Source organism: Homo sapiens, chromosome 1 (assembly GCF_000001405.40).
Source record: "Homo sapiens chromosome 1, GRCh38.p14 Primary Assembly".
NCBI lineage: Eukaryota > Metazoa > Chordata > Mammalia > Primates > Hominidae > Homo > Homo sapiens.
In genome coordinates, this window is record NC_000001.11 from 4306594 (window position 1) to 4377843 (window position 71250).

Here is a 71250-nt window from a genome sequence, read left to right on the forward strand (position 1 = left end):
GTGCAGCAGACGCGGTTCTCAACAAAGTGCCTGGTCTCAAGTGACCCTCGAGGTGCACCGGAGAGCAGGCAGCATCCACAGGATGGGAGTGGAGGAGCCGAGGTCCAGGCAGGCCTGCAGAGGGGAGGTGACGAAGCTGGGACTCACATCTAGGCTGTGTGCCTCCCAAGCCTGCAAGCCTTGTTTGGGTGCCATATTGACTGGCAGTGGAGGTGACATCCTCACCACAGAAGAGGCGTGGAAGAGCCATAGGGCCTTGGGAATGGCAGTCTGCCTGGTGGTGGGGCATTTGTCTGGGCACTGGAAAATAGGTGGCCCTTTGCATGCATGGTTAGCAGGGACCTGAGAGGGCTGGCAGGAGTGCCAGGCATATTTTATCAGCTCTTTTGAGCTGCCTGTGAAGTGCGATTGACAACTGTGCCACCTCAAAGGGTAGGAGGGTCAGATAAGTGAGACAGGCAAGAGCTTCAGTACAATTCCTGGCATGTGATGTGAGCTCAGGAACACACAACAGTTCCTACTGTCACTATTATTGTCAGAATTTGGCTATTTGGAGATTGGTGCAGATAATTAAGCACATATAAAATGCTCAGCACAGAAATAAAAGCTCTTTGTTTCTGACAGCTCAGAACTGCCTGGTGTGGACTGGGCTGATGTGGGTTCTTTGCAGAACTGGCTGGCCTCAGAGCAGGGACACTAGTGAGAAGTGTCTGGTTCAGGTGTGGACAGCCCAGAGAGGCTTCTCAGTCCCTTCCACCAACATGGGGGATTCCAAGCCCCTTCTGTGTCTGCCCTTCTGAAGTCTCTGCCCTCTTTTTAGAAGCAACACTGTCCTCTGACTTGAACCTGGTGTTTTTTTCTTCTTGGCCCCAGTGAGCTATGCCAGGTGGCCACAAATGCAGAGCCTTGGGTGTCCCTCTCATTCCTAAGGAGAGGCCTTTTCCCTGTAGTCTCTGCATGTGCTGGGCACCCTGCCAGAACCAACATCTCTTTCATCTTCCCCTTCCAGCTCCCTCAGTGACCAAAATGGACTTTTCTGCAGAATGTGGAGACTCAAGGCTTGCCCAGTGCTGGAGCAGAGGAGAGGCTTCCCTGGATACCTCTGCAGGTGTCATGAGGGCTGCTGTCCTGTCCTCACAGCCGAGATGAAAGACCTCCAGTGATGCCAGCACACGCCCAGGGGATTGAGGAGGTGACATGGGTGAAGAACACTCATTGGGGTAAAAGAGAAAAACATGTACAAATTGCCCTTAATGGAAGCCAAACGCTCACTTGGTGCTTGGAACCACATGTAAAAGTGACCCATCAAAATTCAGGTGTCGAGGAGGTGGCTGCAGAGATGCAGGCTGGTGTTTTTCCTGCAGGGATGGCCACGATTTGGATATTTCAAAGAAAAGAGAGGGGGAGTCCATTGAGCCCAGAGCCCTCTCTGCTGTCACTGAAGCTGTCATCTCCTGGTCCCCAGGCTGGCGGCTGCCCTATTTCTTTCCCCCGCCACCAGTGTGACTAAGCATGTTCAAGCTGAACTCCTCCCTAGACAGCGGCATGTGTGGCCATCTCAACGTCTCAATTGCCTGTAAAGAGAGATGTGTCTCTCCCGCTTCAAACCACAGTGGCGTCTTTGGGGTGTGAATGATGGATCAAAGTCGCCTTTCTTCTGCACCCCTCTCCCTTTCAACGGAGGCAGCGTGCTTACATGGCGAGCGTTGTTTTTTAGCCCCTCAGGTGTGCTTGGAGGAGGCACTGGCTGGGCTTCCCTGCAGGAACATCAAGTCTTTTGGTGACTCACCTGAGCTTGACAAATAGCCCTGTCTGCCCCGATGACAGGGGCCCGGGTGCTGGGGAAAGAGCAGCAGGAGTGACTGACAACAGATAGGTTTTCCTTTTCTGAGTCAGAGTCTGCTTGTGGGGAGTGGATGCCAGAGAACATGGAAGCCAATTAAAGGCCATTGAAAAATTGGGTTGCAAGAAAGCCCCCTAAAGACAGGACCTGTTACAGCTGGCAGGTATTCTGGGATGTGGGGATGGAAAGAACACTTTTCTGCAGTAGCCCATGTTGGGGCTGTGTGGCCGTGGCCATGGAGGGCAGACGCAGCCTCTCCACGAGGCCACCCACACTCCAGTGACGGTCACACCAGAAGGTGGGCTCAGCTGGAAGGGACTGGGGAGAATGTGTTGGGCAGTTTATTCCTCACTTTTTGGAAAAGGAACTAGGGATGTCACGGTTGCTCTGGGTGTCCAGGATGGGGTGCATGGAGTGGGAGCCGGGCGGGAGCAGTGGCTTCTTTTGAGCGTTACGGTGTCACCAGCCCTGCCCTCTCCCTTCCCATAGGACCCCTGTCTCGGCTCCCTCTCCTCTGACAGGTTCCTAGCTCGGCCCTCCAAGACCATCCTAGGTGACCAGAGATGGCTTCTTGTTCCTGTAGACCTTCAAAACCAGCCCTGGCGGGCAGGGCAAAGGGCAGGGTACAGTCACAGCCTGGGTGGAGTTCAAGTAGAGAGTTTTCCTGGAACCAGAGAGACTCCTGGGGGAGACTCCCAGCAGAGCTGGTGGCCACTGCCAGGCTATGCTCTCGGACATGGCCCCTGGCCACCTGTGGCAATGTAAATTTAAATTCTCATAAAAAAGGATGAGTTCATGTCCTTTGTAGGGACATGGATGAAGCTGGAAACCATCATTCTCAGCAAACTATCGCAAGGACAAAAAACCAAACACCGCATGTTCTCACTCATAGGTGGGAATTGAACAATGAGAACACATGGGCACAGGAAGGGGAACATCACACACTGGGGCCTGTTGTGGGGTGGGTGGGGGCAGGGAGAGCATTAGGAGATATACCTAATGTTAAATGACGAGTTAACGGGTGCAGCACACCAACATGGCACATGTATGCATGTGTAACTAACCTGCACGCTGGGCACATGTACCCTAAAACTTAAAGTATAATTAAAAAAAAAAGAAAAAAAAAAAGAAAAAAAATTCTCATGAATGCAGTTACATAAAAAATTAAATTCCTCAGACACAGGAGTCACATTTCAAATACTCAGTAGCCACGTTGTGAGCACTCATCCACTCAGAAAATTCCATTAGACACTGCTGCTGTCTCTAATCTTACTCCTTTCCTGCTTACAACTTCCTGGTCAGCACCTGGCCAGGGCTACCGTCCTTTCTCAACCAAGCTGAGACCCAGAGGTTTCTCAAGGACTGGTGATGACACTGTCTGCCTGTCACTGAGTGTCCCCGGGGGGCTGCATGACAGAGCAGACTGCATGAGGGACAGACAGCAAGAGTGGCTCTTTGGGTGTCTGGGGGTGGGGCCATGACCTCTCAATGGATTTGGGGTAGGAGGGGTCCAAGGAGCCAGGGTCCTACGTCCCACTGGGACCCACCCAGAGGAAGGAGATATTGGAGGTGTCTTGCTGGTTCAGGATGCTTGCTGGCTGGGGCTCAGGGTGAGGCATGGAGCCAGTCCACCGTCTCGCTGGGACAGGTGGCCCGTCCCAACAAGAACAACAAACGTGTGGTCTGTGTTCCCTCAACCGTGTCCCTGCTGCACCTGGGCCAGCCACTGGCTCCCTTTTGAAACTCCTTCCTCCCCAGGGGCCTCCAGTGTCCCAGCAGTCCCTCTAGGAACCCTCCTCCAGTTCAGCTGTAGGACAGGGTGGGAAGCTGCCTGTTCTGGGGGGCTCAACTAGTGGTCCGCCTGAGAGTGAGTGGGACAGTCCAGCACGCTGCTTATTGTCAAATGCCATCAACAGGGCAACAGAGGAACTCTACTACAGCCATTCAATCCAAGGACACTTGCTGGGGACGGTGTGCACCCCAGGCATGGGCGTGGTGTGCTAGAGCTCCCAGTCTGGAGGGGGAGCGAAGCTCACACAGCCCTGTGGAAGCTGTAACACCCAATATTCACCTGACCCATTGTTCTGTAGGCCAGCACATCTCCTCCAAGCACCTGGTGCTGCGCGGGGGCTGTGTTTCTGCACCTTGGCCGCGCAGAACATAGCCTTTTCTGTGTTGAGAATCCCTGACCTGTGCTTCACCTCTGGAGCTACTGAGGCTTTTCCTGTTTGCATCTCAAGGCCTTGGGCAGGCACAGGTGGCACCTTTGGGAGGTGACAGCAATGGTGGCCAGGAGCGGGGCAGGGAGCAGGGGTGGTATTAGTGGGAGAACGGGCTGGGCTTGGGCTCACATCCTTACTCCACTTCATCTCTGAGTCTGTTGCCTCACCTTTAAAATGGGCAATCATAGTGATATTGCTGGCTGCTGTGGGATTCACACAAAGAAACAGAAAGCAGCCCAGCACCTGGAAGGAATGTGGAGGCTGACAGCTTGGTATCCGCATGTCTGCCTTGGGTTTTGGTTCTGCCACTGTGCACAGCTCGGGGGATCTCAGGGGAGTCACCGAGTCTCTCTGGGTCCAGGAAAACCCCTTGCTCCAAGGGCTTATGATAACACTACCTGGGGGTAATGCACACAGGCATGTTGCATCGTGCCAGGAAAAGTTGAGATGCTTAAGAAGGGGTAGATAGCTTCTGTGCTAGAATGATTCCTTCCTGTGTTCTGTTGTTATTTGCATACCGTTCTTCAGTTTGTTTCTAAGTTATTTTTTATTTTTTTGAGACAGAGTCTCTCTGTTGCCCAGGCTGGAGTGCAGTAGCACGATCTGAGCTCGCTGCAACCTCCGCCTCCTTGGCTCAAGCGATTCTCCTGCCTCAGCCTCCTAAGTAGCTGGGATTGCAGGTGCCTGCCACTACACCTGACTCACTTTTTCTATTTTTAGTAGGGATAGGGTTTCACTGTATTGGCCAGGTTGGTCTCAAACTCCTGGCCTCAAGTGATCTGCCCACCTCGGCCTCCCGAAGTGCTGGGATTACAGGCCATACCCAGCCTGTCTGTAAGTTATTTTAAACAGTGCTTTATGGGGGCATAGTCTCAATACTGTAAAATGCACAGTTTCAAATGAAACGTTAGTTGAATTTTGACAACGGAAACTTACCCAGATTGAGTGAACATTTTTATCATGCCAGAAAGACCCTGCCCTTGGCAGCCGTCTCCCCTCCCGACCTCCTCTGCAGGCAGCCATTGATCTGGCTTTCATCACCTTAGATTTGTCCCGCTTGTTCTTGAACTTCATAGAAATGGAATTGCACCGTCTGTAGTCTGTCTTGTCTGGCTTCCTTCATTCCACTCATGTTTTCAAGACTCATCCAAGTAGCTGCATGCATCAGCCATTTGTTCTTTCTTTTTCTCCTGCTTTCCTCCCCTTCTTTCTGAGTAGAATTTCATTGAACGGATATACTACAGTTTGTTGATCAATTCTGTTGTTGATGGGCGTTGGGGTTGTTCCTAGTTTTTGGCTACTACAAATAAAGTTGCTATGAACGTACATTCTTGGACAAGTATTTGGTGGGCCTATTTATCATTGTTATAGACCTAGAAGAATTGCTGGATCTTAGGGTAAATGTATGTTCAGCCATATAAGAAACTGTCAAAAAGCTTTCCAAAGTGGTGTAACCATCCCCACACATGCACCAGTAACGGGTAAGTATTCCAGCCTACCCACACCGTCGCCAGCTCTGTGGTTTTCGGGATTTGTAATTTTTGCCATTGTGGTGGTGTGTAGTGGTGTGTAGTGGTTCTTTACTGTGGTTTTAATTTGCATTTCTCTAACGGTCAGGGATGTTGAGCAACTTTTCCTGTGGTTGTTATGCATTCTGTTATTTTGTGTACTTGAAATAAGGTAGACTCAATCTTCCGACTTTATTCTTTTTTTCAATCATATCTTGACCACTTATTCTTGTTAAGTCTCTTACAGATTTAGAGGGAAGTTATCTCTTTATTATTGATTTGTGATAGACTTTTACATATATATCCAGGGTGTAGGCTTTTTGTCTGACATATATATTACAAATAACGGCTTTCACTCCATGGCTGATTTTGGTGCTGTCCTTTGATGAACAAAAGGCCTAAATTTATAAGAAATTGGTTTTTTTCCTTTAATGGGTAGAGCATTTGTGTCTTAAGGGATTAATTTGTGCCCCAAGACCTTAAAGATCCTCTTCTATGTTTTCTACTAGAGATTTATAGTCTTAACTTTCACATTTAAGCTTATGACCTATATTGAATTAATTTTTGTATATGGTATAAGGTAGGAGTGAATGATTATTTTTTCTCATGTAGATGTGCAGTTACTTACATATAACTTATCGAAAAGACGTTCCTTTGCCCATGGAATTGTTTTGGTGCCTTTTAAAAAACTAGTTCACACACACACACACACACACACATACATGCACAAATGCACACACACTTTTGGAGTCACTGCTCTGTTCCGTTGATCTATTTGTTTAATTCTTTTACTCATACTACACTATCTTAATTACTATAACTTTATAGTAAATCTTGAATTATGGTAGATTAAATCCTCTGACTTTATTTTATTTTTTTCAATAAGACCCTATTTATTCTTAGCCTTTTAAAATTTTCATTTAAATTAACTTGTCAATTCCTAACAAAAATTCTGCTGGAATTTTGATGAAAATCACAGTGAATCTGTAAGTCAACTTGTGGAGAATTGACTGCTTAGTAGTATAAACTCCTCCCATCCATGGTCTCTCTCCATATATTTAGGCCTTTAAAAATTTCTCTTAACACCATTTTGTGGTTTTAAACATACCAGTTTTATACACTTTTAAACTTATCATAACCGTGTTTATGGTTACACTTTTCCACAGGCTGTACAGGTGGCATGGCTGGGGAAAACTCAGGAAACTTACAATCATGGAGGAAGGTGAAGGGGAAGAAAGTACATCTTCATGTGGCCACAGGAGAGATAGAGGGAAAGTGCTACACATTTTACAACAATCAGATCTTCTGAGAACTCACTATCACAAGAACAGCAAGGGGGAAGTCCACCCCCATGATTCAGTCACCTCCCACCAACACTGGAATTACAATTCACCATGAGATTTGAGTGGGGACACAGAGCCAAACCATATCATTCTGCTCCTGGCTCTTCCTAATGTCATGTCCTTCTCACATTTTAAAATGCAATCATCCCTTCCCAACAGTCCCCCACAGTCTTAGCGCATTTCCACATTAACTCAAAATTCCAAGTCCAGTGTCTTATCTCAGACAAGGCAAATCCCTTCCTCTTATGAGTCTGTACAATAAAAAACAAGTTAGTTACTTCTGAGATACAATGGGGGTACAGGCATTGGGAAAATGCTCCCATTGCAAAAGGGAAAAATTAGCCAAAATAAAGGGGCTACAGGCCCTATGCAAGCCTGAAATCCAGCAGGGCAGTCATTAAATCTTAAACCTCCAAAATAATATCCTTTTACTCCATGTCTCACATCCAGGGCACACTGATGGAAGAGGTGGGCTCCCATGGCCTTGGGCAGCTCCTTAATGGGCTGACATTGAGTGCCTGCAGATTTTCCAGATGCATAGTGCAAGCTGTCAGTGGATCTACTATTCTGGGGTGTGGAGGACAGTGGCCCTCTTCCTACAGATCCACTAGGCAGTGCCCCAGTGGGGACTCTGAGTGGGAGCTCCAATCCTACATTTCACCTCTGCACTGCCCTAGCAGAGGTTCTCCATGAGGGCTCTGACCCTGCAGCAGACTTCTGCCTGGATATCTGCTCATTTCCATAATCCTCTGAAGTCTAGCTGGAGGCTCTCAAACTTCAACTCTTGCCCTCTGTGCACCTGCAGGCACAACACCACATGGAAGCTGCCAAGGCTTGGGGCTTGCACCCTCTGAAACAATGGCCCCAGCTGTACCTTAGTCCCTTTTAGCCACAGCTGAAGCTGGAGTGGTTGGGATGCAGGGCACCATGTCCTGAGGCTGCACAGAGCAGTGGGGCCCTGGGCCTGATCCACAAAACCATTTTTCCCATCTAGGCCTCCAGGCCTGTGATGGGAGGGGCTGCTGTGAAGGTTTCTGAAATGCCCTGGAGGCATTTTCCCCATTGTCTTGGCTATTAACATTTGGCTCCTCTTTACTTATGCAAATTTCTGCAGTCTTGAATTCCTACCCATAAAATGGATTTTTGTTTTCTACCACATGGTCAGGCTGCAAGTTCCCTAAACTTTTATGCCCTGCTTCACTTTTAAATATAAATTCCAGTGTCAGATCATCTCTTTGCTCATGAATATGAGCATACACTGTTAGAAGCAGCCAGGCCATGTCTTGAATGCTTTGCTGCTTAGAAATTTCTTTTGCCAGACACCCTAAATAATCTCTCTCAAGTTCAAAGTTCTACAGATCCCTAGAGCAGGGGCACAATGCCATCAGTCTCTTTGTTAGAGCATAGCAAGAGTGACCTTTACTCCAGTTCCCAATAAGTTCCTCATCTCCATCTGAGACTACCTCGTCCTGGACTTCACTGTCCGTATCACTATTAGCAGTTTGGTCACAACCATTCAACAAGTCTCTAGGAAGTTCCAAACTTTCCTTCATCTTCTTGTCTTCTTCTGAGCCCTACAATCTGTTCCAACCTCTGCCTGTTACCCAGTTCCAAGGTAACTTCCACATTTTCAGGTATCTATATAGTAATCCCTGACTCCTGGTATCAATTTTCTGTATTAGTCCGTTCTTTCACTGCTATATGGAACTACCTGAGACCGGGTAATTTATAAAGAGAAGAGATTTAATTGACTCACAGTTCCACAAGCTATACAGGCGGAATGGCCTCAGGAAACTTACAATCATGGCAGAAAGTGAAGGGGAAGCAAGCACATCTTCACGTGGCCAGAAAGAGAAAGAGAGAAAAGGGGGAAGTGCTGCATACTTTTACAACAACCAGATCTTGTGGAAAGTCACTATCATGAGGACAGCAAGGGGGAAGTCCACCCCCACGATTCAGTCACCTCCCATCAGGCCCTTCCTCTAACACTATAATTGTAATTCAACATGAAATTTGGATGGGGACACAGCCAAACCATATCACAGTTTAATCTTTTTCATCAAGAATCCTCATGGCTTGGACTTTGAGGTCATTGTTTGGCAAATATTTGCTCCTCTTCCCCTGTACTGTGAGTAGAGGGTACTTCCTTGCCCATGTAAAGTTGGGGTTGGCCACAAGACTTCCTTTTGCTAAAAGAAATGTGGTAGACCCAAGGCAAGCCAAGGCCATAAATGAGCTCGTGCTGTTTGGCTTCTTGCAATCTAGGGATCCTCATGGGAAGGGCTTCCCATGAAGCGTGGGCTTAGAAATGAACACATATGATTGAACTTGCATCCAATGTACAGTCTGCAGTTAATTCACCTGCATGAAGCAGAACATCAGAGCCACACATCTGGCTCTGCCTAGGTCAACCAAACCAACCAAACCTAGGTCAACCTGCGAAGCCATGAGCATCAGGGTATGTGCTAATTGCTGTAAGGCTCTGAGTTTTGGGATGGTTTGTCATGCAACATTTCTGTGGACATTGCTATTGCTGACAAATACAGCCACCATAGGATTAATACTTCTATTAGGCATTCAAAGCGATATGTCCTGGGGGAGTGAGGGAGCTGTATGAATCTGGAGGAACTTATAATCATGGGAGACATCAGCACATAAATTTGTGGGCCTGGATGAGACCACCAAGGCAGAGTGTGCATAGAGAGAAGACAGCTGGATTCAGAGCCCTGTCATGAGGGCTAGATGAAGAAGGTCTAGAAGAGCAAGCAGGTGAGTGATGGGAAAAATAGGTATGTGAATCTTTGCAGTCTCGAAGAAATTATTTCATAAAAGAAAAGGTGATCAACTGCATGAAAATTAAAGAAGCCCACCCCATGAGAACAAGCAGAGGCTTTCCATTCAGAGCTTGCTGTAGCAAAGGAGTTGACCACCATCACCTGCTTTTGGCAAAGACTCAAAGACAGGCAGAGGGATGGGAGAACTTTACAGTGGAAAACAGAGACAGCTTCAGGTGCATCCTGATTGGAGGCCATTGGCCTGGAGGAGCAGAAGGTGGGCTGAATAGATAGGGGCAGATGTCTTCTGTGATGGGTTTGGGGAACATAAGGGGCTTTCTCTACTTGGCCCTAAGTTGGAAAAGAGGCAAAAATTAGGGAAGCTGCAGTCATTGGCCAAGTCCTGACTGTTCTGCGCCAATGGCTGCAGAGCTGATGGGTTGGAGTGCCCTGGCTGTTTGTCTGTTCAGTCCCTCAACTGTATCAAAAGCTGTCCAAAGTTTGAGCAAAATGAGAAAAGAGCATTGGCAATGCCTGATCATTGGTGAGCCAGTGGGCAGTGGGAGGAAGGGAGCCTGGATGTGAGATAGAGAACACAGAAAATGGAGGGATGGCTGCAAAGGGGAGCAGTGTGAGTGGGTGGTGGCTGGAGGGGAACATGCAGTCAAGGGGTTCTGTACTTCTGTAGCCATTACTTTGGAATGGGCTATTCCAGCATATGTTTAGGCAGATGGGAATCATCCCCCAGGGAGGAAGAAATGGAAACGGCAAGAAGGAGAAGGAAAAGTGAGGATAAGAGAGGTGGGATTCAGAGTGTTGGGGGAACCTGGAGTGGGTTGAATAGGGCACCCTTGGAATCCATGGCCTCCCAGAACCTTAGAATGTGAGCTTATTTAGAAATAGTGTCTTTATAGATATTATTAGTTAAGGACCTTAAGATGAAATCATGCAGGATTATAGGATAGATAGAACCTTATAATGACTAATGTCATTATAAGAAGAGAAGACACAGAGAAGAAGGTGAGGTGCCGATGGGGTCGAAACTGGAGTGATGGTGTCTGTAAGCCAAGAAACAGCTAGGATGCAGGGATGGAGGGCTGCCACCAGGAGCCTGGGAGAGGCATAGCACAGAGTCTCCCTGCAGCCACCAGGAGGAACCAGCCCTCCCACACCTTGGTCTTGGACTTCTGGGTCTCTAGAATTGTGAGAGAATAAATGTATGCTGTTTAAAGCCACCCGGTTTGTGACAGTTTGTTATGGCAGCCCGATTCTGTCTCCCTCCCTGAATCCACCGGTGGCCCGGGTAGGAGTTAGAGGGGGAGGTGCCTTATCGCCATTGCTCACCGCTTCTCCTCATCTGTTGGGAAAGTGGGAGAGGAACTGGGTTTTCCAACATTTCATTTAAATCTGACACCAACTGGAGTTAGTATAGACTCAGAGTAGAGGACACAGTCCCACAAGACTGTCCCCCACTGCAGATACCAAGCACAAGTCCCAGGTTGTGACCTGTATGTACTTCTGATCCACCTGCATAAATGACCCCCTCCTTGGGTGTGAGAATTTACTACTAAGGCTCACAGAACTCAAGGAAACACTTACTTAGGTTTACCAGTTTACTGTTTAATAAAGGATAAGATAGATGAAGAGGGGCACAGGGCGAGGTCCAGAGGATCCCCATGCAGGAGCTTCTTTCCCTGCAGAGTTGGGGTGCACTCCCTCCCAGAGTGTGGACGTGTTCTTGTTCACCAGCCTGGAAGTTTCCCAAACTCTGCAGTTCAGGGATTTTCATCTCGTAAGCACGATTCATTATGAACTCCATCTCCAGCCTGTCTCTCCTCTCCACGCTGGTCTCTTGAGTGGCCAGCGCCCATCCAGGAACCCACAAAAAGTCACCTCATTACAACAGAAGACACTCCTGTCACCCAGGAAATTCCTAGGGATTTAGCAGCTCTGTGTCAGGAAACAGGGTCAAAGACCAAATAATAGAACAAAAGATTCTCCCAGCACCCCTGCTGCTCAAGAAATTCCAAGGGTTTTAGGAGCTGTGTGCATGGAACAGGGGGCAGAGACCAAATATACATATACATATACATATACATATACATATACATATACATATACATATACATATACATATACATATACATATACATTACATATACATTACATATACACATACACATACATATACTAATACATATACACGTGTGTTTATGTATAAATATATATTTTATACACACACACGCGCACACACACACACACTTTTTGAGATGTGGTCTCGCTCTGTCACCAGGCTGGAATGCAGTAGTGCCATCTCGGCTCACCGCAGCCTCTGCCTCCCCGGTTCAAGTGATTCTTCTGCCTCAGCCTCCTGAGTAGCTGGGACTACAGGCATGCACCACCACGCCCAGCTAATTTTTGTATTTTTAGTAGAGATGGGGTTTCACCATGTTGGCCAGGATGGCCTCCATCTCTTGACCTTGTGATCTGCCCGCCTCAACCTCCCAAAGTGCTGGGATTACAGGTGCGAGCCACCACACCTGGCCCAAATATACATATTTTTATGATGTCACAGCCACAAGGAGAATTTGCTGGGCAGGCCCTGCTCCTGGGGGAGGCCCGCCTGGCCTCGTGTGGGTTGAATCTGGGAGAGGATTAGGAAGCCCACACAGCCCCCATCTCGGCTTCACTGCCCCGTTGGCTCACTCTGCTTGGTGCCAGCTGTCACACTTGAGGTTTTGTTTCTTGGGCGATTCTAAATGTGGTGTCCCTTATTGGTCCCCAAAGCTATAGCACGAGGAGGGTCTGACACTCAGGGTGGGGAGCCTGGTGGCTGCCACCTAGACCACTCTGCCAGTTGGGGGCTTCCCCGAGCTCCCCCAGGCAAGTCTGGAGCTTGGGGATGGAATGGTGAGGGTGGGCTCTGGATGGGACCTTCCCCCACTAGCTCACCTTCTGTTCCATCTTTTATCCTCTCCAACCAGTGTACCTCAGCTTACTTTAACCTGCTCCTGTATTTCATTCTCTGGGCTTTTGCTCCAGCTGTTTCTCCCAGCTGGAAACTTTGCATGCATTTCTTTTCATTAAAGCCCAGCTCGAACCCACATCATCCAGAATGCCCCTTCTGCGCCACTGCATCCCCCGCCCCTGATCACCAGGATGCATACTGCACCCGCCGGCATTCACTCACCCTGGCCGTCTCTGATTTCACAGCTGTAGGCAAACATGGCAAAGATCCTCAAGGCCCTTCTTTTGTGTGGAAGTAATGAACTCTGTCAGGGAGCAAACTGTGGCCAGGGTTTTCTTAGGACCCCTGAGGAAACTTGTTCCCTCCTCAGTCCCTACCTAGTATGCCATGGGTTTCTACAAATGCTGGCAAATGCTTGCGAATGCAAATTTCCCTGACTTTTCATGGAATGCCACTTGTCAGCCTCGTGGAAATTTGGAAAGCATCTCATGCAGGCAAATCAACTGCCTGAATCTCAGTTAAAAACAATTCTGCATGTTAGGGCTGGTCTTGTAATCAACACTGCCCAGACCTGCCTCTATGCAGTCCCCAGCAAGCCCACTTCCCACATCAGCTTCTTCCACATTGTTCTGCATCTGTTGAGGATAAAGGATGAAGGGCGTTCATTTCCTGGGGAATTTTCTGCAACTTCCAGAGCTTTGGTCTGCAAGTTTCAGCCACCAAATAAAACAATGATATTTGGGACAACTACCCCCCACCTCTCCCCTTCCACCAAGTCAAAAGAGGATCTTGCTGACAACTGTGTGGAAAGAAGCAAGTTTTGTCCCCTAGACAGGTAACGGGGCTGAGACTGCCTCCTGGCCATTGCCGCCTGTGGCTGAGTCCTTGTTCTTCAACCTCTCAGGAGTGAGTAGGGGATGCAACCCTGAGTTCATTCAGTCAACAAATATGTATTGACTATTTCAAGATGACTAATTATCCAGGTGGGCCCACAAGTAAGGCAGTTTCCTGGTACGGGAAACTTTGAGTGCCCAACCTGGGAAATTGCACCCAAACCAGGCTTAGTTGCTCACCCTAGAGAGTTATAGCAGGTGGGGGGCTAGGGAGGCCCTCCCCACAAGGAGCTCATAGTCTATGGAAAAAGAGAGATGTGAAAATAAGTAGCTCTCAACTTCCAGTTGCCATCTGTGCTCCTAGAGAAAAGTTGGTTTGTAACTGGGGCCATGTAATGAGAACTATCCAGTCAGTACTCAAAGGTTTCCCACGGGTCCACAGAGTCAGAGGCTCCCCCGGTGCCTGTGTGTGTGCATGTATGTACGCATACCTATGTGTGTGTGCCTGCATATGTGAGCATGGAGCACATCCTCCTGGTTCATTATTTCACAGAGGTGAGGGAGTTAATTCCACTGCCCTGCCCTGAAAGGGAAAGAACTGGGAAGAGGAGCTCAGCTTCCAACCTGCCCAGGAGTGATCCCTGATTGGAAGGGATGTGTGTGTGTATGTGTAGCTCTTCCCTTCCTCTCCCATACCATGGGGGCTGGCCTGGAGAGTGTGCCTTGGTCTTCCTTCCCACTGTGCTACTGTGCTGTGGGAGCTGATTTGGGGAGGGGGTTGCAGTCGCCTTCAGAGCTGGCAGCTTGTTGGGGTGTCTGTACAATTCGGGAGCCCCATTGAGGCCACACAGCTGGCTTGGTGGGTCTCCTAGCTTTTATCAGGGATACCTACCTGACTCCTGTCTTTCTCAATTGATCTTTCAAATGTTGGGTCAGGGAAAAGGGATTGTATTGGCCTCTTAAAACCTCAACATGAAAAAAACCAAAAACTCAAATGTAAATTATCTGTTTGGAGTACACAGAGGGAAATCTTGTTTCTGACCCAGAACCTTTGTCTGAGCCCAGAGGTCCCTGAGAAGGTGGGGCTGGTGCAGGGTGATGCTGGTTGGTTGGTTGAGGGGGTAGAGCTTCTTGGGGTAGAGCTTTTTTTGGGGTTGAGGTTATTTGGGCCTAAGGCCATGTATTCATTCTCATGCTGCTAATAAGAACATACCCAAGAGTGGGTAGTTTATAAAGGAAAGAGGTTTAATTGACTCACAGTTACGCATGGCTGGAGAGGCCTCAGGAAACTTACAATTATGGTGGAAGGGAAAGCAAACATGTCCTTCTTCACATGGCAGCAGCAAGGAGAAGTGTTGAGCACAGTTGGGGGAAAGCCCCTTATAAAACCATCAGATCTCATGAGAAGTCACTCACTATCATGAGAACAGCATGAGGGTAGCCACCCCCATGATTCAACTGCCTCTTACCATGCCCCTCCCATGACACATGGGGATTATGGGAACTAGAGTTCAAGATTAAATTTGGATGGGGACACAACCAAACCATATCAAACTGAGGTGTAGCTGGTTGGGGGTGGGGCTGTTTAGGGTGGGGCTAGTTGGAGTGTGGGTTTGGTTGGGGGTGAGGCTGGTGCAGGGGTGTCCTCACTAATATAACTTTACCCTTGCTACCTCCTGGGACCTCCTGGAGAGCTAGGGCCACATTTGAATATCTTTATCTCCCCTAGGCCAACTGTTTCTGAAACACAGGAGGCATATGATGTATTTTGAATTATTATTCTGGAATTTTAAATGTTTTCTTTGAAGTCATACAGCCATCTGTCAGCCTTTTTTTTTCTCTCTCTCTGTTTGTCTACCCTTCTGTCTCTGTGTCAGCATCCCTGGAGGTCAGAGCAGGGCAGGGGAGGCGGTGTACCCTTCCATCCTCACAAGGCTTTGGGCCAAGTGAAACCCCCTCCCTCGGAGGCCCCCCTTCTGGGACTACACCTTCCACCTGAATCTTGTGCCAGCAACAGAACTTCTTCCTGCCTTTCCAGGGGGCAGTAACTAGGTTTGCATCTGATGGTGGTCAGTAAAAGAGATAAAGGACGCAGGGCCACTGTTTGGAAAACAACCCATGGAAGGACCCCCCACCCAACCCCATTGATTCACCTACCTCTCCAGCCACCCACCCTCCTTCCCTCATAATAATCTCCTCCCAGATGAAGGAGCTTTCAGAGAGCCAAAAGGGAAGGTGGAAGACACAGTCTCTTTTGGTGGACACGGGGAAGCAAGATGAAAAAAACCACAGGACCTAGTAAGGTACCGTCAAGATCCACCCAGCCACCTCCCCTCCCACCAGAAGTGATTGAAGCCCCTCTTCCTGGCTCTTAGAGAACCGCAGGGGACCCGGAGCAGACAGCAGGCCTTTCTGATGCTTAAAGTTTTAGCATTTAGGACAATGCCCTGTGCTTATCCTCTGTACACCCCTAGCTTCCTGGCCATCTTTGGAGTTCATTCATTCATTCATTCACTCACTCATTCAACAAATCTCCACTGAACATCAACAGTGTCACTGGCACTGCTCCGAAAGCAGGGGATAAACTGATGAGCAAAACAGACCAAACTGCACCTCCAAGGACCTTTTAGCCAGGGGAGGAGAGTCTGGCAGTTGGAAAGCGTGTCCACAGTCCCCAGGGAACCAGGAACCACGTCCTGGGGAGCAGGGAGCTTGTGGAAGAACTGAAGCTCAGTAAACAGGTGACTGAGGTGGGGGCACCACGGGGTCAGAGTCTGCAGGGCAGTCACCGCTGGACATGGTTGAGGAATAACGGAGGAGACTCCAGGCATGAGCGAGTAGGGGTACTTGTGACACAGGTGGTTCAAAATCAGCATGGAGCGGGGACTCAGAGCAAGGGTGTGAGCCGTCAGACTGGGCCCTCCAGGGGTGACTTCGTTCCCTATCTCCTTTCGCGTCTGAGCCCTCCCCACAAAACTGGTTCTGCTTGGCACCCTGCCCTGTGCCTGAAGCTAAGCCTCAAAGTGGCCTCCTGGGCTGGAGCCAGGGGTAAGGGAAAATCAAGAATTTGACTTTGAAGCAGGCAAGGGGCAGGGAAGCAGCTGTGTACAGAAGTGTGGGATTTCTTCCTTTTCCTTGCATCCAGCCCTTCTTGCTACTGTCTGGGCACACCCCAGGCATCTTGGTGCAGCCCACAGGGCCCTCTGGAGCCTGGTCCCTGGAGACCCTCTGTCCCCATCTCCTGCCACCCAGTGATTCCTTCATCACAGCCTCTGCCTGTTCAGTGTTCTGCACCCAGGTCTCAAATCCCATTGCACTGCCCCCCAGAACCTCATTAGAGTACAGGTCTCCTGCAGGAAGCTGTCCTCTGTCCTCCTGCTGAGGGTCCCTACTGCTTTAGGGCCCACCGTAGTATTTCACAATCACTTGATCTCGCCTATCACACTATTGGCTTCTTCAGGGATGGACCCAGCCTTTTCATCTTGTGACCCCAAGATTTTTCCCTGTGTCCTGCATGGGGTTGGTTCTCCAAATAGGACTGCGGAGGGGATATGCAAATATCAACCAACCTTTGAAGCACGCTTCACTAAATAAAAGGAGTGGGAAATGGCACTGGGAAAATGAGTATCTTGGGGGATTGAGCCAAAAAGACATCAGAAATCAGCTCCAAGAAGGAGCCAGGAAAGGGATGGAGTGGCTGGCCTGGAGTGGCTGGCTTGGAGTGGCCTAAAGTGAACAGATTCTGTAAGCCACAGCCACAACTCTGCGTTTATCTTTATGGTGAATATCAGGCACCTGAGAAAGGAGAAGGCGCTTTGTAAGTCTCTTCATTTTCCCCTCTATTTTTAGCAAGGTAGAATTGTTATGGATTTAATGGGGGGAATAAATACTGCCCTTCACCATCCCAGGTACTAGTTCTGTTAATAATTTTTCAAGCGGAGAATAAAGAGGAGCCGTGTAAAAATAGTTACATCCTAATTTGGCCTGATTTCAAATTATCTAATTAGAGAAAGTCCGGAGTTTCTTATTTTTAAAAGTGTTTACTCAGGATATTTCCAGCTAGTGGGGGAAATGAACAGAAGAAGTGCAGGGCAGGGCACAGCAAGGTGGGTCTGCGGCGGCGATGACCTGGAACGGCTGAGGCCAATCACAGGAATCACCCAGAGGATGCCTGGGGACCGGTCAGGGGCGCCCGTTTCCACTCAACCCACAGCTAACTGCGGCAGTGACACCACGCTGATTTGCTTCATTGAAGATGAACATTTATGATACCAGCACCTCCTACAACCTTTTCTTCATTGTTCTGTGTAACATGGACCATTTTCTCTCCAACGTTGCCCTTCTTGAGAGAAGGGTGATAAATACGTTGAAGCCCAATTGTCTTTATTATTCACAAGGTGAAAGTCCTTTCCTGGTACCACTGTCAGGCTCTCCACCTCCAAACATCAATCACTCTCCATCCCCACCCTGCCCGTCTTCCAGGTCATTAGTGAAGGGCTGTGTCTCCTCACTCAGCCTCAGAGTCAAAACTCGGCACTGCAGCGTGCTGGTGTCTGGCCCCGCGAAAGTGGTGAGAGTGATGTGAGGATGTGTGGCCTCATGGTTAGACGGTGGGGTGCTGAGCTCCATGCATCGCTCTGTGTGAGTGGACGGACCCCAGAGAAGGCAATACAGTAGGGAGGCTGTGGCCACAGTGTGGTGAGGTCATACTGACTGTTCCCTCAAGCCCCTAGAAGCTGGTTTTGCAGGATTAATCATCTAACTTATTCAACAAACCTTCATTGAACACCCATGTGGTGACTTAGACTGAATCACAGTGACCGAGTCCTGTCTTTACAGGGCTCACAATTGTCTGGGAGAAGGTGGGCAGAGCAAAAATTCATAAGAAAACAGGACAGAGTGGAGGAGCTTGACTACGGGACAGCTTCAGATTGGGAGCGGGATTCAGAGGAGACATGTCAGCAGGAACTCGAATGAGCAGAAGGAGGTGGCCAGGGAGATGCTGGGTCCTTCTCTGAGGTTGAGAACTTCATGTGAAGCTTTATGGTATACTTGGCGTTTCTTTAATTTTGGAGGCACAGCTCAGATCCGAGTTGGAATCATATCTCTGGAGCAATCAGAGCTCAATACAGTCTCCATCTCCTGGGCTCAAGAAATTCTCTTGCTTTAGCCTCCAAAGTAGCTGGAACTACAGGCACATGCCACCTTGACCAGCTATTTTAAAAACATTTTTGCAGAGCTGAGTTCTCACTATGTTTCCCAGGCTGGTCTTGAACTCCTGAGCCCCAGCGATCCTCCTGCCTTGGCCTCCCAAAGGACTGGGATTACAGGCATGAACCCCATGCTCAGCCCTCTCTCCTCTTTCGTTGTGAGACCTTGGGCAAATCCCAGCATCTGCCTGGGTCTCAATCTTCTCACCTATAAAATGGGTTTAATGGTCTCGTTTGCTGAGTTGCCAGGTCTATTGCAAGAATCAAATGAGTGGAAGTGTGTAAAATGCTCGGCAGTTGGCAAATCCTCGTGAAGGATAACATGTCCTGGGTCAGTCCCCAAAAGTAGGCCCTGAGATAAGGACTTGGGTCTTCCAGGAGAAACCAGTAAGAGAGTTGATGTGAGAAGAACATGACTTAAAAAAAAAAAGGGGAGGAGCACAGGGACAATTTTGGGCAAAATCCAGCCTCAGGCTGCCCCTGCAGGGAGCTCCGGGGTGTAGGTTGTCCCTCTGCATTTATCCCTATTAGAAGCGAGAGAGCTGTGCTGTTCTATTCCTGCACCGGCCAGCCCTTGACCTAGGCAATTGTGGGGTTGAAGTGGAGGTTGAGGGGGAAGAAAGTAAATTTCTGGACATTCCGGCTCACTGATTTGTAGGAGAAGCAGTCCCAGCAGCCTTTGGTGTAAGCCTAATATATGTGTATATATACATATATATATATATATATATTTTTTTTTTTTTCGAGACAGAGTCTCGTTCTGTTGCCCAGGCTGGAGTGCAGTGCTGTGATCTTGGCTCACTGCAACCTCTGCCTTCTGGGTTCAAGCGATTCTCCTGCCTCAGCCTCCCGAGTATCTGGGATTACAGGCGTGCATGACCATGCCTGGCTAATTTTTTGTAGTTTTAGTAGAGACGGGGTTTCACCATGTTGGTCAGGCTGGTCTCAAACTCCTGGCCTCAGGTGATCCACCCACCTCGGCCTCCCAAAGTGCTGGGATTGCAGGCGTGAGCCGTCGTGCCTGGCTGTAAGCCCAATATTATGTGCTACCTTAATATCTGAAATGAGAAGGCCTCAAATGGCCTAACAGCAAGCTCCCTGCCCCGATTCTACTCCCCCAGATAAGACCCCCCAGCCAAACCACACCCTTTATCTTTGCCTGTTTATCCTGGAGGAGTGTGCTTCAGTTTCTTGCCAGATGCAGGACTCTTGAAATAAGGAAATCACATTCTCCCATGGGAATCAGGGGATTCAGTCTTTTGATACAGCAAAGGCCACCTCCCACAGCCAGGGCCAGTTCACTCTGTACCCAGTGCAGTCTCTGTGTGGGCCTCTGTGGGCAGGGACCCCACACCTGGGCTGTGAGTACACGACACTGTTAAGCTGCTACCATTTCATCCGCCCAGTGTCAGGTGTGTGTTCAGCCAGCCCCATAACCCTAGGATGGGAATCCTTCCCCCAACAACAGGGGGAAGAGGTCAAGACATAGCTCAAACATTGGTCCTCTGAAGAGGGTCTCAGGTATGGGGCTGTGTAAGCAAAGCCCACAGATGCCAGGATGTGCACACGGAAATGGCACGGGGATCTGGGCAGAGCATTAGTGGTGACTGCTCCAGCTGGGCGGACCCAGCAGAGCTGGACAGTGTCAGGCTGCAGGGCTCCCATCTTGCCTCGTGATGTGGTTTGGATCTGTGTTCCCACCCAGATCTCCTGTTGAAATGTAATCCCCAGTGTTGGAGATGGGGCCTGGTGGGAGGTGATTGGATCTGGGGGTGGGTTCTAGTGGCCTGGTGGGAGGTGATTGGATCTGGGGGTGGGTTCTAGTGGCCTGGTGGGAGGTGATTGGATCTGGGGGTGGGTTCTAGTGGCCTGGTGGGAGGTGATTGGATCTGGGGGTGGGTTCTAGTGGCCTGGTGGGAGGTGATTGGATCTGGGGGTGGGTTTTAGTGGTTTAGCACCATCTCCCTAGGGCTGCTCTCATGATAGAGTTCTCAGATGTGGTTGTTTAAAAACATGTGGCACCTCCCTTTTCTCTCTCTTGTTCCCACTCCTGCCATGTGAAATGAGCTGCTTCCCCTTTGCCTTCTGCCATGATTGAACATTTCCTGAGGCTTCCCCAGTCACGCTTCCTGTGCAGCCTGTGGAACTGTGAGCCAATTATACCCCTTTTCTTCATAAATTACCCAGTCTTAGGTATTTATTTACAGCAGTTCAAGAATGGATTAAAACACTTTCCCTCCGGGTCTGATCTCTGGCTTTGGGTGCATTGGCCACCCTTCTCCCCACACTGCCCACAGCCCTTGCCATGAGACTCCATCAAAACACCTTCCCTCTAGGTCTGATCTCTGTCATTGAGCATGTTGGCTACGCTTCTCCCCCCATCACCCACTGCCCTTGCCATGAGACTCCATCTTGGTGCTCCCACCACGAGGCTGTGGCTTTATTCTGGGGAGTGTGCAGCTTCTGTGTTTCTTCCAGCTCAGCTGACTTTACCTTTGAAAGATAGGCACGGTGTCTGGAAGACAGCTCCTTGCACCTTTCCTGGGACCAGGGAGACAGTGATTGCTGAGTCTTCTCCATCAGATCTGGAATATGATTGTGAGGGTTGTGGATTGGAGGTGGGAGGTTGGGATTGGCCACAACAGGCCAGCCCAGCCGGAGGCCATGCTGTAGCTACAGTGACCACCAAGATCTCACGTTTGTCAAAATTAGTTGCATACCAGGCATTGTGTCCAAGGGTTCACCTGCCCCATCTCAGGTCTTCCTCAGCACCCAGAGCTACCAGATGTTAGCATTGCCTCGAAAACAGGTGCACACTGGACCTCTCAGGGTGGAGCCCAGTCTGATGACTCTGAAGCCCGTGAGTGTGACTGCCACACTGCTCCCTGCCCCACGGTCCTGCCCTCTCCCTTACAAACACACCCAAGAGTTTCCCAAGGGGAGACTAGACCCTTCTGATTCCATTCAGTACAACAGAAATTTAATGAGCACCTGCAGTGTCTTGGAGATGCTGCTTGGCACCAGGGCCACACTCAGAGGGGAGCCTGTCCAGAATAGATGACTGCTGTGCAATGAGACAGATGCCAAGACAGAGGCTCACCTGGATATGATGGGGTCACCAAGGTGACAGTGGCACCTGCTCACCCCTGCCCAGCTTCTGGGATGGGAGTCAAGACAGGGATTTCCAGGGAGGGAATCTGGGCAAGCCCAGGAGCACTAGTGAGAGGAGCAGCCCCGGGTGTGTGGAGGGCACCTGGCCTGGTGTGGTCAGAGCTGGGTGGGGACCACTGCGGAAGCAGAGGGAGGCATAGATAGGCTGGGGAGGAAGCTGGGCTGCGGTAGGTGGGAGGAGCCACTGGTCTGTTTTCAGGGAGATAAGTGGTTCAGACATGAAGAACGGCAGCGTCTGATACAGCCTCTGTCCCAGTGGCTGTGAAGGGCCACAGGTGGTGCAAATGGTCTCACCTCCATGTCCCTAGGCCTCCTGCACACATCCCGCCTGCCTCACCTGTGCCTAGAACCCGGGTCCATGCCTGAAGCACATGTCCTGTCTGCCTCACCTGTGCCTAAAGCCCAGGTCCATGCCTGGAGCACATGTCCTTCCTGCATCACCTGTGCCTAAAGCCCAGGTCCACGCCTGGAGCACACGTCCTTCCTGCCTTGCCCTACAGACCTAGAACCTGGGTCCACGCCTGGAGCACATGTTGCTGTGAATGCCACTGGTCACACCCTCACCCATGGATGGCAGGCTGGGGGTGTTGTGTGGGCTCACAATTCTCTCCCATGGGGGACAGCTCAGAGAAAGGAGAAAGAAATACCATTGGGGGGTGGGGCAGGTTTGCCACAATCCAGGTGAGAGGTCCGGGTGCCTGGATGGAGGTGGGGCTCAGATCAGAGGATTTCAGGGGCAGATTGGCCACAGGTGGCAATAGTCAGATGGGAGTGTTAAGAAGAGCGAATAATTGAGAAAGCTACATCCCAGGACCTGGGACCGGAGATGGGGCACACGGCAGGCACAGGCACCAGGGGCCAGGAATGGAGCCTGAGGCGTTGATTGAGGCTCTGAAGGGAGACTTCCTTCCCATGGGGTAAGGAGAGCCATGTGTCCTACAGCCCTCGGCAGTGAGAAGGCGAGTCAGGGCTCTGGTCCCTCGAGGAACAACATGGCCACTCTGTCATTTCCAACCTCATGGAAAACCCTTCTGTGAAAGATTGAATCCTACATTTAGCCTCGGCTAAGGGACAGCGTGGACCACTGTTCAATCATCCTTCAGTTTGGAAGGCCCTGGAGGCCTCCCAGCTTCCTCCCCAAACGCAATCCCCATTTTCCAGGGCCGTAGGGAAGTGCTGCTTGGTGGGGGGCAGGGGCCACGCGGGACCTGAGTACTTTCTGCTCGGCTGCATGTACATTTCATTTTCCTTCAGAGCATATGCATTTCACTAATGGGGAGATTTTAAGTGAAGACCTTATTACTCCAGTGAAAATAGTGGCTGTGTTAGGGTGGCGGGATTAGCAGGTGCCTGTGATGTCTTTTAAATTCCTGTAATAATGCTACTGCCTTTTGCCTTTTCAATTACGATTTTTGCAATGCATGACAGTAAAAGATCATGTAGGGCCGTGCAAGCCTTCTGCCAATCAAAAACCCTTGGGGGGGGGGGGTGGTTAAGACTGCCACAGATAAGGGGAATTCTGGTGAAATGCAGCCCTGAGCCTCCACGAGGCCCCATCCTGGCTGTATTGGGGTCTCTGCCAAACTCCCATCCTGCAGGAGAACAGAGTGAGGGCTGCCTGTGCCCAGTGGTCTAATTGTGTGTGAGCAGGAAGCTGAGACTGAGTGTCACTCGCAGACGGGGACCTTTGTCACTTCGAAGATGGCTTTTGCATTGTGGAAAGCAGGCAAGCCAAGGGCAGGATGTGGGGCAAATAATAAATTTCAAGGAATGAGGGGCCGCTCCCTGGTGTCCCTGGCATGTTCTGCAGAGCCTGGGTCTAGGGAGGGAAAAAGGAGCTGAGAAACAGAAAGAAATGATAACAAGGAGGAAAGAAAGGAAACAAAAAAGGGGAACGTGGCCATGCTGCAAGGGGCTGAAGGGTCCCGTCAGAAAAAAATGAAATGAATTAAGGAGAGCTGTGTTCCAAATACTGCAAACTTGGGAATGAGAGATGCGGTAGGAGGAGGAGAGCAAAGGCAGGCAGGAAAGGAAGTGAGTCTGGAGTCATTCTGATGGGGTCCCACGGTGCCCAGGCACCTGGTCAACCCTGTTATCCTGGACGCATCTGTGAGGGTGTTTCTGGATGACATTAGCTCTTAAACCAGCAGATGCCCCTCCCCTGGGGTGGGCGTCATCTGATCAGCTGAGGCCCAAATAGACCTAAATGTTTCACCCTCCCTGGAGCAAGAGGGAATCCTTTTCTGCCTCAAATGGCCTTCAAACTGGATTGTCGGCCTTTTCCCTCTCTTCGGACTCTGAAACATCGCGCTTCCTGATTCTCAAGCCCACTGGCCCTGGGACAGGAACTCAACCAAGAGCTTGCAGCTCTCCTGGGTTCCCTGCTGGCCTGCCCCACTCACCTTGCAGCTCCTGGGACCTGCCCGCCTCCATAATGGTGGGAGCCAGTTCCTCATAATAAATCTCTTTATAGATCTCTATATGTCCCCCCACAGGCTATGCTTTTCTGGAGAGCCCTGACTAGCACAGGAGGGTGGGAACTGCCAGGGAAGGGAGCTCTTAGGAGTCACAGTGTCTTTGTCCTCTTGAGGATAAGGAACGGGCCTCCAAACAGAAACTGGGAACCTTGTTCTTCTTGGGAAAACGGATGCGCACTTTTAATATTTATGAAGTAGGAAAATAAAACAAAAGATGAGTCAGAACATCAAGCCCAGAGATGAGAAAATTAAAGTACATAAAATATTGATCCATTTGGCTGGGCAGCAGGCGGCCGTGCGTGTGGTGGAAATGCTGTTTCTGGGCGTAGTTATCCCCCTCCCTTCCCATCCACGAGCTCCAGCAATTTAGTTAATGGGAGCCGAATGCAGAGTTCATTTTTCACATTCCATTAATGTTTCATTTCTAATACTCTTTTCAGTATAAATTTAAAAACAAAATAGAAATTGTGTCTTGATCATTATTCTCTATTAAGGGGAAAACGCGAGTGCTTCTCAGTTGCTAATCAGGACCCTTCAGGGGGGCACAGCTCCTGGGACAGTGTCCTGCTTCCAGGCCTTCTCCTCTCCTCCTGAGCCTTCCAAACACACACCTGCCACGCCCTCCCCGCTGAGCCCTGCAGCTCCCACTCTCAGCACGCTGCCCCGAGGTGCTTTTGGGATGTGGGTGCTAAACCCCTATCCCAGGAGCAGCCTGAGACCCAGTGTGATGCGCACGCTGCGTAGTGCACACACGTCACAACTACAGCACACACGTCACAACTGCAGCACACACGTCACAACTGCAGCATGCACGTCATAACTACAGCACACACGTCACAACTACAGCACACACACGTCACAACTGCAGCACGCACGTCACAACTGTAGCACACACACGTCACAACTACAGCACACATGTCACAACTGCAGCACACACGTCACAACTGTAGCGCACACACGTCACAACTACAGCACACACGTCACAACTGCAGCACACACACGTCACAACTACAGCACACACGTCACTACAGCACACACACGTCACAACTACAGCACACACGTCACAACTGCAGCACACACGTCACAACTACAGCACACGTCACAACTACAGCACGCACACATTACAACTGCAGCACGCACACGTCACAACTGCAGCACACACGTCACAACTGCAGCACACATGTCACAACTGCAGCACGCACACATCACAACTACAGCACACACATCAAGCACCAGAGGCAGCACAGACGGCAAGTCCCCAGGGATGCCCCAGGAAGGCTCCCCTGGGGAGCTGGGAAGGGGATGGGAGCAGGCCAAATGATGCTTTCAAAGCCTGTTGAGACGCTGAATCTACAAATGGGCAACAACCAGATGATAGAGAAAAGAGAGCTCTAATCCACGACCTGCAGCACCAGCCCAGGAAACCCCTTCCCTAGAGACCCAGCCCAGGAAACCCCTTCCCTACAGACCCAGCCCATGAAACCCCTTCCCTAGACACCCAGCCCAGGAAACCCCTTCCCTGGAGACCCAGCCCAGGAAACCCCTTCCCTGGAGACCCAGCCCAGGAAACCCCTTCCCTGGAGACCCAGCCCAGGAAACCCCTTCCCTGGAGACCCAGCCCAGGAAACCCCTTCCCTGGAGACCCAGCCCATGAAACCCCTTCCCTAGACACCCAGCCCAGGAAACCCCTTCCCTGGAGACCCAGCCCAGGAAACCCCTTCCCTGGAGACCGAGCCCAGGAAACCCCTTCCCTAGAGACCCAGCCCAGGAAACCCCTTCCCTGGAGACTAGGCCCAGGAAACCCCTTCCCTGGAGACTCAGCCCATGAAACCCCTTCCCTAGACACCCAGCCCAGGAAACCCCTTCCCTGGAGACCCAGCCCAGGAAACCCCTTCCCTAAAGACCCAGCCCAGGAAACCCCTTCCCTAGAGACCCAGCCCAGGAAACCCCTTCCCTACAGATCCAGCCCAGGAAACCCCTTCCCTAGAGACCGAGCCCAGGAAACCCCTTCCCTACAGACCCAGCCCAGGAAACCCCTTCCCTAGAGACCCAGCCCAGGAAACCCCTTCCCTAGAGATCCAGCCCAGGAAACCCCTTCCCTAGAGACCCAGCCCAGGAAACCCCTTCCCTAGAGACCCAGCCCAGGAAACCCCTTCCCTAGAGATCCAGCCCAGGAAACCCCTTCCCTAGAGATCCAGCCCAGGAAACCCCTTCCCTACAGACCCAGCCCAGGAAACCCCTTCCCTAGAGATCCAGCCCAGGAAACCCCCCTTCCCTAGAGACCCAGCCCAGGAAACCCCTTCCCTACAGACCCAGCCCAGGAAACCCCTTCCCTAGAGATCCAGCCCAGGAAACCCCCCTTCCCTAGAGACCCAGCCCAGGAAACCCCTTCCCTACAGACCCAGCCCAGGAAACCCCTTCCCTAGAGACCCAGCCCAGGAAACCCCTTCCCTAGAGACCCAGCCCAGGAAACCCCTTCCCTACAGACCCAGCCCAGGAAACCCCTTCCCTGGAGACCCAGCCCAGGAAACCCCTTCCCTACAGACCCAGCCCAGGAAACCCCTTCCCTAGAGATCCAGCCCAGGAAACCCCTTCCCTACAGACCCAGCCCAGGAAACCCCTTCCCTAGAGACCCAGCCTCCAGAACTGTTAGAACGTAAATGTCTGTTGTTGGAGGGGCCCAGGAAGGAGGAAAGGAGGGAGAATGTGGTCTCTGGAAGCTGAGAGAAGAGGGGATTTTAGGAAAGTGTTGGAGAAAAACGTGTTGAATGGTGCTGAGAGGTTAAAAGTCAGACAGGGACTATAAGGCATCTGTTGAATCTAGTAACAGCCTAAGTGACCTTGGCAAGCTGAGAATCAACAGAATGAGGAAGGTGGCATCCAGGCCAGAGTTGGAGGGGGTGAGTGGGAGGTGACAGATGATAAAATGGGGCAGCAGCTCCCCCAGGAATCTCACTGTTACCCCATTCACAAATCACGAAGTCAAGGTTTCTCAAGGTAAAGCAAGTTGCCTGAAGCCAGGCTCAGAAAGCAGCAGAATGGGAATTGAACCAGCCCTGCCTTCCATGCTTCAGCCATAGCACTGAGAACAGCACCCCATCAATAAGGCTCTTGATGTGTCTGGGTGCCATGCTCTTGGGAGCCCTTGGCTGTCTGGGCTAGAGCTGACTAAGCATCAGTGCTGGAACTGGAGAGGGACATCCATCTGGAGCCCCAGGGTTCAGCCAAGCCAGGGGCCTAAGGCAAAAGGAGGCTAGTTGGGAGGAGGGAGGGATTGGCTTTGAGAGGGGATTGGGATCCAGTACCTAGTGTTGGAGAGGTAGGGGGAGAAGGGATGAGAACCTCTGTTGTGGGCCAGCCCTAGTGGGCAGCCAGGCTTTCCTCTTCCTTGTGGCCCTTGTAGGTTGTGGTCTGAGTGAGCAGGGCTCCTTGAGTGGCCAAAACAGGGTTGACTGCCTGAGAAGTGGGGACCCAGCTCTCTGCTCTTGTGCCTGTTGGTAGTGGCTTGGAACATGCTGCTTTCAGTTGGCTTAATGGAACATGCCCTCTGCTTCACATCACATCCTTCTGAGGGTGAGACGATGCTTATTTTCTCTTAAGGTTTCTAAGTCACAGGGTACATTCTCCCATCTATGGGGAGTGCTGGCAAAATGTGATGCCCCCCCCACCCTGCACAGGAGCCCACTCCAGCAGCACAAACATAATTACTCCCTCCAGCTCTTTTTGTCCTGAGCTGTTCAGAGGAGAAGTGAGCAGAAGGTGGCTCAGAGAGGCCAGCCTTTCTCCTTGCTGCAATCCTAATGATAGCCGTGGCTCAGAGGCCTCCACACATACACTCTGGTCACATTCGGAGTCCTGCTGGGCTGTGATATATCCTGACTTTACAGATTAGGAAACTGAGGCTCAGAGAGTTCAGAATGACCCGACCCTGAGAATTACTGCTATTGCTTCCCAGGGAGAAGGTCTTTCTGTCTACAGGGGAGCAGGAATGAAGTCGTCCTTTGAACAGTATACAGTGAGTGGTCTGAATTTTGCTCCTAGAGACATAACCTGGAGCTTCTCATGCCACTGCTCTCAACTCCTGGCTTTTCCTTTGGAAGAAGAAAGAGACAGTGAGGTAGTGAGGTGGAAAGAGCATGGGGCTGCAGTCTTGCCTGGCCATGGGAGGATTTGATTATCTCAGTTAAGTGAGGAATCTCTGAATCTCTCGTATTCGGTTTCCTCAACTGCACAATGGAGGCAGCAAAGCAAGCCCAGGTGAACTTCCAAATGAAGGCTGTTGGCAAAGCACTTGAAAAAGTGCCGTGGGGCAAGGATTATTTCTGCCATGCCATGAAGGTTGAAGGCGTCTTTCTTCATCCTGGCAGCCCTTGTTTACATCAAGGCAGAGCGTGTCCTGGATGCACCTTCTGTGTCTGTCTCCCCACCCATGTGGCCTGGAAGTGGCCCTCCCTGATCTCTCAGACTGCAAGTCTAAGACTCAGTGGTCTCAGAGCCATGCCTGGGCTGCTTCAGTCTATTTTTTCCAGTCCCACTAGCCCAGAGGGTCCCCTCAGCTGTCGGTGAGTTTACATCTTGGACAGGCATCCATTTCCTAGGAGCAAAAATCATTTAACGGCTCTAATCTCCAGTCTGCTGGTTTCATTATTTAAACCAAAATGAAATGTGACCCAGGGTGAGAAAAGAGACCAAGTGTGCAGCTGAGAGCCATAATGAGACATTTACAGCCTAGCTAGGAGATGCCGAGTCCCTTCCCGAGAAAGGATCAAGAGTCCCCCCAGGGTGGGAAGGAGACATAAATGACTATTGACAAAGCTAGCCAGTGGGAAATCTAACAATAATGGTACATTTTGGAGAGAACAAATCAACTCCCATGTTATTCCGATTACAGTAGTCCAGAGCTGGAGGCCTGGCATTTGCAGCCTGCCAGCTCCTGTCACACCATTCTCATTACCAACCCAGGAGGACTCTTCAATCAGCCTCTAAGAAGAAACCCGGGATGTCCTTCCCTTAAACCAAGAGGGCAGGGTAGAAAACTGCTTGGGAGGGGACATGCCCCTGTAAAGGAGGGAGTGCTTGGGTGGCCTGAAGAGGCTGACCCCAGGGCATAATGCGTGGGCCTCTGCTGTTGCGTCCCTACACATGGCAGCAAGGTGGTGTGGAAGGGCTCCAGAGATGGAGTGGTGGTTCCTCCCAAGTGTGGGGTCTGAGGAAAAGAAGGGCAAAGCTAGGAGTCAGGGAGGCTGGGGAGGAGGAGGAGATAGAGAGATATTTCAGCCTCCTACAAAGCTGATATGAGTTGACCCCAGCTTACCTTGCCACCAGACTCTGCTGCTGACCCTTTAGTCTAAATGGCCTTTAGGAATCCTCCACCTTCCCAGCCTTTATTCCATACCTACCTCATTTAACCTGCCCAATGTGCTTCCCCATCCCTCTTTCCTATTCCAGTATAGCACATCTTTTAGAGACCAGTTCAATCTCTAGCATCTAGGACATAACAACTATGATAATGTTGGTGATAATGATGGTGATTTTAGTGGTAATGTCAACGGTAACGGTGGTGATGATAATGGTGATGGTGATGGTGATGATGGCAGTGATGTGATGATGATGGTGATGGTTATGATGATCATGGTGATGATGATGATGGAGATGATGATGATGGTGGTGATGATGATAGAGATGATGTTGATGATGGTGATGGTGATTATGGTGGTGATGATGGTGATGATGGTGATGGTGATGATGGTGGTGATGGGGGTGATGATGATGGTGATAGTGATGGTGATGATGATGGTGATGGTGGTGATGATGGTGATGATGGTGGTGATGATGATGACAATGATGGTGGCGGTGATAGTGATGAAGACAATAATGATAGCACCTGCTGCATGCCTGACACTATTCTTGCCAGTCGTTACGTGTATGAATTCTTTGAATCCTTATAACTACCCTGTGATGTGGAGGCTTGTTAGCATTCTTAGTTTACAGGTGAGGAAACTTAGGCCAGTAGAGGTTATTGTCCATGTTTACCTGACTCCCCACTCCAATGACCTCTGTCATCCATTGGACATTTCTGCAGTGGTGGCTCTATTTCCCTTTCTGATGTCCAGAAGCATTACTTATGTCATCTGTGGCCTTTTCTCCCTGTTTATCTCTGCCTTTCACCTGGCTGGGCCCTCCATATGTTGTCCGCTCTTGTATCTGCCACTGTGCCGTGCAGGTGATTTCCTGCATAAAATATTCAACAAACACATGGCGATGCTGAGTAGAGGAGTCAGAGAGACAAGCGCGGTTTCGGGAAGCAGAAGTCAGCAACTAATGGGCTATGCAGATCCAGCAAGCCCCCAAGGACTTGGGAGAGAGCAGATGTGGGGCTGGGTGGGAAGAGGGGGCTGAGTGCAGGGTAAGGGGCAGCTGCGTGCTGGAATTGCTCCTGGGGGATGGCACCTCTGAACATTCACCCCTGGAGAGAAGTGTCCTTTCCTGCTTTAGAACCCAGCCTCCACCTCACTGGCCTCCCTCATGCTCCAGTCAAATGAACTATATTTGCGTTTATGTTTCCACATCCTAAAAAAGCACTTGTGAAACACTTCAGCGTCTCAGCCCCTGGGGACACCAGGACTTCTGAGAGAGACAGACTAGAACCATTTATTTTTCCTTCCTAAATGCCATGGGCAGCTCTCTATGACTGAGCTGACAAGGCTGTGTCTTGTTAAGCATCACAATGCAGAGGGGGTCAGGGATGCCAGGCAGGGAGGAGAGATGGAAGGGGCATGGGGTCACTTCTTTGGGGACACTGGTGCAGTATCACTGTGATTGTGGGTATCTAAAACCAGTGGGACAGCAAAGACAATTAGGTTTTATTTATTTCACACACTCTTAGAGGCACCTACGCACCAGACGCGCTTCCTAGCTCTTTATAACATTAACTTGCTTAATCCTTATGATAACCCCATAAGGAAGATGCTAACATCAGCCCACCTGACAAAAGAAGAAACTTGTCCCAGAGTGGAGAAGTTGCTCCCCAGGGCTGCAAGGCTGTTGGGGGCAGCGGTGGGTTTGCTCCAGTGTCTCCAGATCTGGCCCATAACCACACTCGGGGTGGCCTAGCATATATTTTAATTACTTCAAATATACTTTATGCTTATTATTTTAAATTCAAGCATAAACATCCTTTTACTAAAGGGACAGTGCCTCGAAACACAAAGAAAGGCCCAGAGGAATGTGCAAATGAAGGAGTGTCGAAGCCAGGAGGGCCCCCAGCCTAGCTCCTGTTACCCTAAAGAAGGCAAAACCCATGGGTGAGTTCTGCAGGAGCTGAGGCCAGACCACAAGGCGGGAAGAAGGATGGAGCCCGTGACTTCCTCCTAGAAATGAATACAGGAGGCTCTGGTAGCCTGCTCAGATAGGACAGGTGAAAGGGACAGGACAGGGACCAGGCCAGGTCTGCTCCCAAGTGAGCCCCACCCATCCCGTGACCTCCAGTGACCCTTCCTCTTCTTCCAGGGTCACATTTCACAGACCCAGCCTCATATGGTTTGGCTGTGTCTCTACCCAAATCTCATCTTGAACTGTAGTTCCCATAATCCCCACATGTTGTAGGAGGGACCTGGTGGAGACAATTGAATCATGGAGGCTGTTTCCCCATCCTGTTCTTGTGATAGTGAGTTCTCACAAGAGCTGATGGTTTCATAAATAATTGTATCACGAGGACTGTTTCCCCATCCTGTCCTCATGATAGTGAGTGAGTTCTTACGAGATCTGATGGTTTTATAAGGGGCTTCCCCCTTCCCTGGACACTCATTCTCTTTCCTGCCACCCTGTGAAGAGGTACCTTCTGCAATGACTATATGTCTCCTGAGGCCTCCCCAGCCATGAGGAGCTGTAAGCCAATTAAACCTCTTTCTTTTATAAATTACCCGGTCTTGGGTATTTCTTCACAGCAGTGTGAGAACAGACTAATACACAGCCCTTGGTGTGGGTAGACATGCCTGTGCTGGGAAGGGGCCATGAGGCCCTTTTATTTAACATCCCATTGCTCTGAATCCCTTTGTTGGGCCCCATGGAGCAGAGCACTCTGGCTCCCTAGGCCTCATTGCACGGCCTCTCTCTCTCTCCTGTTCCTCCACCTTATGCCCTGTGGACGCTTCCTGATGCCTCCCTCAAAGCATGAAGAGAGTTTTCAGCCCACAGGCTGTGACCTGGTTGGAAACACAGACTCAATTCCCTTGGACAGAGGTGAGCACAGCCTGTGGGAAGTGCTTGGGCAAAGATGAGGGGCTCAGGCTTGGAGGCTTAGGCAAGATGGGAAGTAAGACAGGAAGGGGTCTGTCTGGGAGGCTTCCTCACATAGAAGCCTGGGGCTGGCAGGACATTTTTGGGGCAGGGCAGAAGTGGTGAGACCACACAAGGAGGTGGTATCTGTCACAAGAAATGGGTGGAGGACAGAATTCAGGGGAGCAGGTGGAGGAAGAGGAGGCTGCGGTGTTGACCGGAGGTGAGGAGAGTTACTAGGAGGCCAGGGGAGCACTGTGCATGGGAGTCCTTGGAGAGCTGGGGCCCAAAGGGGGGTGGCCACAGGTCCAGAGGGCCCAGGGGCTTTTGACATTCAGCTGAATAGCATCTTCCCAAAATCCACGATTCCTTGGAACCTCAGATTCCTTATAAAACCATCAGATCTCGTGAGAACTCACTCACTATCACAAGAACAGACTTTATTTGGAAATAGGGGCTTTGCAGATACCAATAAAGATTTGAAATGAAGTCACGCTAGATTAGGGTAGGCCCTGAACCCAATGGGAGTGTCCTTATGAGATACAGAAAAGGACACAGAAACACACAGAGGGGAAGCCCACATGAAGACGAAGGCAGAGATGGGGGTGAGACATCTACAAGCCATGGAATGCCATGGATGGTGGGAGCCACCAGCAGCTGGGGAAAGGCAGGGGATGGATTCTTCCTCTGAGTTTCCACTGGACTTCTGGCCTTCTGGAGTGTGAGAAAGTACATGTCTAGTATTTTAAGGCCTCAGTTTATGGGAATTAGGGCAGCCCAGAAACCTAATCCAGTGGTCACTGGTCGTCTTTGAGAAAGGGCTTTGGCTCCCGAGGTGGGAGTGTTCGGTGATGGGTGGAGAAGACCTGGATACAGCAGGCAGAGATGGGTTCTCAAGGACCTCAGTGGTGAGGGGAAGGGAAGGGATGGGGCAGCAGCCTCGAAGTCAGGTGGAGAGAAGCAGATAACTTTTAAGGAAAGGGATGGAGGCCACAGGGGAGGGAGTTGGGGAGAGGTATCAGAGGCTGCCTTCAAAGCCAGGCCCTGGGGGGAGGATGATTGAGACGTCCTGCAGGACATGTGCTGAGGCTGGGCACGTCAGGAGGGCTCTTGTAGCCCTGATGCCTGCATGGCCTGGCACCAGCTGGAGCTCAGTGGGTGTTTGAAGAATGAGGCGAGGGCAGAGATGGAATCAGGAAATGGGTGGAAGGCCCTCACTTCCAGTTGAAAAGGCCACAGGTTTATTCTGCAAGATCTTGGAACTGAATCAGGAGCCTGCACCCCAGGGCATTGAGCTGAGTGAGGAGCCAGGAGGGCTTTTATGGCTTGGAGGACTGTCCCCTCCCATCCACATTGGTGGAGGCCATTAACTTTCAAACTGGGCTACACCAGAATCATCTTGGGGGCTTATTTAAAATGCAGATGCCTGGGCCTTGCCCTCAGAGATCCTGATGTAGGAGGCCTGGAGTGCGGCCCAGGAATCTGCATTTTATCAAGCACATTCAACTGATCTTGACACAAAAATTTCAGGTGGGACCTGGGGGAAGACGGGGCACATTCAGCTACCCTTTGAGCAGTTTGAGTGTCATGCAAGTTTTCTTCCCTACATGGCCCTTGAGTCCTTACATTGCTGCTGTTTCCTGGAATCTCAGCCTCAAATCTGTGAGGTCATGTGTGTGGCTTTAAAAGCTCCCGCTGCCCTGTTTACCTTAGTGGTTCATGGCAAGAAGTGGGGGATGCATTTCTGGGAATGCCTGGCCCTCCTGCAAACATGCAGAAGAGTCAGAGGTGACTCTTTTCTTTTTAAATTTTGAGACAGGGTCTTGCTCTCTTGCCCAGGCTGGAGTGCAGTGGCACAATCACAGTTCACTGTAGCCTTGACCTCCCAGACTCAAGTGATCCTCCCACCTCAGCCTCCCAGGCAGCTAAGACTACAGGTACACACCACCATGCCCAGCTAATTTTTGTATTTTTGGTAGAGATGGGGTCTCACTACATTGCCCAGGCTGGTGTTGATCTCCTGGGCTCAAGCCATCCTCCCACTTTGGCTTTGGCCTCCCAAAGTATTGGGATTACAAGTGTGAGCCACTGTGCCTGGTCAGAGGGGACTTTCTTTACTCCTCCAAACATTTTGTAAAGACTGAAGATGGAAAGGTGGAAGGAGAGAGCCGGGCCGGGCACCACTCCGCAGGGAGGCCTTTGTTTGCCGACTGAAAGGGTCAGAGGCCCTGTGCTGGACTCTGAGAAGCCATGTCAAGCACACACATTTTTCTTTGAGAAAGCGGCATGTGGCATGCGGCAGGGGCCTGTATTTAATAACACAACCCTCACATGAAAGGCAGGGGAGATGTGGATAGCTCCGTCGCTGGAGAGCTGTCTAATCCTGATAAATGCAGCATCATCCCTCCCACAGTGAAAAGTCCCTGCATTAGATTAAACATATCAATCCTGTGTGTTACCTTCTCTTGTCTGACAGCCAGCACCTGGACGGCCTCTGGCGACCTGCCTTCCATGGCCCTATGTGGAAAGTACATGGCTGAGCCCCAGATTCCAAGTAATGTCCATGCTCCAGCCCTGGGGAAGCAGCACCGAGGCTGGACACTGTTGCTGAGGCAAGGCTGGGCAGCTGCCCTGGGTTGGTAGTCGGTCACAGCTCTCCGAGAGCCCTGTGATGCTTTGAAGGAAGAATGTGTGTTTTTGTAGCACACGCTGTTCACGCCCCAGCAGGCCAGTGCCCCATTCCTGAGCCTTCTCAGGGGCAGCCCAGCCCTCTCCTCTGGGACTGTGCAGAGATGGAGGCGAGAGAAGTAACACAGCCTGGACCGGGAAGGTAGACTGCTGTGTGTCCCCGCGGATTCAGGCGGCTCTGATCCCACCTGATAGGTAGACAAGAACGCACTTGGCAACTAGTAGCCACTCACCTGGTACCCGGGCCATGTGGACCTGCCCTAGTGTGGCCTCGCTTACTGCCCGCCAGGGACTCTCAGTGCCTCCCCTTCCTGATGGTCCTGCCTGCCCCAGGTAGGGGGGTCCAACTCCAGAATCCCCCTCGGAGCCAGCCTCTCAGGGATTCAGGTGCCTTTGACCGGGGCCCTGCTTGCAAGGGAAGGATGGATGGGGAGGAGATGGCAGGGCAGGGGCTGAGGAAGAGGTGGTGTCTTCAGGAGAGAGCCTCAGTCTGTCCTCCAGGGAGCCCTGGAGTGGGAATCAGGAGGGGGTGACCTGCCCTCATGTAAGGCGGCTCCCATCAGCCAAGGACAGTTCCTGGTCCAGGGCCTGGTCCTGGTCCAGGGCCACATGCCTTCTCTCATGCTGACCTCTGCATGGTCCGAGAGGGGAGGGCTGGGCTGGTTGGGCACCTTGCAGAACAGTGTGTGTGCTCACCCTATGGCGGCATCACGTGAATGGAGCAGCGAGGAAGGAGCAGCTGGTACGTTAGAGGCTTTGGTGAGACACTCACGTTCCAAAGGCAGGAGCTAAACCCAACAAAGACTCCAGGGCTGGGCCTGTCAGTGAAGATTTCAGGGATCCAGAGGTCTGGGCCATGTCAAGGCATCCCCTCCAAAATCAAAAATAGGTGAGGGCACCTCAAACCTCTTACCACTGAGAAAGGCGCACGAATCTCGGTGGGCAGAGCCCAGAGCAAGGCATGCTTCTGCAGCAGGTCCAGGCTGTGCCGCAGGCCAATGACCATGGTGAATTCATCCGAGGCCTGTGGTGCTGGTTGACAGCCACTGCTCAGGAGCCTGTGACCCACTGCGCTCCTCAGAACAGCTCCCTGCAAAGACCATCCCTCCTCATATAACCTAGGTGAGGCTCACAGACACCCCCACCAGTTTACCCAGGACAAGTCCAGACACAGCCCCTCTGAATTCCATTTCTTTGCCTCACAGATGATTAGTGGAACTGTTTTGTCCCCACTGATAATTGGAACAAAATGCTTGTTAGTGAAACAGTTCTGCTTCTCTCCCACCCCAGGCCCTGAACTCTGGCTTACCCTCAGCCTGAACCCATAGACGGCCATCCGGTCTGAAAGCAGGCTGGCCTCAGGGTCAAATGTTCTCTGATCCATTGTCCCACTGAGCCACCTCCACCTTTTCTTCTCACCTCCCACACCAGTCCTTTCTAATCCCATAAAGAAAAGCCTCTTTCTGCCTAACTTTTGGGATGCTTTCAGGTCTCATGGTGGGAGCCTTCTCCTCACTGCAACAGCCCTCCCCCACTGCAGTAGCCCCTCCCCCACTGCAATAGCCCCTCCCCCACTGCAGCAGCCCCACTGCAATAGCCCCTCCCCCACTGCAGTAGCCCCTCCCACTGCAGTAGCCCCTCCCCCACTGCAATAGCCCCTCCCCACTGCAGTAGCCCCTCTCCCACTGCAGTAGCCCCTCCCCCACTGCAATAGCCCCTCCCCCACTGCAATAGCCCCTCTCCCACTGCAGTAGTCCCTCCCCCACTGCAATGGCCCCTCCCCCACTGCAATGGCCCCTCCCCTGTTGCAATGGTTCCCACTCCCTATTGCAAGAATTCTTCTGAATCCAGTCTCTCCTTAGTGAGTCCAGAGTTATGCTTTTGTTTGAACTGAGCAGGTGCCATGAGAGAGCTCTGGGGAAGGGGCTGATGGTCTCTTCTGGGGGTCAGTGGTTTCCCTGCACTTGTGGACATCAAGGCTCTGAGAGCTCAGGTACCTGCCTTAATGAGGCCCTGCCCCACCTGGGTGGTCTGTATTAGAGACAGTGACTGGGATGGAGGGGTTGGAATCATGGGGTTCACTGCATCCACTCCATCCAACTAGAATCCGTGGAATCTGGAACCTCCCTGCTTTCCGTGATGATCCTAAACATGAACACAGTGAATCATCCTCAAGGCGCAGCCCCTCGAGTCATCTTATTCATGGCAGAAACTCTGAGTCCAGACGGAAGACACCCAGAACAGCATTTTCCCTTCTTGAGTTAGCCCCGTCCATCCAGGGTCCTAGTGAACCTTCACTAGCATTCAGGGGAACTACCTACTTCAGATCATGGCACAGCCCGCTTGATTGCATCAGCTCATGTCTCTTTCAAGTTCCGTTTTCTCCTAGTCCACTGACTTCAGGCTGAAGTCACAAATCTTGCAGAGGTTTACAGCCCTGCCCATGGCTCCGTTTGCAGCATCCCTGCAGGCTGGCAGGGGTGGCTCCGAAGGCCGAGGGGCTGAGGAGAGATGATTCCTGAGCCTGAAGGAAGCCGGCCAGAGCCCCACGTAAGACGCCGCAGAGGCCACCTTGGGGGTGGAGAGGGCTGCCTGATGGATGTCATCTCTGAAAGCCACAGCGAAACTCAGGCTTGCTTTGAAATTGTCCCCAGGAGAATACTGGGAAACCCGCTGAGGGCCTCTTATCCGACAGCAGCCTGTGAGGCCTCATGTTATAATGGTCATTGTAACCCTCCCTTACAAAGGGGAAAGTGGAAATAGACTCATCATGCCCTCGCATGTGTTAGGGGAATGAAAACTATCTCGCCTTTTCCCTTCTTCTCCTTTTGAAGGCTCCAGGTAACCCCACTTCTTCGAGGAAGCCTCCTTGGTCAGCTCAGCCTGCACACTCCTCCTTCAGATACCAGTGGCAGGAGACGCCTGGGTAAAAATCAGGAGTGCAGAGCCCCAGCCCATCTTCTTGTCTTGGTTAAGGCAGACACAAAAAATAGGTCCACTTTCTTGATTTCACATGCCCCTTCCCACCTACTGTGCCTGGCCTGGTGCTGTCTGGCTTTGTAATGAGTGTTGGTCTCTGACTTGACCTTCTTTCATCTCTGCTGGAGCTTGTCAGGCAATATCCATGAGCATTTTCTGAGTGTCTTTAGGGGTGGTTATTTGAAGGCACTGAGAATGTCAGGCTGAGATCTTTAGTAACCTGCCAGCCTTTAGTAATGTCACCTCCCATCCCACCCGGACACCCCTGCGTGCGTGCCTTCCTCCCTGGGCTCTCTGCTTGGTGCTGGCCTGGGGCTGTCAGAGGGGATCTACTCCTATTTTTTATTATTATCATTTTCTGCAGACGGACTGAGCACTTCATAAACATTAACAATGACAAATCACCAGCCTCAGTGACACCACAATTACATAATGATAGTCATTACCCAGTGGCTGTTTGATGCGCTGAGCAGCATCGGCCGGCGGTCCACTGCAGCCAGACGCAGATGCTGGAACAATAGCCATGAGCGAGGAGAGGGCCGGAGCCCAGCCAGGAAGGGAGGCCACGTTGGCGAGGGTCTCGGCCCTGCACTCTGAGGGGTGTAGGCGGCAGAAGGGAAACTCAAGGTCACTGTACGAGTTCCTGTGGCTGTCTTATCAAGTCACCACCAACTGGGTGATCTTAAAACAACAGAAACATATTCTTTTGCAGTTCTGGAGACCTGAAGTTTGAGGTCATGGGGAAGGAAGGGTGGGCTCCTTCTCAGGCTATGTGGGAGACTCAGTCCCCAGCCTCCCAGGCTCCATTGCTGCAGGCCGTCCTTGGCCCTCTTTGGCCATCCTTGGCTTCTAGATGCATCACCCCAGTCTCTGCCTCCAACAGCACACGGCCATTTCTTCCGTGCCTCTGTGTGTCTCTCCTCTCCTCACAAGGACACCAGTCACTGAATTAGGGCTCACTCTAATCCACTAGGACCTTATCTTAACTTAATTGGATCTGTAAAGGCTTTATTTCCAAATAAGGTCACATTCATGGGCTCTAGATGGACATGGACTGTGGGGGGGCACTAGCTCACTACAGTCACTGACTGATATGGTTTGGCTCTGTGTCCCCACCCAAATCTCATCTTGAATTGCAATTCTCATCTGTCAAGGGAGAGACCTGCAATCCCCATGTGTCGAGGGAGGGAGGTGTTTGGATCATGGGGCCGTTTCCCCCATGCTGTTCTCCGGACAGTGAGTGAGTTCTCACAAGATCTGATGGTTTATTAGGGTTTGGAAGTTCCTCTTTCCTTCCTCTCTCCCTGCTGCCTTGTGAAGAAAGTACTTGCTTCTCCTTCGCCTTCCACCATGATTGTAAGTTTCCTGAGGTATGCCCAGCCATGCAGAACTGTGAGTCAATTAAACTTCTTTCCTTTACAAATTACTCACTCACTCTCAGGGAAGTTCTTTATAGCAGTGTGAGAATGAACGAATACACTGAGTCAAGATTTATGCCAGGCACTCTGGCTCCCGGCCTGAACCTTCCCCAGGAGACCACACTGCCTCCCAGACACTCAGCTCACTCCGTTCACACACTGGCCAGATGCACTGAATGGTCTTCTCTGCTTTCCAAATTCTGGGGTGGACAGGGCTGAGGAAGGGCCCTGCTCATCTCCTTGCCTGTGGTTGGCCTCTGAGTTTGAGGAAGGAAGATGCAATCTGTTCCCACCAAGGGTGCTGAGGAGCCTTTTCCTTGAGAATCATGGCCAAGACAAGGAGCTGAGCCCAGGAAGCCGGGTCCAACCTGTAGGAAGGATAAATACATAGGCAGGCAAAGGAGCCAAGGATGGCCAGCTATCATCAGATGCAGGAGCTCCTTGACCAAGCATCCAAGTCAGAAAGTCTGTCTAGCAGCTGAGTAAATGACCAAGAGCTCCCAACAGCTGGGAGCTGGCCTGGCTGTGTGGGGTAGGCCTTCGTATTCTGTTGATTAGAAATGGTTTAACAGCGTGTTAATATCTGACAAGGCCACCATGTCAGAGCACAGCCAAAAATGTCCAATCCACAGAATAACCAATCCCCCTGACCTGACCAATATGAATGACAGCTAATTCCTTACCAATTGCAGCTTTGTCCTCACTCCATTGTTCTGGCCTTCTCCATGCAAATATTAAGATATCCAATTATTAAATTATCTCCACTTCTTGACAGCATCCAATCCAGGGCAAAGTTCCAAATTCCTCCCACAAATCACCTAATACAAGGTCAAAGCTCTAATCAGTTCTTTCAACCCCAAATCCCCTAATATAAGGTCAAATCTCTAATCAGTTTTTTCCTCCCCCAAATCACCTAATACAATGTCAAAGTTCTAATCAATTCTTTCCTCCCCAAATCACCTAATAGAAGGCCAAAGCTCTAATCAGTTCTATCCTTCCCCAAGTTACCTAATACAAGGTCAAATATCTAATCAGTTCTTTGTAACACGCTGTTATGAAGACGCTCCATGGCTTTCCATGGTGTGTGGTCTCCTGCATTGCAATGAGACAGTAAACTTAACTCTGTTTGACATTAAAAGTGTGTTCTTGGAGGTTTTGGTGGCAGGATATTGACACAGGAAAATAATCATAGCTACCAGTATAAGCACTGTCTGTGCCAGGTACTGAAAAAGTGCTTTACATACATTATCACATCCTCCTCCTCATCAAACTTTGGAGTACTTACTCTAAGAGGGGAAACTGAGGCACAGAGGAGCCTGGTTCTTGGTTGTGCATATCTATGCCTGTGTGTGTATTTATATCCATATTCAGTTGTGCCCATCTGCACGAATACCTAGTTGCATGCCTATTCGTGTAGCTCTATCTGTATCTATATTTATGTCTATGTGCATATCTAAATCTATACTGGGTTGTGTATATCTATATCTATATTTATATCTGATTATGTATGCATATCTGTACATTGATCTATATCTATGTATTTTCAACTTTATCAGATGTTACAGAGGAGGGAACAGAGGCATGAAGATGTTGTATAACTCACCCAAGGCTGTCCTATTAATCAGTTGTCGAGTTAGGTCTTGCATCCAGACAACCTAACCCAGCATCCACCACAGTTCTGGACAACAGAGCACTGTGTTTGTGTCCCCAGTGCTGAGAGCTGTGCCTGCACAAAGTAGGTGTTCACCAAATATACTTTTGGGATGAGTGAGTGCAGGCATGAATGAAAGAATCCACTGCTGTTGGAAGTGTAAATTGCTACAACCCTTAGGAGAGTAATTTGACAATATTCAGTAAAATTGGAAATACTCACATTCCACAGCTCATGACATCACTCCTGGGATATAACTAGAGAAACATTCACACACCTGCACAAAGGCACATAAAAGAGTATTCGCTGCAGTACTGTTGTGCTCATGTGGGCTGGTGTGAAGTGGAGAGGAGTTTGCGGAAACACATGATGCATGTTCCCCAGTGGGGTGTCATGTCATACCACAGTTAAAATGGATACATTCCATCGATATTTACCAACACGATGGATCTCAGAATTAATAATATTGACATAAAAGCAAATTACAAGAAGATAAATAACATAATAATGTTATTTGTGTAAACCTATAAGTACTTCTAACAATACCATATATTATCTGCTTGTGTGTGCGTGTGTGTGTGTGTGTGCATGTGTGTGTGTGTATAGAAAAAGAAAGAGAAAAGAGAGAGGGAGAAAAAAGATGGAAGTAGAGGAGAGAGACAGAGAGCATGAATCAAAACATGGATGGGAGGAAATTCCAATCTCAGGTGGGGCAGAGAGCTGGCACCTAGAGACCCAACTCTTTCTGCAATATATTCATTTAAAAAATGGGTTTGAGACCAGCCTGACCAACATGTCAAAACCCTGTCTCTACTAAAAATACAAAAATTAGCCGGGCATGGTGGCATGCACCTGTAATCCCAGCTACTCAGGAGGCTGAGGCAGGAGAATCGCTTGAAACTGGGAGACGAAGGTTGCAGTGAGCCAAGATCGTGCCACTGCACTCCAGCCTAGAGACAGAGCGAGACTCTGTCTCAAAAAAAAAAAAAAAAATGGGTCGGAAGTACACACATAGTGACATAGGTCGCACACAGGGTGCAGGTGCATGGTGTCTGTCTTTTTTATGTTTTAAGTTTTTCATAACTAAAATTGTGTAAAAGAGAGAAAGAATGAATTAGAGTTTGCTTGACTAAGAGGAGAGGGAACAGTGTTCCCATTCATGCTGCTTCTGTAGGGGGCCGGGCAGTAGGTTGAGAGGAGGCTAGGGAGGCACGTGGGGCCAGTCCTGGCCTGGAGACTGACCGCATTAAGGATTTTTATTTTATATGAAATGAAATGATTTCTGAGCAGAAAGGGAAAGGGGATGATTTGCATTGTGTAAAGTTCAGTCTCCTTCCAAGTGAAGACAGGTTACAAACTGTATTAGTATTTGGTGGCTGCTGTGACAAATGGCCACACACAGGCTCAGAACAGAAGTTTATTCTCTCGCAGTTTTGGAGCCAGGAGTTCAAATTCAAGGTGCTGCAGGTTTGCACTCTCTTCTATGGCTCTAGGGAAGGATTTCTCCTTGCTGCTTCCAGCTTCTGGTGGAGGGCAGCAACTCTCACTCTTCCTTGGCTTGTAGCTGCATCTCTCCGCTCTGCCTTCATCATGCCATGGCCGTCTAACCTCCGTATTTATCTGTGTCTGCATCTCTTTCATAGAATCATGCCAGTTAGAATGGTGAGCATTAAAAAGTCAGGAAACAACAGATGCTGGCGAGGATGCGGAGAAATAGGAATGCTTTTACACTGTTGGTGGGCGTGTAAATTCATGCAACCATTGTGGAAGACAGTGTGGCGATTCCTCAAGGTTCTAGAATCAGAAATACCGTTTGACCCAGCAATCCCATTACTGGGTATATACCCAAAGGATATACATATATAAATCATGCTACCATAAAGACACATACACACTTATGTTTATTGCAGCACTGTTCACAATAGCAAAGACTTGGAACCAACCCAAATGCCCATCAATGATAGACTGGATAAAGAAAATATGGCACATATACACCATGGAATACTATGCAGCCATAAAAAAGGATGAGTTCATGTCCTTTGCAGGAACATGGATGAAGCTGGAAACCATCATTCTCAGCAAACTAACACAGGAACAGAAAACCAAGCACCGCATGTTCTCACTCACAAGTGGGAGTTGAACAATGAGAACATATTGGACACACGGAGGGAAACATCACACACCAGGGTCTGTTGCGGGGTGGGGGACTTGGGAGGGAAAGCATTAGGAAAAATACATAATGTAGATGATGGGTTGATGTGGGCAGCAAACCACCATGGCACGTGTATACCTATGTAACAAACATGGACGTTCTGCACATGTATCCCAGAACTTAAAGTATTAAAAAAAAAAAGAAGGAGATCTGTAGTTTAAAAATAGTAATCACCAAGTTTAATCAATTAAAAAATAAATATTCTGTTAATTTAACAGAAAAAAAAAGAATGACATCAGCTACTGTATTTAGGGCCCATCCTAATGGATGATATAACCACATCTTAACTAATTACATCTCCAAAGACGCTATTTCCAAATAAACTCACATGGTAAGGTTCTGGGTGGGCACGAATCTGGGAAGACACCCTTCAACCCCGTGCACAGGGATCAGAGGGCAAGCAGGAGAGTAGCCCCTGGGTTGTCAGGGTCCAGGAGAGCTGACGGAAGCTCAGGGCAGAGCGGCAGTGGAGCTCTAGTGGAGCCAGAAGTGGGGATTCTAGAAGTATTTGGAAGTGGTTCGGCCACCACTCAGTGATGCACTGGATGTGAGGGAAGAAGAGGCATCCGCATGAGTGGGTATCATGGAGAGTTGACCCGAGGGCAGTGGTCCAGGCAGTACCTCCTTTCCTGGGGTGAGCTCACCATTCTGCAGGGACACAGGTGAGACCACCTGGAAAGGCAGGGCCAAGTAGGGCTCTGAGGACCCCTCCCTCCAACCTGCATCTCCAGGCAGCATCTCACCATCGAGCCAGGTCTTTACTGGGTCCTGCCTGAGGTCCAAGGAAGAGCTTGTTGCCTCTGGGATTGTTTCTAGAACCATGTTTTTGTGTCAAGTGTTCAAGGGTGATGTGAAGCCTGGCCTCCCTTTGCTGGCTTGGAAAATAGGAGTCTGTGTCAACTGGCGGGGCTGGAAGTCACAGTTAGGGGCCCACACACCCACCCAAAATAGCCCTGGGAAGTGGTAGGTGGGGCCCGGAAGGCAGCGGCAGGAGGCTTGGAAGTCAAGCCTGTTATTGACACAAATGAGCAACTACACCCAAGAGGCAAATGCACAGCTAAGGCCAGAGCAGCCAGGCGGGGGTGGGGGGCAAATTGCCCTTGAGGAGCAATTCCTGCCTGGGGCGGAGGAGATGGGGGCTCCATGGGGTCACCTCTAGCTAATAAGGAAGAGGAAACCAGAGTGCTTCTGAGAAGTCCTGCTGGCAGGTGGCCCGGTCCCTGCACCCAGCGTCCCAGGCCACCCCAGCCACTGCTCACTCAGTCCCAGAGCTAGACTGTCTTGGCTTCAACCGATGGGAACACCATGTGGACTGACTGAAGCCAGGAAGGGGCTATACTGACTCACATATGAGTGTGGCTGGATTTGGGCTCAAACCAAGACAACCCGTGGGCCTGGTCCTCTGCTCTCTGTGGCAGCCCCACTGGCGTCAGGCTCGCTCCTGCATCTGGAGCAGCCCCAGGGACCAAAGGGCTCTTTTTCCTCCACAGCTCGAGCTGCATCCTGGGGTTGATGGGCACCAACCTGGTTCAGGCTGATGTGAGTGGATGCGGTGTGGGTGTGTCTGCTGGGTCAGGTGGGGTCAGGTGGTGTCCTCTCCCCATGACTTACTTAGAGAGGGATTGGGGCCAACCAACCACCAGGTGTTTCTGGAGGCAGGGCCAGTGGCTGCCAAGCCAGCAGAAATCACAACTGTTGGTTACACCGCGCACATCTTCTCCCAGAGACGGAAATCCCACTGGACGTTTCAATGGAAATCATTTAATATTAAAAAAATAGTTAACTAGGGGCTGGGTTTGGTGGCTTATGCCTGTAATCCCAGCACTTTGGGAGGCCATGGCGGGTGAATTGCCTGAGGTCGGGAGTTTGAGAACAACGTGGAGAAACCCCGTCTCTACTAAAAACACAAAATTAGCTGGGCATGGTGGTGCATGCCTGTAATGCCAGCTACTTGGGAGGCTGAGGCAGGAGAATTGCTTGAACCTGGGAGATGGAGGTTGTCGTGAGCTGAGATCATGCCATTGTAGTCCAGCCTGGGCAACAAGAGTGAAACTCTGTCTCAAAAAAGAAAAAGAAGGCAAGGCGCGGTGGCTCATGCCTGTAATCCCAGCACTTTGGGAGGCCGAGGCAGGCGGATCATGAGATTGGGAGATCGAGACCATCCTGGCTAACACGGTGAAACCCCGTCTCTACTGAAAATACAAAAAATTAGCTGGGTGAGGTGGCGGGCGCCTGTAGTCTCAGCTACTCGGGAGGCTGAGGCAGGAGAATGGCATGAACCCGGGAGGCAGAGCTTGCAGTGAGCCGAGATCGCACCACTGCACTCCAGCCTGGGCAACAGAGAAAGACTCCATCTCAAAAGAAAAAAAAAAAGAAAGAAAAAGAAAAAGAAAAAGAAAAAAATAGTTAACTAGGTATAAAAATTGTTCCTCAGTAACAGGAAGGCAAACAGAGAAGAAAGTGAATGCAGAAGCTGCTTGCAGCCCCCAGGGCTGGGGGAACACAGGGAAGAGGCTGGACTAATTCAGGTGAGGCCTTGGAGAAGCGTCCGGGCTCTGAGATGAAGCCCCCTGCTGCTGCCAGCCCTGCTGCGGACCTGCGGGCATGGCTCTTCAGGGTGAGAAAAGCTGCAGCCTGGTTGACCTTATGCTGTCGGGGAAAGGAAGGGCTGTGGAGTGAGACTGGCAGGAAGGGGGAGCATCCAGGCAGGAGTCACCCACCCCCTTGGTTCAGAGCCCATGGACCCATCATCAGAGCTTCCAGGAGCTGCAGGTGTGGCAGGGTGGGAGTTGGGGGGCTGGGCCTGGAGTTTGCTGCCTCCGGTGTTACTCTCCCCTGTAGGTCTGTTCTCCAGACCTTCCCTCTCAGCACCAAATGCTGGCCCCATGCATCCCTCCTGTCAACCCTGTCTCTGTGTCTCCTCTGCTACCGATTTCATTCCTTCTGGTTCTAGGCTGCAGCTGGCCTGAGTGTCCCGCCTGCCTCTCTCCACCCCACCCCTCTTCTGATGGGAGCCATGCTAGCAGCTACCTCCTGACAAGCCCAGCATCCTCAAGGCCTCAGCCTCATTAGGTTTGTTTCCTGCTTACACTGGTCCTCTTGGAAGGAGTCGCTGGGGTGCTCTGTGCCACACAGCCAGTCAGGGCCCCAGGCTGAGGGAGGCTCCGCCACCTCCAGCACGTGGTCTCCAGGTTTAGCACTTGGGTTTGCTAGAGACACGCTAAGAAAGTAGCCCAAACAGGGGGACCCAGAGCCAGATGAATGCGTCCCCTCACAGTTCTGAGGTCTGAAATCAAGGTGTCTGCAGAGCTGGTTCCTGTTGAGGGTTGCAAAGGAGAATCTCTTCCAGCCTCTCTCCTAGCTTTGGTGTGTGTGTGTGTGTGTGTGTGTGTGTGTGTATACATGTAGATATATGTGTGCATGTGCATATATGTGCTCACATGTGTACATGCGTGCACCTGTGTTGTGTGCATGTGCATATCCATATAGGTGTGCGGTGCACATGTGTGTGCTTGTGTCTGCATGAATATGTACATGTGTGTACATATGCATGTGTGTGTGTGCATTTGTGATGTGTGTGCACACGTGCCTGCAAAGACTTCTCCTCCCAGCTCGGGGGCCTTGGTCTGTCATGCTGGCTGCCGGTAGCTGGCCGTGAGAGCTGCAAGCTCTGCAGTCAGCACAGAAGAGGGTCCTGCCAGCCCAGTGAGGAAGGGCAGGGCTCTGCTTCCATCATGTTGGAGAGGACCTCACACATCGAGTCTGGCTGCTGAATGGCCAGTAGGGATGTGGCATCCTGGAGCAGTGTCACTTGCAGACACCTTAGATACTGGCAGCCCTGAAGCAGCAAGGGCACCAGTTTTTCTTGAGGTTCCCTGGAGTTTGGAGGAAGGCCAGCGAGAGGACACTTAAATCCACAGAGTCACGTCTGCCTCACAAGCTACAGGTAGACCCTGGGCTGCCTGCACCTTGGAAAAAGCTCTCCACGCAAGCCCACTTCCCATGGATAAGGCTGATACTTTGTTCTTGGGTCTGAGTGCAACGTACCAGCCACTTATCATTTTGTTTGGATTTATTCCAGGCACTGGCGGGTGCCGGGGGAGCTCACTGCTAACCCTACCCACCTGCTGGTGTGTCAGGGTTGATGACCTCAGAGCCAAGAGGCAGTTCATCTCTAGACATTTTCATTGGCAGAATTTATGCAGCAGGCACCTCTTGCACACTTGCTCCTTGGAGGAGGGCTATGGAGGCATAGTACAGGCCCTTCAGGAACTCAAGTCCACCGATGATGGTGGAAATAATAACATCCATGTTTGAAGCAGCTGCCAGCCCAGTGGCTAAGAATGTGGCCTCAGGAGCCAGGCTGCCTGGGCTCCCATCCTGGGGCCACCATGAGAGCTGTGTGACTCTTGGCAATAACTTCACATCTCTGTGCTCTGTTTCCTCCTGACATGGGGACGCCTACATTCTGGGGATGGTATAGGATTCCATGAGTTAGTCACCCTAATGTTCTCATAACAGTGGCTAATGCACATAAGCACTCTATAAATGTGGGCTGTTACTCCTAATAGTTGATATTTATCAAGATTTTATTATGTACCGGGCACTCAATGAAGCATTTTACATTTCTTATATCATGTGATCCTCAGAGCAAGTCGATGAGGTCCATGCTGGTGGGTGTCCAGCCTCAGGGCTGTGCTGGGCCTCAGCCTCTCCTTGGTGATTTGTAGCTACAGAGCTGCCTGTATAACCCCACAGTCTGCTGTTTGTTAACCACATAAGAGTGCCATGGTGCTCTGTGCCTGGTGAGCACAGGGATGCTGAGCAGAAGGTGCTGGGCTGGGGCCTCTGAACCATCGTGCCATGGTGTGCTTTCTAGCAACGGCATCCTCCAGAGGGGGAAACTGAGGCTCAGCACACTGGAAGAGCTGCCTATGGCGGCCCCAAAGCCAGAAGGTGGCAGAGCTGGGATTTGAACACAGGCTTGAGTCTGTATGACACCAATGCACCTGGGCTTCAGCCACAGCACTGCTCCCCTGCCCACCTTGCCTGGCATCCCTGGCCCAGCACTCATATGGCTACTAGGCCACAGTCACACCTTGGGATATTGACTGGAGGGAGAGTAAGTGGGAGATGAGTACGGAGAGGATGAAGTTCCATCAGGATGCTTGGTGCTAGCCCTTGTTCATTCAAACACAGATGGAGATAATGCCCATTTCCTCAACATAATCGCCGTGGAAGGTCTAGGCAAGGGGCTAGGTGTGCGGTACTGAAAGAGATTTAGAAATACAATCTTATCAGAAGATGCAAAATCCTTCTAAAACACCCCAAGCGGAATTGATTCATGACGCAGCTTTCAGAGGCTGCTTAGTGAAGGCTTGCTTCCTGGCTTTCTTAAGAATAAGCAGGTGCGTGCTGACAGAATGTGCTCCCAGGAGAGGCACGGGGCAAAGCCCACCTGGCCACATGGGCACATCCCTTCCCACTGCAGTTCAGGAAGGGAACCAGGCAGGACTTCAAGGAGTTGATGGAGAAACAACCACATGGCCAGAGGCTGATGTCAAAGGGGTGTGGAGCCTGACACGGGGCAGGTGCTCACTAAGTGTGCGCTACAGAGTCTGGTGTGGGCAGGGGCTCACTGGGTGTGAACTATGGAGTCTGGTGTGGGCAGGGGCTCACCAGGTGGGCATTACAGAGCCTGGTGTGGGCAGGGGCTCATCGGGTGTGACCTGAAAGGATGGACAAGGTCAGGGACTTCTCTCATCCAGCAGACTCTCCACCCTCTCAGCCTTGGAGGGACCCTGTGTAGCCCCCACCGCATGGCTTGTCACCCTCCCATGACAGCATGACCTCCCTCCCTCTGAGGCGCTCAGGGCCTCCTGGGCCTGTGGCTCCGCCTCCTGCATGTGACAGATGGGTTGGTATTTACTCTTCACCCCATTTCAGTGCAGTTTACCTTCTTGCAGAGTCAAAAGGAGCAACACGGGGGTATCCTGAAATGAAGCAAAAGCAGGTCAACTCTGAGAAATCACAGGGGCGTGGCTGACTGTGAGTGGGAGGGCTTCATCTGGTGTCGCAAACCCCCTGGGATCTGCTGAATTGCCTCTTTCTCACGACATTGCATCTTCTTTTGAGGAGAGGGCCGGGGATCTCTCTTTCTCAGTTCACCCCCTGGGCTGCTCAGTTCCTTCTGCCTGAGCCCCCTTACCCTGCAGCCTCACAGAGCTGCCCCTTGTGTCTCCTGTACCTCGTGGGGGGTGCAGCCCACCCCTCTCATTTGCCCCTGCAGCCCGGGGGCCCTGCACACAGCCATAGCCACGTGCTGCATGGGAAGCAAGAGTCCATTGAAGGTCCCCTTGCCTAACCTCCCATCCTTCCGAGGAAAAGCCCGTCTGGCTGTTATCGCCCCAGTTTATGAGTCCGGCCTGCTTTTGAACATCTCCCCAGTGGATGGACTCACGATGGGTGCGTTTTGCAGAGGGAGACAGGAAGACCCTGCACAGCACCGCAGTGTCACAGCCCTTGGGGAATCTGCCCTCATGGCGAGGAGGCCGCAGGAGCATCAGTGGGTGGTGCTGGAGGCGGTGGGGCCAGTGCCACGTGTGAGCAGTGACTGCTTGGGAAGAACTAAAGATGTGAGCCAGGAGTCGGGATGGAGAACGAGCCCTCTGATCAGCGACCAGCATGGAGCCCTCTGGCCTCCCTGGAGATCCCTGCTGACCCCATCCACCTGGGGAAGCCTCCTTCTCCCCCCTCCTCCCCTCGGGCACTCAGCAGTGCACTTCTTCTCAGCGCGGTCACCTCTGCGGTCACCAAGGACACCGACCTGCAGGGCAAACGCTGCAGCAGAAGCTCCTGGCACACTCCAGGCATCTTTGCCCCTTCTCTGGGTCCTCATGCAGACAATTCAGCTCTGGAGGAGGGACAGACAGAGAGAGAGAGAGAGAGAGAGAGAGAGAGAGAGGGAGACAGAGAGAGAATGAGGGAGAGAGAGAGAGAGTGTGAATGGGAGAAAGAGTGTGAATGAGAGAAAGAGGGAGAGAGAGAGAGTGAGAAAGAGAAAGAGAATGGGAGAGAATGAGGGACTCCAGGGGAAAACCATCTCCCTTCTGGCTCCCCTATCTGCTGAGAGCTCCTTCCACTCAATGAAACCTTGCACTCATTCTCCAAGCCCATGTGGGATCCAATTCTTCTAGTACACCAAGGCAAGAACCCACGATACAGGGAGTCCTCTGTTCTTGCGAGAAGGTAGAGGGTCAAACTGAGCTGATTAATACAAGCCTATAGATGGCAAACTCAAAGAGCGCCCTGGAACACACGCCCATTGGGGCTTCAGGAGCTGTAAACGTCCACCCTAGACACTGCTGTGGGGTCTGAGCCCCACAGCTTGCCTGTCTGTATGCTTCCCTAGAGCGTTGAGCAGCGGGGCACCAAACAAGCAAGCCCCACCCTCATCACACTCCCTGCGAGGGGGACAAGGGAACCTTTCCCATTTCATTACTTGCTGTAATTTTTCTATTTTAGCATTCGTTATTGTTAATCTCTTGCTGTGTGTAATTTGTCAATTAAACTGTATCATAGGTGGGTACATGTAGGGAAAAACGTAGTGTATATAGGGTTTGCTACTGTCTGTGGTCTCAGGCACCCACTGGAGGTCTTGAGAGGCATTCCCCACAGATAAGGGGGACTCCTGTCTTCACTAAGGTGATCATTGCTGCTGGGGAGTACAGTGCCCTAAACCGTCTGTCGGGAGAGCCATGAGATCAGCCGAAGTGCCCCATGTGGACAGGCCCCTGGTGCTCTGGGGTAGAGGAAGCATGCTTTCTGCAGGTCAGAACTTCACTCATTTGGAAAAACACGGCTCTCAGAATTACAGAGGGAAATGCTCTCAGTGTACCACCTGCCGCCAGTACCCGAGACACACACAAGTCACAGCGTGGATTATTCTGGGCTCCCAAACGACACAGCAAGTCATGGTGGCATTTTCCTCAGCTTTTGCCAAGTGTAATTAGGCCACAATTAGGTGGGGCTCTGGTCACGGGCTTTTATGAGTAAATCATATTGGATCACCACATGAGAGGCCACGAGAGGCCTGGGGTGAATGGGCTCATTGCTGGGAAATGGAAACAACTGTAATAACAATAAATCTAAGATAAATGTTATATCCTTAAAAACGCAGACATAGCAATGATTAATCTTCTAACGCATTGGGGGAGCTCAGGGAGGGAGTAGATGGGGAAACTGAGGCTGGAGTTAGCAAAAGCCCCTTTCTCTCTGTCTTTTCTCTCTGGGAGGGTTGGAATCATGACGCAGGGTCTCCCTAGAATGTTTCTTAAATCACAGCAGACAGCAGTGTTGGTAACAGGAAGAGCCGGCTGGCGAAAGTGGAGTGGGCTTGGGGAGCAGGACTTGGCGCCCTGGACCAGCACCATGCAGGACGACGGAGCAGTCCCATGCCTGGACACACAGTTTTCATCCTGCCTGCAGCGCAAACAGACGCTTCTCATGGAGTGCAGTAGAATACCAATAAGGAAATCATCAACATTTTGTGTGACTAAGAAGAGTCACAAAATTAACTTGCATTTATGTCATTATTTTTTAAAAACGATAGTGGCCGACATGGGCATAGCTCTTATGAAATGCTGGCTGCATTTTTATGAGCTTTATAGAAAGCAACCATAATGGGAGGAACAGTGTGACTCCAAAGGTCTATGTCCACCCAGAGCTTCTGAAGGTCACCGTATTTGGAAATTGGCTTTTTACAGATGTAACTAGTTAAGATGTGATTAGACTGGATTAGAGTGGATCCTAATCCAACGACAGAAGAGAAGAGGGAAGACACAGTGGGAGGAGGCCCCGTGAAGACAGAGGCAGAGGCTGGAAAGCTGCATCTGCAGACCAAGGAACACCAGGGACTCTGCCTACAGCACTGGAGGCTGCAAGAGGCAGGAAGGATGCTTCCCTAGAACTTCCCGAGAAAACGTGGCCTGCTGACACCTGGATCTCAGGCTTCCTACCTCCAGAACTGGGAGAGGATCCATTTGCATGATTTTCAGCCACCCAGTTAGAGGTGCTTTCTAGGAAGCTGAGAGGGGAACACTTGACTTTCACCACTGCCCTAGAAGGAAGGTGCTGTTATTTTCACCGAATGTGCTTTTGTGTTCTTTCTCCTGTTAGATACCTGCTGGATTCTGTGGGCACCGCCTGATGGGTATTTACGACTTCACCTGAAAATGGGACTGACTAAACTTAGAGAGGTTGAGTGGTTGGCCCCAGGTCACAGAGCTTGACTCAGTACAGAGACCACTTTTGAAGGATACCCTTGTGGATCCTCCCACCCCTACCCCATGTAGCGAGGCTCTCTTACTGGTGAGTGCCCTCATCCTCAAAGAACACAGGTAGGGAAGAACCTGCTGAATGTGGCTTTGCTTTCAGTAGGATTATCCACGCAGCTCAAAATTGCCCGATGGTAACTGACAGTTTATATTATGGAGGTTGTTAGTACAATTTACTTCAAGGCAGGTAGGGAGGAATCTATGGGGGGATGGTCAGCTGCTCCCTCTTCTTCCCGCAGCGCTTGAGCAGCACCCACATCTACAGGGGGTAAACTTTGCCGCAAAGCCTGTGGTTGTCATTAAAATAGCATTGCGCATTTAGCAATAACACCAGGCCTTTGTACTAATGGGAATGTTGCCAAAAAAAAAAAAAAAAAAAATAGAAAGAAAGGAAGGAAAGAATGCACTGTGTGGACTCAGGAAATGGAGAGATCCTTTGGATAATCTGTGAGGAGCATTCTTAGTCTCTAACCAAAGACAAACTAAAATGCAAGGATTCAGAGGAGAGGAAAAACTGTAAATTCTCAGGTTAGATACTGTCCTTATAGGCAACCTGTCGGGGCAGCTTGTCACGTAGGGTTGAGGCAGATGGGGGCCTGAGGGGTGGGTGTCTGGGTGTAAGGAATGTGTTTGGAGGAGGGTGGGTGCCGCTGGAGGGCCTGGGGCAACTTCTTGGCCACCTTCACACCCGGTGCAGCAGAGCCTAGCTCAGGACCCAGAAGGAAGGGTTTTACTAAGCGCTGTCTCCCTGGCTCAGCCTGGGTGCAGACCAACAAGAGCTGATGGAAAGCTCTTTCAGGATTGCACCAAAGATTCTCCAGTGCTGCTGGCTTCTCCCAACTCCCGCCATTTTTGGCCCATTTCCACGTTCCCCAGATGGCCAGAAGGTTCCAGGTGGCCTCCCATCTACCTGGGTACTCTCCTGCCTGACCCACCTGTAGCATGCCGGCCTTGCCTCCACCAGTAGCTCAAATGAAGCACAGAACAACTTTTCTGGACTCCAGGGTACTTAGAACATTCTCCAAAGCCCTCACCGCTGTCTGCAAAGTTCACCAGCCTAGTTTCAGGGACCAGCAGCACCAGTACCCTGGGAGTGGGTGAAAAATGCAGGTGCCCAGGCCCCATCCAGCCCTGCTGAGTGAGAACCTGCATTTCTACAAGGTCCCAGAGGCTCCTACATGCTGGTGTTTGAGGAACCCTTGCACCCTGCCTGCCCCTCTGCCATGACCAGCCATGCACCTCCTGCAAGCCACACCGGTCCCAGTTTCTGAAATAGAAATGCTCCATAAATGTAGAATAAATGATAGAATAATAGGATTCTTCACTTCTGTTCTCAGACACACACTCAAAAGAAGTGCGTGGAGGTCGGATTCCATCAGGACAAGAATTGGGGCCATTGTCTTGTCCCAGGGTGGTCAGGGCAGGCAGCTGCAGCTATGAAGTCTCCCCCCAAAGCCCACTACCCACCCCCGGATCATCCTGGCACTGCAGCCCACAGACGCTAGCCTTCCTTTCTGTTTAATCCCAGCCTGGGTTCATTTAGCTGTTTCATGTAATTGGATTAATCATGTGGGCTTAGACCAGTCTACTCAGACCAGCTTCGTCAGAGCTCAGGGTCAATTTTAAGTAATTATATTTCCCCAACTTCATTTCCCATGGACATTTCAATAGGATTTCTCTGCCCATTGCTGGGAGTTGTAGTGTGGCATGTTAAAGGATCACTCAGCAGGGTGCCCCTCTCCCTGTGGGGGCTGATCTGGGTCTCCTCAAAGGTCTCAGGTCACACTGCCCCGGAATGAGCCCTGGGGTTCTGGCTCACAGGGACTCGCTCTCTCATCCCTGGCCCCTGGGCCATGGCTTCTGCCTTCTTTGTGTCCTCAAGGCTAATTCTGCGGGCAAGACCTGCTCTGTGCGCCCCTCTTTTCTGAGGCTCCAGGCTGGGATGGGTGCCCTCTGCCCCTCAGTGCCTGCTCTCAGCCTGCACTGACACTCAGATGCCCACTCCCACAGTGGATTGAATGGTGGCCCCGTGTTCTAACCTCCGGAACCTGTGAATGGGATCTTAGTTGAAGAAGGAGTCTTTCCAGATATAAGCTAAGAGCCTTGAAATGAGACCATCTCAGATTCTCAAATGGGCCCTAAATCTCATGACAAGTATCCTTATAGGATACAGAAAAGAAGAAGACACAGAGAGGGGAGAGAGATGGCTGTGTGGAGACAGAGACCGAGATGGGGTGATGCGGCCATCAGCCAAGGGTCATCGGCCGCCAACAGGAGTTGGAAGAGGCAGGAAGGATCCACCGCTGGAGCCTCTGGAGGGAGTGTGGCCCTGCCCACACCTTGATTTCAGACTTCTGGCCTCCAGAACAGTGAGAGAATAAGTAAGTGCATGTCACTGTAAGCTACCGAGTTCGTGGTACTCTGTTACGGCAGCCTGGGTAATGGATACGTCTTCTGATGATGACCTCAGGCTCTGTGGGGCTCTAGCCTGTGTGTGCCTTGCTAAGGTCAAAGTCACAGTCAAAGGGCGGGCATTTGGAAAAAGAGGTTCCAGGCACAGCTGGGGGAGAGGGGAGATGGACACGGAGGAGTGGGGAGCACCTTAGTCACCCCCAAAGTTACATGGCAGGGCAGAGAAACCCCCAGTGCAGAAAAGAAACGATTTGAATAAAGGCAACTGCGTGCCCTCCTTTGGGGTCATCTTGCAGAGATGTCCCCGGCTGGCCCTGGGCTCAGACCCAGCAGCATTTTGGGAATGAGAAAGGGCACCCTGGACAGGGTCTTGTGAAAACACAAACATCTTTCCTGCCATGAGGGGCAGCCCCAGCTTCCTTCCCTGTTGGCTGAGCCCTGCCCACACGTGACTTTAACCTGGCACAAGGGTGACTTGAATGCCACTGGGAAATCACCTTGGGAGCTTGCGCTCTTCCCTGACTTGGGAAAAACACAAAGCCCTGTACAGTGCTCAGCGGAGATCACAATGTGGTCTATTCCTGGGCTCCGCCGGCCTTTGAGTCTAGTATTGATTTTACTGGGGCTTGTGGTCCAGAGGTTGTGCTGGGTGACATCTGAAGCCTCTTGCTGGAAGGTTTTGGAAGCTCTTTAAGTCCTCACTCTGTGAACTTAATCCAAGCTCTCTCCGCAAAACTCTCCTCTCTGGGGCAGAGCAGGTCAGTGGGAGGCTGCAGGGGGTGTTGCCTTTCTGCGATTTTATTTTCCCTTCGAGGATGAGCTCATGAGACTACACAAATTCCAGGGTCATCGTAGGGATTTAGCACTTCCAAGTTAGCCCAAAATGTGACACTGGGGGACGCTCTAGTCCCATTCAGGACGTGCTTGAGCAGTCGCCTCCAACTCCCAGCGAGACTCAGTGGGGCAGCCAGCCCGGGGCGATGGCCACTCACACCTCGCTGTCCCGCACAGGGAAGGAAGAGACTTGGGTCCTGGTTTGGGTTGGACATGGATGCCGAGCGCATACTATTTCCGCGATTTTGGCTCGGATCACCACCCTGGTATTTGTGTTGCTATTTAAATTAACCTTCTCTTAATTCATCAGCATAATATGGGCATAAACTAGAAAAGAAAGAGATGTCTCTGAACTCCGTTTCCCAGCAGGCTTCGAGAGACAAGTATCCTACCTCCCTTCCCCAGGCCAGGGCAGGAGTCTCGGTTGTCCTGGAAGGTCTCACACTTGTCCACCTGTCAGCCACTGGAGTCTGCTATTCTCTCTTCCAGAGTCATTCCTTTGGACTAAGCACCTGGCCCCCCCTCCAACCCACCCTTTTGAAAGCTGTTAATTTTACTAGTGATCTATGTTCATTGAAGAAAATTAGGTAAGGCCCTGTTAAATGTAAATATTTTACCTGGGATGTCTGCCATGTGAACACATTTTTATCCATTATCTCCCTAATGAGGAATCATTCATTTGATTAAATAGCTGCCCGTGGCTGGGCCAATGAATTTTACTGAGTGTAAGTAACATTTATGGGTTTTTTGCCACAGCCTGGGAGCTAACAGGGATGTGTGAGACAATATCTGTGACTGCTGCTTGTCTCCTTTCTTCTTTAGTGATAGATTCCCCCAAATTTTAGCTGCACGTAGGATGACCCAGAATAAAGCCTACATTTTCTAACCTCTTTTGCTGCTGTACGTGGCCACAGCAGCCCGTGGACTATAAGTAGATGTGGGACATGCAGCTTGGAGATGTGGCTATGAAGGGAGATAAGCATTCCCTTCCCTGCTAGCTGGGATGTGGATGCGATGACTGGAGCTAGAGCAGCCATTTTGGACCACAAGGTCATACTGGGAGAGGAGACCATGTACAGCAGAGCAATGAGAGGTGAGGAGTTGTGATCTGTGGCATTTCACATGGCAGGGCCACTGAACAGCCCTGGAGAAAGAGAAACAAGCCTATTCTTGTCTAAGACTCTGCTACTTTGGATTTTTCCATGAGGTGCAGCTGGAATACCTCCTAATGAATAACCCTAAACCTAACTAGCCCAACACCATAGAGCTCCCCAGGTGCCCAACTTTGGAGGCCGTTTGCTAAATTATGAGCATCTTCAGTACTCAGAACTACACCGGTGCACAGTAAGCCCTCTGTGAATAGTTTTTGGATTAATGAATGAATGAAACTAATATGGTTTGGATCTGTGTCCCTGCCTAAATTTCATGTCAAAATGTAATCCCCAGTGTTTGGGGTGGGGCCTGGTGGGAGGTGATTGGTTCATGGTGGGGGGGTCCTTCGTGAATGGTTTAGCACCATGCACTTGGTTCTGTTCTCATGATAGTGAGTGAGTTCTCAAAAGGTCTGGTTGTTTATTACTGGGTATATACCCAAAGGAGTATAAATCATGCTACTATAAAGACACATGCACATGTATGTTTAGTGTGGCACTATTCACAATAGCAAAGACTTGGAACCAACCCAAATGTCCATCAATGATAGACTGGATTAAGAAAATGTGGCACATATATACCATGGAATACTATGCAGCCACAAAAAAGGATGAGTTCACGTCCTTTGCAGGGACATGGATGAAGCTGGAAACCATAATTCTCAGCAAACTATCACAAGGACAGAAAACCAAATACCGTGTATTCTCACTCATAGGTGGGAATTGAACAATGAGATCACTTGGACACAGAGCAGGGAACATCACACACTAGGGCCTGTCAGGGGGTGGGGGGCTGGGGGAGGGATAGCATTAGGAGAAATACCTAATGTAAATGATGAGTTGATGGGTGCAGCAAACCAACATGGCACATGTGTACCTGTGTATCAAACCTGCATGTTGTGCACATGTACCCTAGAACTTAAGAGTATTAAAAAAAGAAAGAGTGTATTTCCTCCCTCCTCTCTGTCTTCCTCCTGCTCTGACCATGTAAAGCCTGCTGCCCTTTCACCTTCTGCCATGATTGTAAGTTTCCTGAGGCATCCCCAGAAGCAGAATCCTCTTCCTGTACAGCCTGCAGAACTGTGAGCCAATTAAACCTCATTTCTTTATAAATTACCCCGTCTCAGGTATTTCTTTATAGCAGTCTGAGAATGGACCAATACAGAAACAAATGTCAGAAATTTTAGTCTGGCCACCAAACCCTCTTTTTCAGCTGGATTATTTTTGAATGTGTATATATGTAAGTAATATATAAATATAAATATTATACAAAGCTGGGTCCTTTTGAACAACTTTCTGGCTCATAGACAATGAAATTGTGGCCCCAAGAATTGAAATGATGGCACAGCCTGCGAGGGACAGTGTAGGGTCAGGATCTGTCCCCAAAGCTGAGGGAATACTCTGTCCCCCTGGCCATGTGCCTATCCCTGGCTGCTGGAGAGTGGTGGTGTTTCCCTGGCCTGACTCTAGCGGGGCTGTCCCTGAATTTCCCCCTGGCCCTTGTCAGCTCTCTCTCCTGACCTGCCCCCGACTGGTCATCGAATTGACTTCTTCTCTCCCTCCATTCCAGGAGCTCTTATCTCTAGCTGTTTCCTGAAGCACCCTAAATAGGAACAGGATGGGGCAGGGACAAGATGCTGGAGTCACATGGTGACCCGGGCAGTGGACAGGCTTCAGAGAGACTTCAGAGTCCTCTGGGACCAGGAGCCTTGAGTGGGTGGGAAGATGCAGAAGCAGAGAAGCCAGCTATGACGGGCGCCTGGGCACCCCTCCCTTTGCTACTACTCCACTCTCTCAGATTGTCCCATGGAGCTTGGTGGCCCACTCTTCTGGCCACACTCAGATGGGCATGCCAGGTGCCCACCCACTGTGACCAGCAAAGGCCCCAGGGCCCAGGTGTTACGGTGCAGCATGACCGGCAGATGAGGGATCCAGAGGGCTTCTTTGCTGGTGGGGGTGAAATTGGGCTGAGGCCGTAGACGAGGGGGCTATGGACTGTTTGTCTTCCCCAAATGCATATGTTGAAATGTAACCCTCAATGTGAGGCCTCTGGAGGTGGGTCTTGGGGAGGGAATTAGGGTTAGCTGAGGTCCTGAGGGTGGGGTTCCCTCAATGGGGCAAGTGCCCTTACAGAGGAGGACGCCCGAGTCCTGGCTCCATCCACCACGCGAGGCCGCAGTGAGAGGGCACCCTCTGAAATCCAGGAATCAGCCATCACCAGATGCCACACATCGGCCTGCACCTTGACGTTGGATTTCCAGACTGCACAGCTGTGAGAAGGTGCATTTCTGTTATGTAAGCCCCACAGTCTACGGTGTTTTGTTGTGGGAGCCCGAGTGGACTAACACAGTGGAGGACCCAGAGACAGCAGTGGGTGGAGAGTATCCAGGCAGAGCCACCCCCGCTGCAGAGGGCCCGGGGCAGGGACCCACACGGAGGGCCCAAGGAAAGGAAGACGGTCGCTAGGCCCAGCCTGCAGGGACACAGGTGAAAGGGCTCAGTGTGAGTAGGGACAGAGAATGGCGGTTGGAGTGCATTATGGGATATGTGTGGAGTGAGGATTTCACACAGGTGCAGGTGAATTAGGACCTCTGCAGGTGGGCTTGGGAGCTGTACTTTACAAAACTTTGTTATAGGTTAGATAGTATCTCCCTGAAATTCACAGGTTGAAGTCCTAACACCCAGGCCCCATGAATGTGACCTTATTTGGAAATAGGGTCTTGATAGATGCAATAAAGTTAAGATGAGGCCAAGAGAGTGGGCCCTAATCTAGTGGGGCTGGTGTCTTCACACAAAGGGGAGGTTTGGTTACAGACACACACACAGGAAGAGGGCCACGCGAGGACAAAGGTAGGAACTGAAAGGATGCTTCCATAATCCAAGGAGTACCAAGGATTGCTGGCAGCCACCAGGAGCTGCGAGAGGCATGGAACAGATTCTTCCTCTGAGCCTCCAGCAGGCCAGACCTTGCTCTTGGGTTTCTGGCCTCCAGACTGAGAGCATGCATTGCTGCTGGTGAAACCTCAGCCCTGGTGCTTTGCTGCAGCAGCCTCTGGATTCTCATATGGGCCCCTCCACAGATTCCAGCCTGGGAACCCGGAGAGCTCTGGGAACCATCAATGCGTGCTTGAAAGTGTCACCCTTTCTCCACTGTCCTCAGTCTGCAAGAATACTTCAGCTCCACAGTGAATCCACAGTCCTGGGAATGACATGACACGGTGGGACTCTGCCCTGGGCTGGCGAGAGGGGCCAGCTGGCCCTGTGTGTCCTTGTCCCCTACCTCCGACGGCTGCTGGGGTCACCTGCAGGATCTCTGTGTGGGACACTCCTGTTACATTAGTTGTCCCGGGCACATGAGACACCACTTGAACACCTCCAGGACAGACATCACATCTTCTTTTGTGTCCTTCAGGCATATGGTGTTGTGTAAGGCGACAGGGCTGCCAAGGCATCACGAACTCCTCTCCATGGTTGAGGCAGCTTTCCGCAGCTCAGGATGCCGCTCACTGCGGCGGCTGTTAACAGATGGCCAGGGGAGAGGTAGGCACTGGCAATCAAGCTTCGGTGCTGAAAGTGTGGCCCAGGCCTCATGTTCCCTTTCACGCTGATGCTGATCTGAACGTAGCCGGCGGGAGCTGCTCAGGCGGTGGCTGCTGTGAACTGGGTCCCAAAACAATCCTCCAGGAAGAAAGGCTGCAGGGAGGACCATGTGGGTGCCTGTCCCCATCCTCCCCACCCCCACATGTAATTCTAAGTGCCCTTTGTACAGGAAAGGGCTTCTGAGTGTTTTTCAGAGGCCACCCCCTAGTGGGCTCAGAGTTCCTAAACCCCATGCCTTCCCAAGGTTAAACATAGATTGCTGGGGTCCCTTCCTCTTTGGGGGGCCTGAGACACCCCCCCATTGCTTGGGGATAATGGCTTTTTCTTTTTTCCTTTTCCTCAGCTGCTAAAGGCTCCTAACTATATCTTCTTCTATCACTGTAATCAAAAATGAACTTTAAGCAACTTTCTTTCAGAGTAATTTATTTAGCCTTGCAGACAAGCTAATTTACAGAGGAGCAAATGTCATGGGTGCATCCTGGACTCCTTGTTTCTGTTCTTGGAAGACTGGTCTCAGAGAGCGGTGGGTTTATAAGCAGGTGCACAGAGGTCAGTGGGGGTGACGGAAGAGGGTGAATAGGATGCTGTCTGGGAGAATGGAGAGAAGGGAGGATGAATTTTATGGTTTGGCTGAATATTACTGTTTCAAGACGTCTCACTTTTCCTCTCAAATGGTAAAGGCAGGCTCAGAGAGGAAGGCAGGGAGATTTCTGAAAGGTCAAAGCCATAAAAGCAAAAAGACCCTAATTCAGGGCTTTTCGTGTTTCTAGAACATTTTATAAAAGTCAGGAAGGAAAATCTTCTGCCTCCCTGGAGTCCTTTGGAACAAAGGAGCCGGGTGGTAGGTCTTGGTGCCCAGTTATTCATTCATTCAATCATTTCTTTTTCCCAGCAGGCATTTCCTGGCAACTTATAAGCAGCAGCTTCATGTGGTGGTGTAAGATGTGGCTTGGTCCCTGAACGTATGGCCTTGGGCAAGGTAGCCTGTGACCCTCGGTTTCCTCATTTTTTAAATTAGTGAATGGGTTGGCCAACATTTTTTGAGTTAATTGCTTCACATGGACCAACATCTTGTAATCCTTATAGCAAATCTGTGAAGTAAGCACTATTATTTCTTCCATTTTATAGGTGAGGAAACAATGGTTCTTCACCATTTTATAGGTGAAGAACAAGGTTAAATAACTTACACCTAAAGCCACATAGGGGTAATTCGACACATCCACACAGCTTGATTCCAGAGTTTAGGCATGTCTTGTGTCAACCAGTGGGACATTATTTATAAAACTAGGGCAGTAATGCCCACTTGAGAGATGTGTGGGTGAGTTGCATGGGGGTGGGGGGCAGATTATAGGAGATGATGTGTGTAAAGTATCCAGGACAGGCCTAGAAGAGTCAATAGTTGATGAATGGTGGTGATGGTGATGTGATGATGATGGTGATGGGATGGTGATGGTGATAAAGATGACAATAACGGTGATGAAGATGATAATGGTGATGTCAGTGATGATGGTGATGGAAGTGATGGTGACTATGATGATGATAAGGACGGTCATTATGACAAAAGTATTGTGATGATAGCGACGTGATGGTGGCGATGATAATGGTGAGGATGGTGATGATGATAATGATAACGGCAGTGTTGTGATGAAGATTATAGTGATGGTGATGATGATGATGGGGATGGTGGTGATGATGGTGCTGTGGTGAAGATTAGAATGGTGATGATGATGATGATAACAGTAGTGTTGGGATGAAGATTATAGTGATGATGGGGATGGGGATGGTGATGGTGTGGTGATGATTAGGATGGCAATGATGATGATAACAGTAATGTTGGGATGAAGGTTATAGTGATGATGGTGATGGTGGTGATGATGGTGTCATGGTGAAGATTAGGCTGGCAATGGTGATGATGATGATGGGGATGATGATAATGTGATGAAGATTATAGTGATGGTGATGATGGGGATAGTGGTGATGATGGTGTCATTGTGAAGATTAGGATGGTGATGGTGATGATGATGATGATGATGATGGGGATGATGATAATGTGATGAAGATTATAGTGATGATGGTGATGATGGTGATGGTGGTGATGGTGGTGACGATTGGGATGGTGATGATGATGGTGTCGTGGTGAAGATTAGGATGGCGATGGTGATGATGATGATGATAACAGTAGTGTTGGGATGAAGATTATAGCGATGATGGGGATGGTGATGATGATAATGTTGGGATGAAGATTATGATGGTGATGGTGATGTTGGTGATGATAATTTATCATTACATGCGAGGAAGTGCCAAATCCTCTGGTAGTTGCCCAGGATGCATAAATGGAAAGTACAAGCCCGATCACAAGGACTTAAAGCCTAGTGAAAAGCAAGAAAACCTAATGTCCACAAAATCTATTGCAATAAATGCATGACAGAGAAAGACAGCTTGTGCCACATAGATGGCCATGAATGTGAAGATAAGTTGTGAGATTGGGATATGTGTTGGAAGCAAAACCAGCGATGTGTGTTGACGAATTGGATATAAGGCAGGGTTTTTCAACTTTGGAACTACTACTATTTGGGGCTGGATCATCCTTTGTTTTGCGAAGTGGTCTTTTGCACTGTGGAATGTTTAGCAGCATTCCTGGCCTCGGCAAGCTAGATGACAGTAGCATTACCTCCCCAGTTACGACAACAAAAATTGTCTCCAGATCTTGCCTGATGTTCCCTGGGGGGCAAAATCACCCCAGTTGAGAACCACTAATGTACAAAAAGAAAGAAATTGGGGATGGTTCTCGGGCCTTTGGCTTGAGGAAGTGGGTGCACAGTGATGCCATTTGCTGGAAGGGAAATTTTGTCTGTCTTATTTATGAGAGTGTCCTCAGCACCTAGAACAGTGCCTGTCCCATAGTAGGTACTCAATGGGTATTTGTTGAGTGAAAGAATAATTGAGTGGGGAAGATGGTAGAATAATAGTTGTGTGTGGGGGAGAGTGGAAATAGATGGTGTTGCTTCAGGCAAAGTGAGTTTGAGATTGATTGGACATCCCACTGCAAATACTGAGCTGTCAGTTGAGTATATGAGACTTCATGGGAGAAGTCAGGAGATAAATCTGGGGGGTCATCAGCACATCCATAGGATTGACAGCAGTGGGACCATCTGAGGTCTCCTAGGGCAAGAGGGTAGACATTGAAGGGAAGAGAGCCTGGGAAAGAGCTCTGGAGTAGTCAGACACTTAGAATTCAGGGAGACAATGAGCAATGTGCTTGGGACACTGAAAAGGAATAGTCAGAGAGGTCAAGATCGGACAAGGACAGGGAGATATCATAGGAGTCCAGAGAATAAAGTGTTGATTGGAAAGAATGGACCACCCCATTGATTGCTGCTGAGAGAACAAGTTGGTGAAATCAGAGAAATGCCCATTGGAATTGGTAACATGGAGCTCAGATGACTTGGACAGAAGTTGATTTAATAAAACAGTGAGGAGAACAGGCTATTTGGAATGAGTTCAAGAGACTTCAGGCAGTGAGGCACTGGAGAGGGCCTGTGAAGTTTTACTGTAAAAATTCTCAAAAAGTGGGGTAGTAAGTAGAGACAAATGTAGGCTGTAAAAGAAAAAGAATTATTTGCACACTTGTTAAAACAGCAAGGAAGACTTCACTTAAGGCTATTGCAATGGGGGAGAGAGACTGAGCTCAACCCTGAGTACAAAAGGGACCAGTGGAGATTTATAGCCAACAAAGAGGGTGAGGCGGGGTCAGTAGATAGAAAATTACTAAGGGGAGACATCAGGGTGAGGGGATTCTGGTTAAACTGGATGAACAAAACGGGTGAGGAGATTCTCTCCAAACTGACCTAGCAGGATTCTTGCTAAAGGCAGGCCAAGGTTAAGAAGAGGGCTCAGGGCAACCTGGATAAAGTTTGATCAAGGAAGAAGACCTTGTCAGGGGTCATGGGCAGGTTTTTAAAGAAGGGAGATAGGGAGCATTTGGTATGCTGATGGGGGTGGCCCTGTGGAGAGAGGTCTGCCACCCTGGTGCTAACCCCAGTGGGAAGGATGGCAAGGCAGGTCAGAACCTGGCACCAGGCTTTGGACGGTTGCTCTAGCCTGTTCCAGAGGCCATAAAACTCTTGGCTGTTCATAAGGGAAGCCGCAGATGGGCTCTGCTCCCTGCTAATCTCCTCATCATAAATTTGGCTTTTAGGACAAGCTGCACTAATTACCACATTGCTCTGCCCTGGCTCTCTGTGAGGCTGTGGCAGGGCTGCTAGTGGGTTTACTAACCCAGCACAATAAATTGATCACTGACACGGTGGTACTGGGCCCAAACAAGAAGACAGAGGCTCCTGCACCCCATCAGGAATGTCCCTGCACCCTTCCTCCTTCCAGATTGACAGGCATTACCTGTTTTCTTTTCTGGACGCGGGGGGAGTGGCTGCAGCCAAGAGATATCTCTTCATTCACCTCTGGGTAAGGAGAGAAAGGCCTTAGGTGACCTTCCTCATCAGTCAGCTCAACCCTTGCAGAATCAATGGTCACAAGATCGAATTGATCCAAAGGTTGAATCGTACTCTTGACAAAGGCTCCAGTAAAAATGTGCAGTTGGAAGGCTGCTCGTCCGGTGTCAGCAGTGAGTGTGAAGCCTTAGTGAGGTGTCTGGCACCTGATCAATGCTCTGTATACATTTGCTGCTGTTTCTATTTTTGTTTTTGTTGTTTCTGTGAGTCCATCACCTGACTCCAATGGTATGAGATAGGTCATTTGTCAGCACAGTTCCCTAATATTCTGCAGCCAACAACTTCAGTCCTCATTCACCTTTTCCTAGGATTCTAGAGGCCATGGTTAAGGGCAATGAGGAAGCAGTGGGGTTTGTGGAAAAGGATCAAGCAAGAAGAGGTGTTTGGGGAAAACTAGTCTAATGGCGGAGGTCAGAATGGGTTCATGAAGGAAGTGAAGCAGGGGGCTCATCCTCCTTCTCTTGTCTGGCCATTAAGAAGTAATAATCAAATGATGCTTTGTAGAGACCTTTCTGTATCTGAGCAGTCCTACTCAGAGGGGACCATATCAAGAGTGGATGTGAGATGAGGACATCACCATGTCCTTTGTGACACATGCACTAGACCCAGTTCAGTTGCACTGCTCCCACTTGCCATCCATCCACCCACTTGCTCATCCAACTGCCCCAACCACCACTATCCACCCACCCCCACATCCACCCATCTACCTACTCATCCACTCATTCACCTATGTACCCACCCATAAACCCATCTGTCTATTCATCCATTTAACCATCCATCCGCCCACCCATTAACTCATGCACCCACCTACCAACCCATTCATCTATTCATCCAACCACTCATCCATCCACCCACTCATCCACCCATCCACCCACCCACCAATCCAAACATCTATCTATGCATCTATCCCTCAATCAACTCATGCACCCACGCACAAGCCCATCAATTCATTCAACCATATACCCATGTATCCATTCACTTGCCCATCCATCTACCTCAACCACCCTTCCACCTACTCAATCCCACATCCACTCATCCATCCACCTATCCACCCATTCACCCATGCACTCACCCACAAACCCATCGATCTATCCATCCATCCATCCACTCACTCACCCATCCACCCACCCATCAATTCATGCACCCACCTACCAACCCACCCATCCATCCATCCATCCATCCATCCATCCATCCACTCATCCATCCACCCATCCACCCACCCATCCACTCATCTATCCACCCACCAACCCATGTGTATCTCTTCATCTACCCACCCATCCACTCATTAACCCACCTACCAACCCATGCATATTAGTTTATTCTCACATTGCTATAAAAATACTTGAGACTGGGCAATTTACAAAGAAACAAAGAAAAGAGGTTTAATTGGCTCACAGTTCCACAGTCCATACAGATTGCATGGCTGGGGAGACCTCAGGAAACTCTCAATCATGGCAGAAGGCAAAGAGGAAGCAGGCACATCTTACACAGCCGGAGCAGGAAGAAGAGAGAGAGGGGGAAGGTACTACACACTTTTAAACAACCAGACCTTGAGATAACTCACTCATTATCATGAGAATGGCACCAAAGGGGAAGTCTGTCCTGTGATCCAATCACCTCCCACCAGGCCCCACCTCCAACATTGGGGATTACAATTTGACGTGAGATTTTGGCAGGGACACAGACCCAAACTATATCACCATCATCTATCTATCCATTTACCCACCCACCAACTCATGCACCCACACCCAAAAACCCATCTGTCCATCCATTTACCCATCTATCTACCTCAACCACCCTTTCACCCACCCACACGCCCCAACCCATCCATTCATTCATCTACCCATCTAACCACTCACTTATCTTCTATCAACCAGTCTACACACCTATCTGCCCTCCCATCCGTCTACCTATCAGACTATTCATGTATCTATTTAACCATCCATCCATCCATCCATCCATCCATCCACCCACCCAGTTATCCATTCAGCAATGATTGTTGAGCCCATTCTGTGTGCGAGGCAGAACATATATGGTAATCCACCTTCTTTCTCATGAAGTGCTCACTTATACCCAAAGGATCACAGCAGTGTGCAAAAGCCAAACCAGAGGTATGCACGTTGCATTATTCTAACCCTGAGGGGGAAGTGCTTATATCTGGGGAGGTCAGGAAAGGCTCCTTGGAGGAAATTTAACATTGAAAGGAGCATGGCAATTAGCCAGGCAGAGGCAGGGTAGAAACATTTACAAATACAGTGGGGCAAGGAGCCCAGGGTTATGGGGACAGGGGAAGTTGCAGATGTTTGGCTACATGGCTGGACCACCAGGTTTGTGTGAGTTTGCTGGAGTGGTGAGCTGGTGAGTCTCAAAGGACACTGCTGAGTTATGTCATTGTGTCTGGATTTAATCCTGAAGACAATGGGAGCTACTGGTTAATTTCACAAAAGGTATGTCATGATCTGTCTTGTGCTGTGAAAGATTGCCCTGGAGAGATGAGACCTTTCCATTACCAGGGCCAGAGCTGGAAGTGAGAGGTGGGGGGTAATCAACCAGATGAGAAGATCAAGTTCTGCAGCCATTGTTGAAATCAAAATAGTCATCATCACTGTCACTATCATCATTCTCCCTATGTGCCAGGTACTGTCCTATGAGCTGGGCATGAGCTCCCTCATGGAGGCTTTCCAATGCCCCACAGGTGGGTACTTTTATTGTCCTTATCTTATGTCCAAGGAAATGAAGGCACACAGATCTTAAATAAATTGCCCAAGATTGCCCAGCTAGTAAGAGACAGGGCCACTTCTAGCTGGACAGTGGGACCCCAGCCTCCTCCTCTTGGTCAAGATAGGGTGCTGTGAGGTAGGGAGAGGGGAAGAAAGGCTGGCCCATCTGAGAACTAAGTCTCTAATTCTGGATGCCATTCCTGAGGCTTTCTCCCCCAGGAGGGAGGCTGTGTTAGTCCATTCTTGCATCGCTGTAAATAAATATTTGAGGCTAGGTAATTTATAAAGAAAAGAAGTTTAATTGGCTCACAATTCTGTAGGCTGGACAGGAAGCATGGTGCCAGTGTCTACTTCTGATGAGGCATCAGGGAGCTTACAATCATGGCAGAAGGTGAAGGGGGAGAAGGTATATCATGGCGAGACAAGGAACAAGAGAGAGAAGGTGAGGTCCCAGACTCTTTTAAACAACCACATCTCACCTGAAATAACTCATAGACTAACTGAGCAAGAACTCACTCATCACCAAGGTCTAAGCCATTCAGGAGAGATCCATCCCCTTGATCGAATACGTCCCACCTCCAACACTGGAAATCACATTTCAACATGAGATCTGGAGAGGATAAACATGCAAACCATATCAGGGTATATCTATGACTGTGAGCTTTCATTAGGCTTGACAAGAAAATGGACTAAATCAGTGGAAGTTGATGGAAATGGAGCCCCCAATCCTCGGCTTACTGCTGGTTAAGAATCTCAAAGTGCATTGGTCTGTTCTCTGCTGTTTGTTCGTGTTGTTGCAGCTCTTGAAGACAACCAGTCCCTGATTGGGCTCTGCCCCAGTGAAACCCACGAGTGTCCTAGCAGGATGGTCACCTAGGATTTTGATGGTGCCACACACAGAGAACCCTGAGGACTGAGGCCATGGAGCAGGAGGAACTCTAACATGCTGTGGGGGTCATACAGAATGACTCCAATACTCTGGTAATTTTGTTTGGCAGGTTTTATAAAGTTCAGCCTGCATCTTCTCTATGACCCAGCACCCCATTCCTAGGGATGAAGGATTTACTAGAGAATGAATATGTATGCCCACCCAAAGATGCATGGAAATGTCCATAGCACCTTACTCAGTCACATTAAATGAGAAACAACCCAAATGTGCATCAATCAGGTGAGAAGAGAAGAGGATTGTGGTGCATCCATGCAACAGTACACTCCTCAGAAATAAAGGAGAAAACTATGACTCACACTACAGGAATGAATTGCAAGAGCATGGTGCAGTGAAGGAGCTGGCTTAGAAGATTGCCTGCTGTGTGATTTCATTCACAGGAAATTCCAGAAGATGGAGAACCATCTATGGTGGCAGAGAGCAGAACAGTGGTTTCCTTTTGGGGGCGTATTATGCTACTTAGTGGAAAGACAACATGGGACCTCTCTGGGGTGCTGGAAATGTTCTCTATTTCCCTTTCTTTTCTTTTCTTTCTTTTCGTCTTTTCTTTTCTTTTCCTTTCTTTTCTTTTTCTTTTTTTTTTTTCTCACTCTGTCGCCCAGGCTGGAATGCAATGGTGCGATCTTTGCTCACTGCAAACTCCGCCTCCTGGATTCAAGCAATTCTCCTGCTTCAGCCTCCCAAGTAGCTGGGATTACAGGAGTGCACCACCACACCTGGCTAATTTTTTGTATTTTTAGTAGAGACAGGGTTTCACCATATTGGCCAGCCTGGTCTCAAACTCCTGACTTTGTGATCTGTCCGCCATGGCCTCCCAAAGTGCTGAGATTACAGGCATGAGCCACCGCACCGCACCTGGCCAATGTTCTCTGTTTCGATGGGGCTGATGTTTATATGGGTATGTTTATTTGTCAGAATTTATAATTTAACCTTTGCATTTTACAGCCTGTAAATTATACTTTAAAGAACAACAACAAAAACCAAAAAAAACAAAGAAAACAGGGAGGAAGGAAGGAAGGGTAGGAGGCAGGCAGGGAGGAGGAAGGAAGGAAGAAAAAGAGGAAAGAGGAGACCCCAGGCCCATCTTGGGTGGGTGTGCATAGTCAGACCTGCTGGTGTGGGACCTGCTGTGTGTGTCCAGCTGAGACGGGAATTCTCAGGGCCTTTTCCATAGGCCCAGGCCTCCAAATCACACTTGACTGATGAGCGTGGTTTCTGAGTGAATTCCAAGGCAGCCTAGGATGGAGATCTGGGAGACAGGAGCAGGCGTATAAGAGGTGGCCATGTGCCCTGAGGTTCAGCTGAGCTGTGGGGAGCAGTTGTCCCCTGTTTTGCAAGCCCCCTTGTGCTGCGAGGACATCCTGGACTGTGTTTATACCACAGAAAAGGGGGTGGGTGTGCCTGGTTCTGTGTGAAGCCACCACCCCATTGCCCTGTATCATTCCCAGGTGCACCTGAACAAGGTGAGCAATGAAGCCTCCGTGTGCTGAGACTCTTACCAGCAGGAAGTGGGTGCCTGGGTTGGACAAGTCAAGGAGACCATTGTGGGGTGGCGGCCGGAGAGCTCATGTCTATAAGGGCTTGTTCCAGGGCTCGGTGGAGAGTTGTTTGTGGGTGATCTCATTAGCCTCTCACCCAAAGAAGCTGTGGATGTACAAGGTCAGTGACAACTTTGGGTCACACTGCAGCAAGTGGCAGGGTCAGAGAGAATTCCAGGTCCCTCACATGCCAAGTTCCATGGTCTGTACTTGTCACTATATGAACTCAGGGTCCAAGATGTGTGCATGAGGAGCCACATGGACTGGGGACATCTCAGGAGGACTAAGCAGCTTCCTCCAACCCGGGAGTCCTAAGGAGTGCCCGTCGCATCCCTGCCTGTATGGAGAACTCCCTTCTTTCCTTCTAATGACAATGGTCGTCCTCGAGGGAGCCTGTCTGAAAGCAATGACTCACCTGGAGTCAAACTTCCTGGAGACGCAGCCGAGCAGACCCTCCAGGGTCCCTGGTCTGTTTTGAATTTACAGACACTTTTCATTTTCCCAAGTGGAGTCAGGGCTGTTTTGCTCGGAAGCATAAACTTCGAGCCCCGCTGTTCATGGCAAAAGGAGAGTTGAGGATTGATGCCCAGCCCAGCAGAGAATGAGGACAAAGGAGTAAAACGTGAACG

General features: G+C 50.2%; 5 annotated features.

The window, feature by feature from the left end:
- Positions 3518–3577: a silencer, noted in NCBI's record as "silent region_132". NCBI's record gives its function as "represses an Ori minimal core promoter by ATAC-STARR-seq in GM12878 lymphoblastoid cells {active_cell/tissue: GM12878}" and the evidence as "EXISTENCE:reporter gene assay evidence [ECO:0000049][PMID:35858748]".
- Positions 10906–11075: an enhancer, noted in NCBI's record as "experimental_8096 CRE fragment used in MPRA reporter constructs". NCBI's record gives its function as "activates a minimal promoter by MPRAs in K562 erythroleukemia cells, with activity observed for both the introgressed and non-introgressed 1:4377644 variant alleles {active_cell/tissue: K562}" and the evidence as "EXISTENCE:reporter gene assay evidence [ECO:0000049][PMID:34662402]".
- Positions 22278–22778: an enhancer, noted in NCBI's record as "H3K4me1 hESC enhancer chr1:4388931-4389431 (GRCh37/hg19 assembly coordinates)". NCBI's record gives its function as "activates a minimal SCP1, AML or CMV promoter by ChIP-STARR-seq in primed H9 embryonic stem cells {active_cell/tissue: H9 hESC(primed)}" and the evidence as "EXISTENCE:reporter gene assay evidence [ECO:0000049][PMID:30033119]".
- Positions 34830–35331: an enhancer, noted in NCBI's record as "H3K4me1 hESC enhancer chr1:4401483-4401984 (GRCh37/hg19 assembly coordinates)". NCBI's record gives its function as "activates a minimal SCP1, AML or CMV promoter by ChIP-STARR-seq in primed H9 embryonic stem cells {active_cell/tissue: H9 hESC(primed)}" and the evidence as "EXISTENCE:reporter gene assay evidence [ECO:0000049][PMID:30033119]".
- Positions 35332–35831: an enhancer, noted in NCBI's record as "H3K4me1 hESC enhancer chr1:4401985-4402484 (GRCh37/hg19 assembly coordinates)". NCBI's record gives its function as "activates a minimal SCP1, AML or CMV promoter by ChIP-STARR-seq in primed H9 embryonic stem cells {active_cell/tissue: H9 hESC(primed)}" and the evidence as "EXISTENCE:reporter gene assay evidence [ECO:0000049][PMID:30033119]".